The 53127-nt window shown below is 44.2% G+C and overlaps 1 protein-coding gene across 1 annotated transcript; it reads right to left on the minus strand.

Moving 5' to 3' along the window:
* Nucleotides 1-406: 406 nt before the first annotated feature.
* Nucleotides 407-34273, minus strand: rnf220b (ring finger protein 220b; the record flags this gene model as incomplete). The annotated part of the gene is made up of 15 exons (XM_084067169.1): nt 407-478; nt 626-700; nt 1908-2016; nt 2818-2908; nt 3528-3586; nt 3734-3793; nt 4372-4468; nt 5143-5230; nt 6388-6431; nt 10747-10839; nt 11576-11618; nt 12169-12261; nt 12880-12922; nt 13778-13904; nt 33682-34273. 15 exons carry the CDS (start codon nt 34271-34273, stop codon nt 407-409), a joined length of 1686 nt encoding a protein of 561 aa, XP_083923295.1.
* Nucleotides 34274-53127: the final 18854 nt, after the last annotated feature.

Raw genomic sequence — 53127 nt, forward strand, 5'->3', positions numbered from 1 at the left:
GTGTGCTCCAGCGCTCTCAGAGCGTATTTCCCAACACACCCAGTAGGTGTGTTGGGAAAGTAGTCTCTTAAGTAGTCTCTTAATTTAAACGGAGAAGTCGAGTGACCACGGCAACTTAGGAGACCATTTTGTGTACCATTCCGTACTATAGTGGCAAGGCGTGGGATGTCGTATGTTTGTATATTAAGGATGTTTGAACATTTTGGATGTCAATGTCAAAGGTTATGTGGAGAGATGACACCTGTTGTGAGTCCCTCCCATGGGGAGGGGGGCAGTTTATTGATCACACAGGGCTCAGGAAGGTGCAAGGAGACAGAGGGTGGGATTACATCTGACAGGCCAGCTGCCCTCAAGTCCTCCCCTGATAGGATAAAAAACCAGACCATTGACCATTCTGAGTGGTTTGTCACAGGTAGACCCGCCTCAGGTCTCCAGGTGAAGTGATGGTGTTGCACTGAGGGCACAACTTCTTTGCTCCCTGGAGGAAAAAAGGCAGGATAGAAAGAAACTTAGTCAGCCTGTACTGGTCTCAGTGACATTGTTTATTTTCTATGATATTTATTTTAAGATGGTGATGAATATTTTGAGTATATACGAGTATTTTACTCTATATGTAGAGTTTTACCAGTGTTCGTAGCCAACATTCCTCACAATGGACATGCCAGCACTGGATGGAGGTGAGAGGGGTTGTGTACGTATCCTACACAGAGAAAGAGAAAAGAGACAGTCAGTCATACACGGATAGAAAGACAGAGAGAAAGATTCTTTTTTTTCCGCTTTAAAAACCTTTATTTACACATATAGCTGAAAACAAAGATCTTTGTCATCATCACACTTTACTTCTTCTCACTCAACATTCAATGTGTGATTTATGTACCTTGTGAGCCTTATAACAAAGCTCTTGTGTTGAGACAGGGAGAGAGACATGGGTGAAGGAGCATTATGCAAATAGACCTCACACTCACACCTACCATTGCATGGAAGAAACGAGAACAGCCACTAGATGGCGACCTTTACTCATAACAAGCAGCATTACTCATAATAACAAGTGGTGACTCAACCTTCACAATAACTTGCAACACCAGGTACGTGTTCAGCATACATGTGCATTTAGTTATTCATTGTGATTGATGGGGGTTGGCTTGCTCTTTTATCTATTGAAAAATCGTATTTTCAACTGTCTTAGTTGTTCATTTGTTATTTTCATCACTGTCATACGATGAAGTATAAATTAGGGTAAATCCAGGCCTTTAACAGGAAACCAGGTTGCAGACAAACAGGGAACAATAGAAAGTATCACAGATGAGACTATAACACACAGTCCCTGGCCTGGAATAACACATACAGAATCTTATCACCTAATCTAAACAGTTAGAAGGCACTTAACTCCTGTGTGGTGGTAGATACGATGTTATATTATCCTTAAACATGATGACAAGATTAGAAATCAAGAGACAGTTTAACAATCGTTCCCATTGTTGTCACTTTTCCTACATGGTGTGATGTCCATTGTAACCAGTGGTAACCACTCAACATGCAAATGCTCAGAAAAACAGCCTCCATTATCTCTGATGCTGTCTTCAGTTCAACCTCCGTGCTGAGGCTCTATCGCAGTGGTTCCCAAACTCTCTCGTTCAAGACCCAAATTAGTTTGTTTAAAAAAAAATAATCACGACTTCTTTCATCTTTAATTTATGGAATTTCTGATTGTTAAAAAAAAAATGTACTAAACTCTCTTGAAAATGTTTTACATTTCTGTTTAAAAAAATCTTTTTAATTTATTTATTTATTTTTTAGTAAAGAAAAGAAAATGTTTTTACTCCGCAACCCGATAATGGGTCCCGGCCCATTGCTTGGGAAACACTGCTCTATCAATAGTTCTAGATCTGTGTCTACCATGATCTTACCATGCAGATCAGGCATTTAAATCTGTCTCCTTTAGACAGCTGTTTCTCCAGATCCCGTATCCGAGCTTTAAGTGCATCCAGAGTTGTCAGCGCAGAATCCTCTGAGACCCTACACACACATGCATACACAGACACAGTTGCACACGGACATGGACACACACACACACACACACACACACACACACACACACACACACACACACACACACACACACACACACACACACACACACACACACACACACACACACACACACACACACACACACACACAGACAGAAACATGAGGGGAGATGGGGGGGAGCGCATGAGTTAGGCAGACACTGGAGAGTCATTTATAAATCGAAGACAGATTAAATTATTCGCCGGCCAACATGGATACTGAGCGTGAAATTTAGCAGCAATCACATTGCCGGCATTCGCTGTCTCATTTATCATAGCCAGAGGAGGGAGGGAGGGCAGAGAGAGGGGTGGGGGGTGGGCAGGTGTCACGGTCCTCCCAGATATAGGCGCACATGCAGACACTTAGTATATATACGCTATGCACCAACACATACAGTACAGTAAATGCACACGGCAAGGCAGACAGGGATACAATGCATTAACTGTGATGAAATGTGTGTACAGTCCATGCGTCGGCCTCTATCACCTTGATTGATGATATCATCACATTGATATAGTATTGTATTCTGCTCTGGGAGTATTGTATTCTGTGCTAGCAGGAGGAGGTTGATAACTTTACACATAGAAAGTGTGACGTCCATTGTGGTAAGCCAAAGCACAATTCAAAAGTATAGCGAGGGTTGGCAATATTTTCTCCAAAAATTATGATAACAAAGTTGCTACATCTTAACTTGTCTATTTTCGTACTATTGTCTTATGGGTTTTTAAAGTGACACATTTAACTTACGGGGCGATGTCAGTGTTTTTACAGGTGATGGGTAAACCACTGGTGCTACCGTCTACTTTAGTACTCTCTCCAGTGCTGGTAGATGGACTTCCTGTAGAAAAATAAAATAGTTATGTGAAAACAATTCAAATAATTTGGTCTAGTAGCCATCATCACACTTACTATAGAGCACCGAAGTCTGTCGTAATTTATGCATCCTACCTGGGTCGCGGTTTTCCACCCCCATTCTGAATTCCCATAAACATCCTTAATATCGCGTCAAATTAGAACTGTGCTCCAAAAATAAACAAAAGATCCCGGCGGCATGACTCATATGGATATGAAGCATCAACTGACGGTGAGAAAACGCTAATGTTACTTCCGCCGAATTAGTTACATTTTCGTCAGAAACAGACTGTATCAAATATGAGTGACTGACTATCATAAACGATACAGAGCCACCTCCCTGCAATATCACCAAGACAGTTTGTTTATTTTTGGACCACAATTCTTATATGAGACGATTCTAAGATGACCAAATGTCATTCTCCATAGCAAAATTACTTTACGACCCAGGGGATGAACGAGTGACGCCAGGACTTCTGTACTCTATTAGACATAAATAATTCCTAGAAGCCACTGCTTTTATTTTTGATTGATTAATAATTAGTTCAGTATTCAGTTTATACTGTAGAAGTACATTTCATTGGGTACAGTATGTGCGAACTCACCATCATTTGTCCATTTGGGATATTCTATGCTCACTCTGGAATCAGGCAAACTACTGCCGCTGCAAATCATAATAAAACACACATTTAAAAACTAAACAAGAAAGGCAAAACAATAGCATAATAACAACATATATACTACAAGGTTGTAACTGCATTAACCTGTATGAAAATATATGAGCAACCATGTCACAAAGAGTGAAACCTACTTCACTGCTGTGTCCTTGGAGCCTTCTCCTGAACAGGGGATGACATCTGTCTCTGTGTATCTGAACATCACGCTAAGGAAGCAGAACATTGTGGAGCAGAAATACAGAAATACACATAGTGTATATCATTCTACCAGTGCTGTAGGTGTAAGATTGAAGGGGTTTATTGCGCTTATTCTCAATCCACAACACATTAAATCTCACTGGTTTAAAAGGTTAATGTTGGGCATCATTGACGGACACAAACCGAAGTGGGCAATATTGTTTTCAACGCAGATAAGGACCTCAATAGTTTACAATTTTTCATATGATAAACAGTGATTTTATTTCTTTTTTTAAGGGAGATCTTCATATACAGTAAGTTCACTTGTGTTTCTTACCTCTCCTTCACATTTGTAATACTCTTAACTGTAGCCTATACCTGTATATCATTATGGGTAAATCATAAACTAAACTAAGAAATAGGGGTAGAATCCATTGCTCAAACCAAGTGGTATATAAGGAATGAAAAATATTACTCTTATTCCTTACTGATGGCAAAATTGCATTACCTACAAGGCATAGCTTGTCTTTAATAGCAATACATGTTCAGAATGTGTGTACAATAAACCTCATACAATGGTGTGTTCAAAGGATACTGTGCTTTGCCGTACTCCAGAGTGTCATCTCCATCCACGTCCAGGTCCACGTCACTGTCCCGACACTCCTTAGATGTACTGCTCACCAACACCGCACCTGATGACACCGTTTCAACACAACGTCAAAACACTGTGACCTCGTGTGACATCATGTGTGACCGCGTGACCCATTTTAGATTCAACCACCCTCCCCCCTTCTCTGGCTCTGCTTCCAAGTGTCTCTTTCTTGCTCACACGTTTACGTTCTTTCTTCCGTGGATAAAGGAGACCGTTTCATCAAAACCAAACCTTCAAGGCGTCCTGCCAGGGTTGTAATCGGGGCTGAAAAGTTCAGTGGTTTTTCAAGTGCCACTCAGTCACATTATGCACCCCCCAGTGAACAAGATCATACACACGGGTACCTCTATGTCTAACTCTTACTCACACACTGCTATGTTTCGGTGCGTGACACCGGTGTGCAACCAAGTATCAGTCAAGTCTAAACCTAAACAAAACCTGAATCTTTTCCTAATTGTAAGCCCATATACAGGTGTGTGGGTGTATCTCTCTCTCTCAAATTATACCATAAATATACCATTTCAAATTCTACCATGCTTGCGGGGATATTTGGCCCTCACAAGTATAGTAATACAAGTAAGCATGCACGCACACACGCACCGTGACGCACGCACGTACGTACACACACACACACACACACACACACACACACACACACACACACACACACACACACACACACACACACACACACACACACACGTTTGTTCTTACCTTTGAATCCCCCCAATATAGAGGCCATCTGTATCCTTCTCCTTTCGTTCCACTCATCCTCCAATGGTACCAATTCTGCTGATCCCTCCTACCACACACACACACACACACACACACACACACACACACACACACACACACACACACACACACACACACACACACACACACACACACACACACACACACACACACACACACACACACACACACACACACACAAAGACACACAAGTTTACAATCTCAGTGGATATGTCCACATGTCTCCCTTAGCCTTTGGCCAGATGTCTGCAGTGTTTTCATAGCTGTAAACCAGTGACAGAGAACAGAAGCCATTTCACATGGATACACACATGTGACAGTGATCTTGATGTGAAACGAACAACAGCAGCAGACGATGACAGGAATTCGAAACAGATGAAGGCCTATCGGCCCTCCTAACCACAAATCTCCAGGCGGAAATCCACCTGCTCTATCTCACATGTCGTCGCCTTCAGGCAGAAACCTTACATCTCCATATTTCAACGTTTTATGTTTTGTAAGTAAATGAATACTCTACTTTGTCGAGTAGAGTAGAAAAAATTGCAGATCTACAAGCACGCATCATGTGTGCTGCGTCGCGTTGAGAGCTTGTAGATCAGCTATTTTCACTATTTTTGAAACATTTTGAAAGTGAAAGTGGTTAAGTCCGATCCGACTGATATGCCCATACATGGAGATCCCTGATGTCATCAGTATATACCCATATATGGGCATGCCCCCTTTTATGCCCATATATGGAGCTGATACTATGTTTGCGCCTGATGCCATGACGACACATTGAGGTTAGTCAACACACTCCATATTTGGGCGTAGCTGTATTGGGAACTCCTTATATGGTTATGGCTGAGTCATGGTGACATGAGCGTGACGACGTGGTCCGGCCGCCCACCCGTTGGCCGGCCGGTCCTCCCTTTTTTTTGAAGGGAGACAATTTTGATATAGGATTTAACCAATGAAAAATATTAACAAGAGCTTATGACTAAATAATAACTACATTGGATCCATTGGAATACAGGTTCTTGTTTTTCCCATTTCCTGAAAAATGATAGTTTTGGACATACATGGTTTCTGGCCAACAGCAACAATGTGTCAATCTGGGAGTGTAAGGAAAAACGTCATGTGCTCAAAAAATATCCAGCTGTCAGCCTCCTGCTGTAAAGCTGGTTAAATATTGAAGATAAGCGGGTTGTGTTCTGTACCAACCTGGGCTTCCTCTGGTTTTCTTCTCTTCAGCTTCCCGATCCTGACTGTGGAGCAGACAGAACATCACATCGTCAGGAGAAATGTGGAATGTGAAAAATGGGTTGACAATGGATATGCAGTTATTTTTGTGTCAGAGAGCGGTGCATTTGGGTCAACAACTGCAGTGCGACATAAAGTATAACATACTTTTTTATTATTATATTTATTTATAATTACAAAGTATACTAAACGTGGCAATGCATATTATGCATTACTACGTTTAGTATTCTTTGTAATATACAGAATAAAGATTGCATGTCGCACTGCAGCGTTAATTCACTTTTTATAATTTTGACACAAAAACATGTAGACAACAATAATGCAATTGATTTTTGTGTCAAATGATCCTAAACAATTTAAAAAACAAACAAACAATATTAAAGGAGTAGTTCCCCCCCAAAAAAAATCATATTTTCTATCAATTACACACCCCATGAAGCCTTGAATTCATGGAGATTTTCTTGTTGTTGTCGGATTCCTAAGACAATAATTTGATGACCGGGTCATCGGTCAATAGGAGACTCAGTAGGAGACTCAATTGAGTCTCCGTCATCAAATTATTGGCTTGCAACAAAAACTAAAAAATCTCCATGAATTCAAGGCTCCATGGGGTGTGTAATTGATAGAAATTAAGTATTTTTTGGGGTGAAATACTCCTTTAAACATAAACAATAATATATACAGTGCACAGCAATGCAGCTGTACACACACACTTTAAACACTTTCAACCTGACATTCCTATTTTGGGTATGTACAAATTGTCAAAAATGTTGTAAATAAAAATAGGGGGGGGGGGGGGGGGGAGAAGAAGCAAAAATAGCAGATTTACAAACTCACAACGTGTCACGATTCAATGCATTGGGAGCTTATAGATCCCCATTTTTTCTATTTTCGATCCCATCCTCAAGACAGCCTCTCCTTACCAACTAGTCATTTTGTCAGACAACGCCCCCAACCCATCTCCTCTCAAAGACGCGCACACACACACACACACACACACACACACACACACACACACACACACACACACACACACACACACACACACACACACACACACACACACACACACACACACACACACTGTATTCCTTCACTTCACACCCCCACATGTCCTCCTCCACATAGTGAGTGCTCATTTAACCCTTAGAGTGTGTTTTACACTCTCAGACTCTCGACTTCATTTGTTTTCTGAGACTTCTACTTTCCTGATATCCACGTCGCTGCCACCCCCCACCCCCCCACCCCCACCCCCACCCCCCATCAGCACAAACACACACTGACATGTGTCCTCCCCACCCATCACAACTCTACCTCCATCCTTCACATCCAATCCACAGACACGCACTGCAGTATTATCAAGTATATATACAGTATATACACATCGTGTATATACCAAAACTGTTTTTTTTTTCTTCAGAAAATGGAAAAAATAACCTGTGTTCCAATGGATCCAATGTAGTTATTATTTAGCTACAAGCTCTTGTTAATACTTTTCCATTGGTTAAATATTTTAAAACCCACAGACACACTTCACCACTTTCAAAATAATATGTAATAGTATATAGGGCATTAAAGCAGCACTTTTTTTACGAATAAAATGTAATTTTGTCCAATCTGTATGATAGAGTATGTTTATACAATATAACTTATACAATTGGGGTGGTTGTAATTTGTTTCCCTGCTCTTCTATCGCGACATGACCTTTGACACGATCTACATTTTAGATTGTGTCAAAGGTCCTGTCTCACTTAGACACAGGATCTGACACAAGTTTTGGTCAAGATGAAATTAATCCCCTGAGCAAGCAGGCCGGCTTTATTAGCTCAATGGTAAAAATGTCAGCACTTGCACAGGAAACCAGGTTCAAATCCGGGGTAGAAGAGGAAAGTTACATAGTGCTGCTTTAATAAAAAACATAAAAAGTTGAAATATGGAGATACAAGGTTTATGCCTGTATATGTATATATACCATATGTTCACTGCCATTTTCTACCAATATATGTACACACACACGCACGCACGCACGCACGCACGCACGCACGCACGCACGCACGCACGCACGCACGCACGCACGCACGCACGCACGCACGCACGCACGCACGCACGCACGCACGCACGCACGCACGCACGCACGCACGCACGCACGCACGCACGCACACACACACACACACACACACACACACACACACACACACACACACACACACAGATTATCTCACCCTCACCCTCCTCCACCTGCACATTTTGTCCCCATAGAGACATTGATATAAAAGTTAACACAGCAGAACACCAACTTCACCTCCTCTGCCCGCCGTGTCTCCCACTGACTGAAATGCACATTGCATAAGGGGACATTAAGTTTTAGGGCCCTCTAATTTCCCTGACAGTGGGAACCCCCCCCCCCCCCCCCCGTGTGTGTGTGTGTGTGTGTGTGTGTGTGTGTGTGTGTGTGTGTGTGTGTGTGTGTGTGTGTGTGTGTGTGTGTGTGTGTGTGTGTGTGTGTGTGTGTGTGTGTGTGTGTGTGTGTGTGTGTGTGTGTGTGAGAGATGGAGGGAGTGGAGGGAGGGGGACGTGACCCCACCCTCGGCCGGGTGGATGTAATGAGGGTTTAAGAGAGGAATGGAAGAGGGGGACAGAGGGGAAGAGGAAGAGGGGGATAGAGACAGAACGATAAGAGAGGACAGGGGGAGAGAAGGAGAGAGAGATGGCTAGAGAAGGAGAGAGACAGAGAGAGCGATAAAAGAGGACAGTGAGAGAGAGAGACAGCGAGAGAGAACAATGAGAGGACAGGAGGAGAGAGGGAGAGAGTGAGAACAAGGTTGATTGACCAAGAGGAGAATACCCATCTCCTTATCCTCCCCCTGTTCTCCTCTCCTTTCCTCCTCCTTGATGTGTATTTAGAAACTCATTATGTTATAATAAAGGCTAACAGACCTCAACAGGGGTGGCAGCAGGAGTCAAATAAGACCTCTTGAATTTACATGGCATTAAGTAGATCCTACACTGTAAAATCCTGAGTGTTCATTTAACTCTGACAGTGTACAAATTACAGGTACATTTGGTTACATTTATACACTCTCAGAGTTAAGTGGATAAATGAACACTATTCATTTTACTGTGTATAGATATCTTACAGTACTGAGGCGTATACAGGGTCAGTCCTTCTGTGCACCTATAGTGTTGTTGACTTATATGTCATCATGATTTGAGTGCGTGGGGATCTCATTTTAAATAAGCCATTGTGCTTTTATGAGCGATCCAGTTTAGAGGACCTATGATTGTGAATTGTACTTCCCTGTACTGTTTCCATGTCTTTCTAAATAAAGTGCTTCAATCAATCAATCAATAGGAGCTTTACGCATACAGTTTAGCATGCTATCATTAAAATATATGCTCAAATGATCCTTTGTTTGCAGTGTGTAGGCTAATAACTTTGATAAATGTCCAGTATTTCACCTGAGTATAATCTGTGAGCTGATAAAACTGTATGTATTATAAGCCTATATATCAGAGAACATGACATGCAAGATGGTAGTGCTGCAAGATGGTGAACGCAGTGAGATTATCAGATTAACAAACATTTGATTAAGTTGTAGGCTACTTGAATATGTAACATACAGTACAATTCTCAGGGTTCAATTAAATGAGGGTTTTACTGTGTAACCACGTTCGCTGCACAAATATGTATTTTATTTATTTATGAATTCTCTGAACTATAAATGGATAATTCAGTGACATCCTATTTGAACCCTCTCTCTGGCCCGCATCAAGCTTGCTGTATCATCGGCGTTCAATGGTTGATGAAATACTCTGATTCGTTTACCCAAGTATAAGTAGCAATACAACAATGTAGAAATACAAGAAAAAGTCCTGCATTCAAATTGTTACTTGAGTAAAAGTACAACAAAAAATCTATTGCATATTATCAATGCGTTCATCACTTAAATGTTGCAGATGGTAACGGTGGGTCTGATTTTAATGAATTTATGTGATGCTGGGTTGCTTAACAATTAATAATATATCACAATTGATCAATTAATGATAATATTAGGTATTAGTAATCTAAATCTGTGAAGTAACTAGTAAACTAATTTAGTAACTAAAGCGGTCAAAGAATTGTAGTGGAGTACAAGTTGCTTCTTGAGACGTAGTGGAGTAGAAGTATTAAAAAATGCTCAAGTAAAGTAAAAAGTACAGTACTTGAGCACTTACACACACAGTAAATGTACTTAGTTACTTTCCACCACTGTCGGTGTCAGCCAGGTGATGTCATGGGAAGGGCGGGGATGAAAGGTGCTACATAATTCTGTGTCTTACCAGCTTGTGTGCAGAAGTCTAGGTGGGCTCCTGCGTTGTGGGGGTGTAATGGGGCGGATTTGACGTAGCACCTGCACCAGCAGAGGTCGTCCACTGTTAACATATCAAGAGGTCAAAGTGGAAAGGTTAATAGCTCCTCTGCTCGTGTGGGCGCTAGGTCATCACGGGGGGGGGGGGCAGGGTGGGGGGGGGGGGGGGGTGACATTCTCTACGACTGACAGGGAGATTTGGACAAACACGGTACTGCGGGCAGCGATGTGAGGATTGGAGTTCAGGCAGTTTTAAATCCTTCTTGTCACCTTTTTTGAAAGATGCAAGTTACACTATGCAGATATGTTACTAACTCGTTCACATGCGTTTTATTATTTAGATTTGTTTATGCTTGACCACAAATTCTAAGAATGTTATTTAGATAGCGTGTTGTTTAGACAGATGCTACATTTGATGTTTACCTGGTATCCTAGTTACTTTGAAGCACTACATTGTTCTCTCAGTTTGCACCCTACTTAAGTAACCATTTACCCTGTGGTTTGTTGACTAGGGTTCATGTCATTTACTCTGATCATACACTTTTTAAGTCATTTTGGAAAAGAGCGTCTGCTAAATGCCTAAATTGGAATTGTCAAAACCTTCCCTTTATGAATGTGTAGAATGAATAGAATGTGTCTCATTTGTATGTCACAGATTAAAAACAACAAAATTGAACACTGACAAATCTGAATGCTTACTGTGTAAGCCAGGCACTGTACACCCTTTCCACACAAATGGAGACAACAGCAATAAAATTCAGCCAGACAACATTTACAACATTCTCAGCATGTCGACGTACCATTCAGTCTTGTGTGTCTGTTGGCCCTCACACGGAGAAATGTCTATGGAATATAAGACAGGAGCAGGATACACAAATTAGAATTATTTGCTGAACGAAAAAAAAAAACATTTTATTTTGACACCTTGCACACGTCTATTGAAATTAATTAAGCTTCATTTACATTTCCTCTTTGTACTATGTTATAAAATAACCGTTTTTTGAGCAAAAAACACAACACGTCTTACAACGAAGTATAAATAAGGCTTTAGTCCCAACAGGATAAATAGACAGCTTCCCAGTAAGTGTCTAAGTCAGCCAACTGTAAAGAACTTTGTAAAGTTTATTATCATTTGTTTATTTAAAAAAAAATTAAGCCTTCATGGTGAATTGTATAATCCACCTATATGTAGGTACACAGTAAAATCATCAGAGTTAATTTATCCATTTGTAACTCAGAGACAAATATAACCAAATGGACCATTACAGGTCTATTTGGTTACATTTACAGACTCTCAGAGTCAAGTTAATATTCAGGATTCTACAGTGTATAGTGATGTTTTCTGCAGTGAACACTGTGATGCTGAGAGCTTGTGTGGTTTGTGTCATCATACCTGATATCTGTCAGAGTGTACATCCTCAGCACCGCGGGGGGGAGAGGTGGGCGAGCCCCCCTCGCGCTTTATGTGCAGAGACAGAGCCAGCGACTATGGAGAAACAAGGAGAGGCGAGACAACATTATAAAATAGAATATATACCGTAAAATCCTGTGTGTTGAAGCTGCAATTCTCAAGTTCCAGCGAAATTGCAGCCACTCTGCTGAGATGGAATCCCCACTTGACTTTACCAGGGGAGATATTGTGAATGTGCTAATGAGCTTCAGGCAGTACTACTTGTCAAGCAGTAGGTGTCCTACATTACACCAGGGTCTATATTTCTCAGTGTAAGTGTAGGGAGACCACCGCCAACCACTGCAGATGTGCTAGTCATCAATGTATTAACATACACTATTATACAGATTGGTTAAAATAATGTTTTTTGAATCTAAATTATTTCCAATTTGCAGGTTTTATTCAATCCATTTGGTTACATTTGTACACTCTCTGACTTGCAAATGGATAAATGTGTCATTATTTGATCATTTCTTTACTGCATAGTACAGAGAAAGTGTTATTGTATCTGTATATTTCAGTTCATATTTACAAAAAAACGCACAAAAAGTGTAATGTTCACTATTGACATTAGGTTCAGAATTCAGGGTAATAAAAGAGATATTGAGTGACAGAGGCTCAGATAAAAAATATTCCATTCCATGTCCCATTTACCTTGTGTGTCCCTATGAGATGGTCTCTCTGCACTGGAGTGGCACTGTGGAGAACAAGGGGAACAATGCATTTACACAAAACATCTAGCAGTTCCTAGACACGCTTTTCTTCCTGAGATCCACAGAAAGACACACAGATATACACACATATCTGTAAAAGACACACACGCATGCAATTATGCGCTCTCACACGGGCGCACACACACACACACACACACACACACACACACACACACACACACACACACACACACACACACACACACACACACACACACACACACACACACACTTTTATCCCCAGGGGCCAAGTTCAATTTGAAACCATTACTGTCCACGGCGCGGTCGTTAAGCAGATTTGGAGTGTAATGTCTTTATTGGTGGAATCATTCTTCTGGTCTAAGCAGCAGGTAATGTGTGTGTGTGTGTGTGTGTGTGTGTGTGTGTGTGTGCGCGTACTGTAGATGCATTCACATCTGTCTGCCTGTGTGTATACATACGCCGATGCATGCATGTGTGTGCGTGTGTGTGCGTGTGTGTGTGTGTGTGTGTGTGTGCGTGTGTGTGCGCGTGTAAGGCTCAAAGCGACCATTAGAGCAGCATTATTCGTTGCCGACGTGATTTGTCGCCCCAGGGCCAGAGGCTCCCATATGAAATATGTAGGGAACAATGAGACAGCTTGTAAACATCACTCAGGTGACAGAGAAGATGGAAGAGAAGAGAAGAGAAGAGAAGAGAAGAGAAGAGAAGAGAAGAGAAGAGAAGAGAAGAGAAGAGAAGAGAAGAGAAGAGAAGAGAAGAGAAGAGAAGAGAAGAGAAGAGAAGAGAGACAGTGAAAGCTGACAGACGAGACGTTGGGTACACTTTGAAACAGGGAGGCATGTGATGACATTAATAACCTGATCTGTAGCTGTGCCAGTTTGTTTAACTCCTGATCCATGTGGTCCCGGAGCTCGCCTGGTCGCAGCACAGCCTGGCACACTGGACACATTGGAGCCTGAGAGTCATACAGACCCTTTACCTTACCTGAACAGAGATAAAGAAAGAAAGAAAGAAAGAAAGAACAGAAGGAAGAGTTAGAGCAAAATATTTTATTTAAAGTGTTTTTATCAACATCGACATAAAGAGTTATAGCTTCAGATTTAAACATGTGTTGGTCCTCTTTAATAAACATAAGATCAAAAGGTCAATTTGAACACCTGGCATGTATTAGGAGATGGGGAAAAGCAATTTTGCAGATTCATCCACTGTGGACAAGAGACTATTTGATCGCTTGATAAAACCCTATGACTACGTATTTGTCAGCCTAGAATTTATCACAGTCTCACTTTTAGGTAGGTGCGCAATATGTCTATCTGATGGGCAGAAAGTGAGAGTGTAAGATAAGGTTACACACACACACACACACACACACACACACACACACACACACACACACACACACACACACACACACACACACACACACACACACACACACACACACACACACACACACACACACACACACACACTTATATGGCCTCCTGCTGTCAACGTGTTGACATCATAGCCTGTCAATAGGAACATTACCCAGGGGCCCACTCGGCCCATTGGGCCCCACTGATGGATTACTGCCATAAGCAGCCAGCTGGGAGCCAGACGAGCTCCACTATATCAAGATTTTACCTAGTAGATGAGGTGATTTACTCCTGAAAGCCATCAATCACGTGCAGAGAGCTAGTAGGCAAGATGCACCTAATTTCCCCCCGTCTCTGCACAGTCAAGGTGTAAACAAACGACTGGAGGCTTGCTATCACAATTTGACTTTTAAAAAGATGTTACTCATCACAGACAGGTGGATGTTGAAAAGTCATGCTTGCAGGGTGCCATGGTCGCAGCCGAAACAGCTGGTGTGCTGACGATGCGGTTGTGGCATTGTGGGTTCGAATTCAGTTTAGGACATATTGTCGTACCACATTGCTTAATACGAAAATAGTCAAAAATAGCCGATCTACAAGCTCACGACAGGTTGTGATGCGCTGTGAGCTTATAGATCGGCTATTTTTGATGCGCGATACCATCGTACGACCGAGTAAAAATCTGGATTATGTCACCCCTCACCCTCTGTCTTTCCTGTGCTTATCTGCCACACTAATATAGATTACAATTCTAATAAAATGCCTCAAAAGTAATATTTAAGGAGAATGTCACATTTGAGGCACATTCTGCCACCCACACACCAGTCTGTGGAGCATAGTGTAGTCCCTTGAGGACCGTGCTATCAGAGTGCTAGGTGAACACCTCAACCAGGCTTCACTCCAAATGACCAGCGACATGACAAGCTCCGTGATGGCGGTAAGTGCCCTCTCCTGACATCACTTGAGCTATGAGCTCTCATAATGAGGAACCAAATAGGACAAAATGGCCCCTAAATAAAACATGGGGTGTAAAATAGAAAGCAGAGCTGGATGTCCTTGGGAGAGTGACAGCTTGCCTCTTTTTTTTTCCTACCCACCCCCCCTCCTCCTCCTCTTGCCTTTTTTGCATCCCCTTGCGGAAGGCTAAATGAGTTTTCCCGACACGCATCGAGCGTTCCCGGGCTTTCTGCGCGCCACAGCCCGGAACACACAGGCGTCAGTAAACAATGAAATCTCCCGGCCCGAAATTGAATTTATAACCGCATTACCTGCACAGATAACGTCTCCGAGTGGCGCCGCGATAAGAGCAATGGGATTTGATTTTCAGGTGTTTTATTGTTTCACTTTTTGGATAAGACCCTTCCCACCACCCCCCGCAGCCACCACCCAATAGCCTGACCCCCCTTCCGCCCGCCGCTCCCTCTCAACCCCTGCTCTGCACAAACAGTGTTTGCATGCATGTTTGCGTGCTTCCGTTTTGGTCTGACTCATCATGTTCCAACGGTACACTCGTTTAAAATGACCACCACTTACTTCTTTACACATTCCTATCTTCTTTCTGTCTCCCTCCTGCTCTTCACCCTCATCCCATCCCAGCCCTCCAACTACATCCCTCCATCCCTCTTCCCCCCCCCCCCCCCCCCCCCCTCCCTGCCATCACACATAAACCCTGTCAGTATCGGTCAGCCTCAAGACCCTCCCACCCCCATCCTCTCTCTCCCTCCAAGCCTGGGGGGTCTCAGAAAAACAACCGGCGTTGTAAAACCCTGCCCGTGGGGCTTGTTAACCATCCCTTCACCACAGCAACTGGCTGGGCTCTCTCTCTGGCAGGGATGAGGGTTGGTGCGTTTGGCTGGCCCTTCTGCTGATGAATTCACACGGTCACTCTCTCCTCCCTGTGTAGTCGCTGGTTGCCCCCCCCCCCCTTTCCATCTTTTGCGTCTGGACAGTTCAACACCTCCTTTTCTCTTTCTGTCCAGCCTTTATTCAGCTGTCGCTCTGCTCCCATGCGGATTCCCCTCTTAGGGGGAGACTTGCGTTCTTGAATTGTAGTTTAACTTTCCTGTATTTTAATGATTATATATTTTGATTTGACTAGCGAAAGGGGATTTTGTGTATGATTTTTACTGCTTTAAATCTGGTGTCCCTTTTTGGGCATGTCAGTGTCATAGGTGACATTTTCCAAAAGTTTCCAGGAGAATACTATGTGTATTTGTCTATATTTTGTCTATTTTGTAATGAAAATTTCAGCTTTTCTGTTTCAGGAAAGAAAATTAAAAGACAGCACGGAGACATGCCAGAACACAATCTCTATCTTATCTCCCAGTTGCTTTTATCAGGATGCACCATTGGACCAAATACTCCATCAAAATACTTCAACAGTCCTCTGCCCTCTTCCCTTCATCAAGAGCATCATCATGAGTTAGTAAAGGAAAGTTCACGATTTGTAACAAAACAAGATATCTCAGAGAACGTTTGTTTCCCTTCATACGGTTGACAGACAGTCAAAGGTGGTTTCTGTCACCGTGCATTAAGACCACCGGTGACTGACGACTCTCCGGTTGGGGATTTCGATCCTAGAAACCAAAACAGAGAGATCAGAAATCTCTTCCGCAAATCTGACAAAATTCTCAAAGAGTTGTCTCACCCCTCCCACCCCATCCCCACACGGCTCCCCCATGGGGGCCTGGGTAATGGCCGATGCCAGCGCCCATATGACGGCTGCCAGTTCTGCTGATGCAGGCAGGACTGAGATGCCAAACGTGACCTTTAGTGAATGCCACATCACATCAGGCCGGGATTGTCACCCGCTGACATTATGCTGGGGCATGAAAAGCCTGTTCTGTGGGGGGGGGGGGGGGGGGGGGGGGAGACACATGGTGACGAATGTCCCCCTGGCGACAAAAACCTGGGGACGTGGTATAATCCTGATTGACATAGTGGGAGTTGGGTTGAATGGCAGGGGCCTGCTATAACAGGGAGTCACACAGGTTAACTTCATGAACCCAAGCATCCATATTCTGGGGCAAACATTAGGGGCAAACATTTGCAAGCTCACAAAATGCTGTGTTATGGCCCGTTGTGAGCTTGAGATCGACTATTGTTGGCTAAGAGATTTTGAGGGGGAAAAGAAGCGTACCTAGTATAGAGCTCTGGGAGGGGGGGGGGGGGGGTGGCGGGCTACGGTCAACAAAGTGTTTAAGTGGTTAAGGAGGGAGACGCAGCAGCAACTAGATTGTGTTGCTTTCTGACCTGATAAAGTGCTGAGACGACGCGCAACCCACGACTGCCATCATTAGCCCGATCATCAAACAATTCCCTAAGCACATCGGAAAACCCTCTATAAAGTCCTAACAAGCATAGACTCTATATAAACTAGTGGGCATGTAGAGATTGGCGGCACACGGGGGAGAGGAGAGTTAACGCTTGGTGACTGGGGGCTGTGAGCGGTGCGTTGCGTGGGCAGGTCCTTGGCACACTTTCAGAGGAGACGCAGGGCAATAAAAAGCCATTGGCTCCTGCCACACCTGTGCTCCACCCCGTCCCGCGGCCTGCTTCCCATTTAAAAGCATCACATGCAGGATATTAGTCAGGGCTTTTCGCCGTCTGTGAGGTAGAGCGAGCCTCTGAAGCGCAGGGGGGGAGAGGGGAAAGTATGCGGGCCGCCGTTTGTTTTTTATTGGGGAAATAATGGCCTATTGAGAGGTTGGGTATTTAATGAGCAACATAATAGGCCCTGTAGTAGTAACACATCTGCTATGAGCAGAGTCATTTCCTCGGCTTTCAAAGGCTGCAGGTCGGGCGGAATCTTTTTTTCTTTCTCCGCTGCTTTATTCGTTGCAGAATTGCTACACCGGTAATGCATAAAAGACAAATGTGGCGGTGGGTTTTCTTTGCTCGATCCTAACCGCATTCTCTGATAGAACGAGACGCACCTCTTCCTATCCCGGCTTGACCTCAAATTTCTTGTTGTCCAATCGTATTTTGGCATCCTGCATACATCCCTCCCACTCGGCAATCAATTGTGTTTAATGTATTAAAGACACTCGCCACAACCACTGCAACCTTTGTCCCTTGCACAAATCAATGTCTCGTTAGGCTACTAATGATCATTCATTGACTAATAAGATCTGTATCAGATCCCCTTGTAGAACATTGATTGGCCTTTGGCCCCTCCAGTGCACTGTGCATTACACGACCACGCCACATGCTGTGGTTAGACAACAGCCGTAAGTCCCGGGGAATCAGATGATGAAAAAGCTCGTGGTGGGAATGGACAGGAACCCCGGCCTCAAATTGACTCATTGTGAAGCACCTCAGGCCAAAGCTCTTTTCTTCTGCCCACATAGATCAATGGACGTAACCCTTCTGACCACAGGTCAATCAGTGTGCAGACCCCCACCAACTTCGCCAACATCTCTATCTCTCTCTCTTTCCCTCTCCCTCTCTCTGTCATCTCCTCCGTTACGTGATGCTATTGTTCTATCAGGTGTGGGACACGACCCTGCATGCCTCTGCCCAATCATCTCATTGATAGGAGAGTGGACTGCACGGCCGTGCGACTGTGTCTCTCTAAACCATGTTCGCCCCTCTCAGGACCTGAGACCCGAGGGCTCGGATCGAACCCTGCCTCGGCTCCGCAATGGCCAATCAATCTGTCCCCTCATTGAGATGCATGGCTCAATGATATTTGATACTAGCTTACAGACCCGAACAACGAGCAAAAGCGAGAGGGAGTCAGAGGGAAAGTTAGGACTGTCCTTGGGTTGTTTGCATTGATAGCAGGTTACTTGTAAGCTGCTTAATTGGGAAAATAGATCCCTTTGAAGAACTTCCAAAGTGAGATAACTCCCTTTTGAAAAACAGGGAACTTGCTTTGATGTAATGATTGCTAACATGACACTTCAGTAAATTATGGAAGGCTACTTAACCTATTAGTTACCTTAAGAAGCACTTGAGCTTGCAAATCGGACGTTTTTAGCGATGGTATTTAGTGTAGAGAGAAAACGGGAGGGGGCCTAGTGTAGATTCCTGGAGGACTCCGGTAAGCTAAATAGGGTTTAAGTGGTTAGTAATATCTAAAAAGAAATACTGACTTTACACCACAGAATACCTGAAATTCAGGTAAGGGTTTTAAATAGAGACAAAAAAAAACTAAAAAACTAAAATAGAGATTTTGACATTTAACTGCTGACTGCTGTCAGTTACAGTTACATTGGATCAAGAATCCAATCACAGGGAACTGGAATACAGCTGCTCACCAGGGCTCTGTCGCTCATTCCCATCTTGTCAACCTGCACCCATCTGACAGACAGAAATACAGAGAAGATCCAACCCTGTCACAGTGCAGCTCTGTTACGATTTGTTCCTGCTCTCGTCACCCGTTGCAACGCATGCAGCAACATTTCGGATTTCAGTTTAACTTTGGTAAAGTCTCACCAGCCAGAAGTGGAACACATTGTGGCAGAAAGTTTCAAAGTCTCTGCTTGTTTCCCTGAAATGACTTTTTGTTATGGTTTTGTTGGTAGATGTCTGCATTGGACACAACAAGCAGCATCTTTAGAGCTAGGTGTGCTCAGGGGAGATGAAGGGAATTGTGAGCCTTTTGGCAACAGCAGAATTTCCCCATGGAGATCAATACAGTTCTGTTTGTTTGTCTGTCTGTCTGTCTGTCAGTCATGTCTGTCTGTCTATCTGTTTGTTTGTTTGTTTGTCTATCTATCATCTCACACTGGAGCCTGAGCATTTTGATAAAATAAACTATCATGCTTTGAGGGTCCCTGTCAAGTCAGGGCCAGCTAAAGGGTGGAAAAAGTGTGCCAAAAAAAGTATGAATCCATTTCAGTGGTATATTATTAACCATGCTGGTCTGGTTTCATTGTCCTGAGTGAACTATGAATGGCCATGCCTCTATCCCTGGATGGGCATAATGCTCTGCACTATAAAGTACTGGGTTGTTAATTCAAATCTATAGTTCCTGTGTAATTGTCCCAACCACTCTCCATCCCCTCCCTCCCTCCCTCCCGTGTGTGTGTGTGTGTGTGTGTGTGTGTGTGTGTGTGTGTGTGTGTGTGTGTGTGTGTGTGTGTGTGTGTGTGTGTGTGTGTGTGTGTGTGTGTGTGTGTGTGTGTGTGTGTGTGTGTGTGTGTGTGTGTGTGTGTGTGTATGTAATAAGGTGATGTGAAGAGGCTAATAGACAAATCAAAGCTCCTCGTTAGACAGTAATTAGATTGCCTCTTAAAATACAGATCACTATTACCCGGCCCACTGATTATCGCATTATCTCTTCCTTTCATTCTTTCTTTGTTTCTTTCTTTTTCTGTTTCTTTCTTTCTGTTTGTCTCTGTCTCTCTCCTTCTCCCTCACAGACTATGTTCTATGTTCTCATCACCTTTCTTTCTCCCTCTCTTTGTATTTCTCTCTCGTTCTTTCTCTCAATTAGTGGTTAATTAGGAGAAAATGAGAGGCTCATTTTGTCGCTTGCATCGTGTACTTGGCTTTCTAAACAATCCAGGACAAACAGTGTGTCTATTAGATCTGGCTCAAACAGCCTTCCTTATGTTTGTTTTAATTTCCTCCGAGTACCAGATGGACAGAGTTAACTGCATTAGGACAATTTAGAGAGTTAAGTAAGCTGTCAATCTCTCGCAATTTTTCTACATTGTAATACAAATACCTTCCGTTGTTTGTTCAGGGATTTCTCGGACCATTTCGGTCAACATGGTTAAAATGTATTCACTAAAACTATACGGTGGGTCGGATGCTTAGTTGGACAGAGATTTCCTGAATATACTGTATTTCAGAAATCACTAATAAAAGAACTCACCCATATTATTGGACGCACCAACCAAGCTCACCAAGTCTGCAATAGCAACTCCAGCTTTCAATGTCTGGTATCACTTAGTTACATATTTCATTCACTGGCATCATTTTTTGGGCATAGGGACTCATAAGACCTATTTTAGGCACTTTGCTTCATTTCAGACAGGAGAGTGTAGAGACGGGAAGTCAAGGGCGGAGAGAAGAGAGAAATGCGAGACAAGAGGGGGGTCAGATTCAAACCAGAGTCCACTCCTCACGCTCACATAATGGTATGTTCATAGCTGAGCCACCAGGAACTCTGGCATATAGGGACCCTTATGTTAAGCAGGCATTTGAGGGTAGCTGTTCAAGCAACCTATGTGCACAAAGGCATGCGCGTGCACGCACACGCACGCACACGCACGCACACGCATGCACACGCGCACACACACACACACACACACACACACACACACACACACACACACACACACACACACACACACACACACACACACACACACACACACACACACACACACACACACACACAAACTACGCTCTCTGTTTGCCAGAAAATACATCAACTTGACTTCCTCTCTCACACCTGTCCCACATACACCTGCACAGGTGGGAAACGGAAGTCCCTGCTAATAGGAACCTGCACACCACGCAACCCACAGTCCACACACTGAGACCCTGCCTTCTGCCTCATCACTGGAGATATTTTCTGATAAGCCATCTACAGTCCTCCCTCACAAGGCTCTGTCAGATAGCATCTGATACTGTCAGAAAGACTCTGCCCACCACTGCTGGTATAAAAGGGCCCCCACTAACACCTGGTCGTCTGTGAGATACTTGTGTTTGGGTTAGTCACACATCCTCTGAGATGTTATTGTGTCTGACTGGATGACAAAAACAATGACTGAAAATGATGATGGTCTTATCTTCAAACAGTTAGATGGGAAGATACTGATCATCACCAGCAGCCAACACACTGACACAACTCAGCTAAGGAAGGGAAATCGGGGCCTTTGCAAATCAAGTATCAGATGGCATTCATCACTGTTTTTGAATACGTAGAAGGTTGAAAGATGAAGAAGAAGATGAAGGTGAAATGTGGATGAAAGCAATTTGAATGGAAGAGCAATGGTCTAAAAAGCAGGCCTGCATCAAATTGTAAACAGAATTAGTGGTTTGTTTTAACATATATGGCATTCTAGATACTGTCAGATTGATTAGGTCTATAGTTGAACTGAACTGGGACACGGACAGTTTAAAAGTGGTCCATAACAGGTCAATTCGAAATTGGCTTTCACATGCTATTCTTTCACTGACTAAATTTTTTGGGTCATGGTATTTTGCAAACTCAGATCTCAGCAGTTCCGAGCAAAGACAAAGATTTATTTGAGAATTAGATTTCCCCCAGCTGATGAACGGACAGTGAACATCATCAGAGAACACTGAAATTCAGCATTCCTAAAGACGATCTGTATATTTGAAATAAAAAGAAGTGGGTAGATATATACAAATGCTTTAAAACAACTTAATTCCAATTCTTGACAAATGGAGCAAATTCATTAATTAATTAGGACATAAAGTAAGGTCAGTGCTGAATAATCTGTTAGTGTTAAGTGGAGTATCCCAGCACCAGGCTGGCTTCAGTCCAACACCCCTGAGCCCTTGTTAAGAAAGTGAGACACTTGGCTTAAATGTAACTCAATCCACCAGTAACATTGGAGTGGCTGCAGCCTTTACACCACACTGGACAGTAACTGAGGCTAATGGTTCTATTGTTTGAAAGATATGTGCGTGCAAGCGTGAGTGTGCGCGTTTGTATGTATGTGCAAGCTGAAGCCACTATGTGAGTTTCTAAAAAGAGTGTCGATACCAGATACGCACACCCTCAAATAGCTGTTGACAATACACAAGTATAGGCGTGTGTGTGTGTGCGAGTGCATGTAGCCCTGGTGAGTGCAGCGCACCGAGCATGAGCCCTCTCGTCGATACGCCCCTCCGATCCTCCCCGTCAGCGAACACAGGAGAACAAAGAGGGCCGTGGCAGCACCAGCGGGTATAGATCTTCTCTGCTCTGTTCTGCCTCAATAGGGTCACACAGGCGCTGCACGGACCTGCCGAGAGTTCAATCCCCTCTACTTGACTGATCAGGGAGCTTTGAGCTGGAGCTAATGAGACTGGATCCTCTCCAGTGATGATTCTGTTGGACCTTGTTACAGCCCACCCCAGAGTGAATGTTACGCTGGGTCTCAGGAGCCCACCCAGACTCTAAGGGGAAATTCAGACCGCTATGATTTTTCGACATGTTGTGAGCTTGTACAGTAGATTGGCCATTTTTGGCACGCAACACAGTTCATTATATGCAACAAAGAGCGGTTATCCTCTGTTAAATGCATATAAGATTAGAGTTAGCGTACATTTTTTGGTTAAAACAAAAAGATTTAGTTAAAATGTAATGCTGGCCCGGACCGCTGGCAACAGCGCGTTGCAGGTTCGCATCCCGATCCTGATGGCCTTTGCTGCGTGTCACTCCCCATTTCTCTCTCTCTCTCTCCCCATTTCCTGTCAGCCTACTGTCCTATCAATAATAAAGGCATGAAAAAAGCCCTAAAATATTTCTTTAAAAAGTTAATGCTCTATATTCTGGTAGTAATCATTGCTATAGTGTTTGTTCAGACCTAAAAATGCATTTTTCTGTTTACTAAAGAGCTGGGAAACAGGGAACAAACACTGTGATGACTACTGTCAGAATACAGGGCTATTTAACACTTCTTTTTTTTTACACACAAAAGTGTGTGTGTACGGGGGGAGATAAAGTAAGCTGTTATGTATCTGTCGTTATCTTGAGCATAGTGGGCTCAAATTGCCAGTGAGTGACCAGTGTAAGTATGGAGACAAAGTGACAAAGATTTTGTTGTTTTGTTGCTATTGATAATCCTAATGTTTCACACCAACAAATTACTTCAATTCCTTCAACTTCAACTTTAGCATACGGTACTGAAACAGGTGTTGATTAAATTCAAACTGTTGTTTCATGCCAGGGTGTGCTGAAAGCTGTAAACTGATTGTATTTGTTGTATTGAACTGAGAAACAAGGGGCTTCAATTAGGCCAAGTTCAGTTTCTAAACTAAACTAAAAAACTCAAACAATCAGCTTTATCTCAATGTGGCCCAACGCTACATTTTAACCCCAGCTCCTGCTCAACATAACGCTGATGCTCATGCTTTTAGTATTATTAGGTTAAAATGTTCAATTATTATTGACTATAAATGTTTAGTACATAGACTGGGCATTGTTAAATTCCCTTGCAACTACAATGACAAAGGAATTTAAATGGATTAATTAGACAACATTTCCTATTATCCAATCCATTATGTCTTTTCAGTTTCTGCAAAAGATAATACACATTACTACATTATGTCCTCTTGACCTTAACAGGGCAGAATCACTTCATGTCTTTGTCTGCGAGGTGAACTGCAGTTACAGTGGAAAGCCCATTCTGATGTGTGATAAAGGCATAATTTGCATCAGGACAATCCATGGTATGTATCCCATAATCATTCACTGATTGATTTGTAATTGAACTAATGGGGTCGTGACCGTCACATTAGAATGTGTAAAGCACTGTCTCTGTTCCCACTCAGACTCATAGACTCACAGCAGGCCTGCAGAGCGCTGCATGTGTGGTCTGTGGGGACAATTAGCACAATCTCCATACTAATGGCTGCCTGTAATGGAGACTGCTGGATCTGCCAACCAGTGTGTGAATGTGTGTGAGAGAGTGAGTGTGTGTGTGTGTGTGTGTGTGTGTGTGTGTGTGTGTGTGTGTGTGTGTGTGTGTGTGTGTGTGTGTGTGTGTGTGTGTGTGTGTGTGTGTGTGTGTTTGTGCGCATGCATATGCATATGCATGTATGTATGCAAGGGGCTGTGTTTGCATATGCGCATATCCATGTGGTTATATCCTGTGTATGCGTGGGGGTTTCAGTACATCCTCTATGTGTATGTGTGTGCTCGTCGACCCGCTCTGCATCACATTGTGATGTGTGTAGCAGTGTAAATGCTGAGTAACCAGGGGAAGGCATTAGAGAGGTAAACTCCGCCCACCCGGCTCCTCTCTCCGAACCCTAATCCATGGCCGCTCATTAGCACCATAATAAAGAGCTGAGACTACACGTAAAAGGTTATATACTCCTGCACTGCTGTTTTCCTACCAATTATCAGGCTTGTGATTTATGGCCCCGGCCTATTGGTATTCTCTGTGGAGAATGGGTTGGGGGGTGTTTATACCCTGACACAGCGGGGGCGAGGGGTCAATCCCCATGAACTTTGACCTTCAAGGCAGGGGTAAACAGACCGATGTGGATGGGTTTGGGGGGCGAACGGCTAAGCAGCCATGGAAGTGACTCATCGTAATGTCTCTAGAACGCCTTCCTTTCTTTTTCTGTCAGCTTAGTGAACGCTGGATGGATGCACTGCAACGCATTTGTCAGAAGGATGTTTTAGCAGATGTTAATCGTTTAAATCCAAGTGGCAAACAATTTCTCTGAATTACATAAATACAATTTGTTGAGAGTGTTCCGGTTCTTGTATTTCTGCACAATAACACAGTAAAAAATGTTTTAATGTGCTAATTTGTACAAATGGCACCATTTGGTGCCATTTGTGCACTCTCAGAGTTACGTTTGGAATTCAAAACTTTATCCGTGTAGCACATTTCATACACACAAAAGTCATTGTGCGTTACAAATACCTATGAAATGGAACATCTGTTAACATCGATACCACTAACTAGAACTCCCTATCCTATCCTAACCCTAAAGTCATGCCCTATTGACTGTAGTTGAGAGCAGCAATAAAACAAACTTGTACACGTACATTTTGGATATTGCATATATATTGCACATACGTACTGTCTATCTATAGATATAGATATAGATAGCGATGGAAGAATGTCAGGTTGTCGTGTCTTTTGGATACAAGTACACCTATAAATGTGCGTCCTGTTCTGGGGTACGCCTGGCATTCCTTCTACCAACTTGGCTTTTGTCAAGCGCTTCTACAGCTGCAACGAGTACAAATGACATGCTGTAATGAGGTCTGTCTACGGCACTGTGCGCACACACACACACACAGTCACACAGTCACACACACACACACACACACACACAGGTTCCTGGTGTATAGCGTTAGTGTGGTCTTGTTGTGCGTGCAGCCCCTCAGCAGCATGTGTTTAACCCCACCGTTTGGCCTTCCTGCCCTTTCTATCTGCCTGACTGATTTGTTAGGCTCAAGGGATAGGGTAGAGGATGTGTGTGTGTGTGTGTGTGTGTGTGTGTGTGTGTGTGTGTGTGTGTGTGTGTGTGTGTGTGTGTGTGTGTGTGTGTGTGTGTGTGTGTGTGTGTGTGTGTGTGTGTGTGTGTGTGTGTGTGTGCAATATGTACAACGTGTGCGTTTGTGTGTCTGCATGTGCACTGTGTATGTGCATGTGCTTATGTTATGTCTTACAACACTGGCGATTCAATCCACTGCAATCCACCCGCGACTCCCTGCACCCCCTGCCTTTCTTAAACGGACACACAAACGTGCACGCGTAACGTGTGCACGCACGCGCGCACACACACACACACACACACACACACACACACACACACACACACACACGCACATACACACACACACACGCATCTTCTGGGTCTTTGATGTAAGATCAGAGGGAGCTGAGATGCAGGCCGATCAGGTGCAGGGAGAGAAGGAGAGAGGGAAGAGAGAGAGAGAGAGAGAGAGAGAGAGAGAGAGAGAGAGAGAGAGAGAGAGGTAGTGGAGGGGCTCTGTTAAAACAGACCTGTTTTTTTAACAACCCCTGGGCCCTGCACTCATTATGACTCTCTCCCCCCCCACCACCACCTCTCCATCCACTCCAGCCTCTGTCGACACAGAGAGATGTGGGCTTGTGGGCTCATCACACACTACAACATTCTGACTGTCAAGTTCAAATGGACCTTTACGGGTCCATTCTTACCCTCTCCCAGTTAAAGTGACACTCAGGACTTTTGCAGTGCAGCAGTGGATGGAGGGCCAGATGCGGTAGCTCTAAAAGACACGGCCGCACTGCTCATGTTTCCGTTGCATGTTCTGTTAACTGGCCAACAGGTGCTGCCGGCCACTGCCAAACCACACACACACACACACACACACACACACACACACACACACACACACACACACACACACACACAGTTCCCGCTGCTACTGTAAAAGCCAAGTGCCAGACTTGTAAGCTCTCGTCTGTCTCCATCGAGCCGTGTGGTCTCACAGACTGACACACTGTTACCACGCTCATTTTAGCTCATAGAGAGAAAAGATGTACGGAATCCATGTCTATAGACATAACACACACGCACGCGCGCACGCACGCACGCACACACACACATACACACACACACACACACACACACACACACACACCTGAGTATTTTACACACATATAATATGTATATTACTTTCACAGATACCACATACACAGTAAATACCTCAGTGTTAATTTAACTCTGATAAAAAATAATAGTCCATTTGTACACACGCACTCAGTGTTACATTTTGCGTGTGTATATACTGTACATTGAATGCACGTAAATGAACTTACTATCAGTCACATAGAGAAAATTATAAGAAATAAATCTAATCACATGCTAAACAAGCTAAGCAAGGAAGCAACTCCTAACGTCAGCTCCTCTTGAGGAGCTCCTGACAAGATGGCGGTGAGGAGGAAACACTGAGGAGGACATGAGAGGAGGAAAGAGTTTCCCCTCCTGCCAGGATGAAAGCCCCTGTTCACTTAGAAGAACATTAAGAGAACAAACTAGCTTCACAACAGGAGGGGAAACAGTCAGCCATGGCTTACTCTCACATCAAACGCATTATAATGCTGCTCCCCTCCAGTGTCTGGATCATACAGGACTGAGAGAGACTCCACACATGGTCTGATATAGGACCTGCATGGTCTAATACAGCAGAGGTTCTCAAAGTGGGGTCCGGGGAACCCTCAGGGGTCCTTGAGGGGGTTCCAGGGGGTCCCCAGCAAAATTAGGTAATATACAGTATCATCAAAATTGCAACGCTTTTAGATCTTTTAGATTTCATCTTGAAAAAATGTTTGAACAATTTGGCATGTTTTGGAAACATTCAATGAGGGTCGCTGGCACAAAATATTTTCATATGGGGGTCCACGGCCAAATACATATTAATTTGACATGAAAACGTTGAGAACTAATGTCATACAGAACTACCCACGGTAGTCTCATACGGGACACACATGCTCAGGGACAGACAGTCATTGTCTGTTATCTGTGATTGGGTTGGGTGTAAAATAGCAAACAGTTCTTCTGACTGTACATGTTATATTGTGACTGCATTGTTGCTGTTTCTTACACTGAATACTAATATAATGTTGTGTCAATTAAAAGGATGCTGTTGGGAAGAAATTGAACTTGCAAAAAATAAGTCCAAAATATGCAATAGCGAATGTTTAATCGCTTTGTTTAGTTGTCTATTATACACATTTTGATGTAACGTCACATAAACAGGAAAAGACAGCAAAAGACTCCAAACGAATGTTGCTTGTGTGAAAGTGTACCAACACTTGTGTGTCCCTCCCTGTGTGTCTGCGAGTGCATGTGTGCATGCATGCGTGTGTGTGTGTGTGTGTGTGTGTGTGTGTGTGTGTGTGTGTGTGTGTGTGTGTGTGTGAGTGTGAGTGTGTGCGTGTGCGTGTGCGTGTGCGTGCGTGTGCGCGTGCGTGCGTGCGTGCGTGCGTGCGTGTGCGTGCGTGTGTGTGAGTCGAAGTATCTGCCTTGGGAATAGTGGTGGGCAGCAGATACTATGTGTATGCATGAGCATTGAGTGGTTGCTATTGATCCCCCGTGGGTCTGCCAATGGGATGTAAACAGCGCGTCTTTCAACAGGAAGCTCCACTCGATACCAGACGGCATCCACGACAGCTTCACACCAAACACAGTGCTCACACGGCCCTCTCTGTTAGCCAATCAGAAGGAGAGGCTGGGGTGAGCAACCGGGTCTGGGTCTGTGTGTGTGTGTGTGTGTGTGTGTGTGTGTGTGTGTGTGTGTGTGTGTGAGAGAGAGAGAGAGACTAGAGTATTATCCCAATGAACTACACACAGACACCCACATCCACACACACACGCGTCTGTCAAACACACACATACAACAAACACGTGTAAGCCGTGTCTGGAACATTGTAAGCCCATCAAACGGCACACAGCAGGTAATCCATGTGCCAGGTCTAAGATGAATCTATGTCATATTGATTCTGTCCGGCCGCCGCGCTACTCCGCTAACAACCCATGAATAACGGACCGTGGAGGACACTTAAACACTGAGCACATCTGGCGTAGCAACCTCGTGTGTGCTACGCTTAAATGTTCCCCCTCTCCCGGCTTACATTAACTTCCTCTGACGTTTCTTTTCACCTGGCAGCCGGTTTAGCCAGTCCGCTTTCAGGGATCCCTCAGATTTCTCTCAACAGCGGCTCAACAGCCGCTCAGCCCGCTAAGAGGGGCTTCCCGTACATCCGTGTCTGATTCAAGTGGGCGACGGCGCCTGATTCGAGAGTCCCAGACTGATTCTGCGATGTTTGCTGGTGAGATGTTTGCCGGTGAATTTGTTTATTGAAAAGAATAATGAGGATATTATACTTGCTAAATAGATATCTTCTTTAACTGTGTCACTCATCGTTCTTGTTAATGAAACACACATGCACGCACGCATGCACGCACGTCTGACGCACACACACACACACACACACACACACACACACACACACACACACACACACACACCAAGGGCATTTCAATCTTCAAGAATACTGCAAGATTTCAATGTGACTCTATGGGTGGAGCACAGATCTAACAGAGTTGAACGGCAAGTGCGCAAATCCGCCTTCGGATAAAAGAGTTCACCGAACAGAAGTATAACAAGAACATCCATTTTAAATGTGCTCTTATAGCAATTAATTCAGTATTGTCTTTTGGTGAACATGCGTTGACACCATGGTAAATGTCAGCCAAACCAAGAGTTAGATGGTCAGACCCGTATCACACCACAGTCAGACCAGTATCACAACACAGAGGCAAACTCACATCTGGCTCCAGTTATCACAACTCTCACTCAACCCCGGCTCACACTGAGATACAGACGCTGGCAGGGCATGGCGGAACAACACACACACACACACACACACACATGCGTTTACGTCTGGCTGTGTGTGTTTTGTACCCTCCATTCCTCCTGCCTCCCAACTTTCTGGCGTTTGTGCTAAAGAGCGCCTTTTGGAGTTCCAGCGCGGCGCTCCTGCGGTAGAAAGCATCTCCCTGAGGAAAATAAGCACGAGTCGCTCCAGTGAAGACATCTGCCCTTTGAAAGCGAGCGCGGCTGTTTGAACAGCTGTCAGAGCACACCGTGCGTCCCGGGCCTTCCCTGATAAAACAGACGCAGTCTGGGGGGAAAAAGGGACGGAGGACAGATACTAAACGGGAGACAGGAGGGAGGCGTCTGCCACCGGCGGCTGATACACAAGGCAGATGGAAACAGGCCTCATACCACACACACACACACAGTCAAATCCTGAGTGCTCATTGTAACTCTGAGAGTGTGCAAATGTAACCAAATGGTAAGGGTCCAGTTGGTTACATTTGTACACTCTCAGAGTTACAAATGGATAGATGATTTTACTGTGAACCTTAGTACCTACAAGTCTATCTCCCTCCCTACATGGCAAAATTCTGTTAATTTACCTCTGGGAGTGTGAAAAAATTACCTGTAAGTAAGGGTCCATTTGGACCACACCGAGGATTTTACTGTGCACCACTGTGTGGAGGCAAATGTGAGACTACCAGGAGAGTCCCGGAAACACTGTCTGTGGTCTAAAGTTAACAAAGTCACTTGTGGTCAGGAGTCAGGACTGGTTCATATACAGTTAGACTAAAATAAAAATTCCCAATCCCATTCTAGGCATTCAGCCGATACTCTTATGGTGTGTGTAAAAAGTCTGAATCCCTTTAAAAGAGAACGCGAGGGTCATGTTGTACTGGAAACATATTGTAAACTGAGGAATATTGATAGTGTGATAATATAAATATTATTTTCTTTTTGGAAGGATTTGTTACTTTGTTTTTTATTACTCTGATTGTGCCAATGACACAACTTTAGTTGCATTGGCCATTCTTTGACTTATTGCACACATGGCAATGAAAGGCCTATACACACACGACAAAGCAATCATTGGTTTTTTAAAAGGATACAAGTGTACTGATTGGCTATAACAGTGTCAAGGATATTGTTCTTTGGCCATTGGTAAAGATGTTCAAGTGTTGTGAGAGGTATGACATTCACTAGAGAATAAATGTTTTTTGTTTTAAAAAAAGAAGCAATTTTTCCCACTTTGTACTTGAATGTGACTTTGTACGGGCATCGTTCCTGTTGAATGCATCCCCAGTGCCCACACAGTAAAATCCTTAGTGTTAATTCAGCTCTGAAGAGAGTACAAATGCACACTCTTAGGATTTTACTGTGCAGAAGACTTGAAGCTTAACACTTAAGACTTTTGGTTCCTGAAGTGACTGTATGTGTTAACCAGTCAAGAGGAACCAGCGCATGTCAGACTTAGAAAAGTGCTGGGCGCTCAATTGCATTAAAGCTCTTAGTTTGCCTGAGCTCCAATCTAATTGGATAAAGAGGCAGGAAAAGAGGCTCCCAATGCAACAAAAAATATCTCTTTTTTTCCCTTTCCCTCCCAAACTCACTTTTCGAACGAGAGACCTCCTGTTCCACAATATCTTTTGTCCTTGTCAACATTCCCCCCAAATGAGATTCCCCAAAAAATCAGGTGGCGAGGTGTAAAACGCACGCACGAGTGCACAGGCAAACATTGTCAGACAGACACACCTCTCACACCAACGCTCCGGCTTGGCATCTTTCCTTTTCTGTCCTTATTAAAATTCCATATTGAGATTCCTTCCTGCCACTCCACCTCCCTGGCCCTGTCAGTCACGCAGCGCCGCACGTACACACACACACACACACACAATCAGGAAGTTTCAACAAAGACACACACACACACACACACACACACACACACACACACACACACACACACACACACACACACACATGCACAATCCAAACTTTTCTCAGAACAACTCATCTTTGCTCCCTCCCGTCTTGTGTGGGATGAAAGTTTCTTTTAGGTGATACGTACAAATAAGGATATACCCCCCCCAACTGGCTCCCCCCCCCATCTCATTGTCATTAGTTTCAATGGTGTCCCCCTCTGATCTACGTATCCCCCCCCCCCCTCCTCTCTCTCTCTCTGTCTGTCTCTCTCTCTCTCTCTCCTCTCTATCTCTCAGGTTCCTTTCATCTGTCAGGCGCTCTCCTCGGCGGCGGTCGCCGTGGCAAGTTTGATTTCCCGTCGTGCCGAGCGTGTCTTACCTCCCCTTGCACTCGCTTGCCTCTGTCTCTCTCTCTCTCTTCTTCTTCTCTCTCTCTCTCTTTCTCTCGGGTGGAGGCGAGCTGAACATTGTGCCCCCGCGCCGTCGGGCAATTATCCCCAGGAGTAATGAGGAGCGTCTCTCTCTCCGTAGCGGCAGTATAGCGCTGACTGACACCTCTCCCACTCATTTGTCAACAAATCAGACGGCCGGCGTGGGCGGCCATATTGAGCTGAGGGTGCCGGGGCGTGTAGGGGGGGTCTGAGCTGTGGCTGGGGCGCGTGACTCTTGTCTCCCGTCTATCTCTCTCTCACGCTCTCTCTCATTCCTTCTCTCTCTCTCTCTCTCTCACACACACTCTTTCTTTCTATATCCTCCTCCATCCCTCCCTCCCTTTCTCTCTCTCTCTCTCCCTCTCTCTGCACCACCTCATTATCTCTGACAGGATGTCGTCGGCTCACACTCTCACTCGTCCTCTCTGTCATCTCTCCATATGCGCCCATGTATTTGTGTTCCCCCCCGCTCTGAGGAAAAAGTCTGACTTCCAACAGGCCTAATGGTCATATATGGCTAATGATCACTAACCCCCTCACATAAGTGACACTATTCAATTTACTCGTGTCAAAGTCAACCGAGGCGCGGCCGCTGTAAACACTCGGCCCAGCTAGGCAATAATGACTGGAGTGCAGGCGGAAAAGGCTGTGTCCTCACAGTCAAAGGTTCCTTTCAATTTGTCACCTTTTTGTCAATGCGGCTGTAGAGTATTATGTAAATATCATCCGCCATGACACATCTGACTCTGTCAGGCCTTTGATGACACAGTTATGCTGTTTTTATATATCTATTTATTATTTGTACCACCGCGACCATGTGTGGTTCTAATGTGTTCATTTGTGACGGTGGACTTGTGTGCACGAATATATGTGTGTGTGTGTGTGTGTGTGTGTGTGTGTGTGTGTGTGTGTGTGTGTGTGTGTGTGTGTGTGTGTGTGTGTGTGTGTGTGTGTGTGTGTGTGTGCGCGCACTGGCAGTGTGCTCTGCATGTGTTTGTGTGGGTGTTGAGTGTGCGGTGCACTCACAGCGCTCCTTGCGTTCCTCTGGGCTGGATGAGGCCTCGCTGTCAGACAGCAGTCCAGACATTGCAAACAGCTTCCTGGCCGACTCCTCCGCGGCCTTGAGGGCGCCTCCTGGGGAGCCGAAGTCAAAGTCCTTCCCCTCCACCTCCGAGAAGCAGCCTTTCAGCCTCTTGGCAGGGGTGAAGGCCGAATGGTAGCACCCCGAATCCCTCTCCTCGTGCGGGGAGGAGAACGGTCGGAAGGCCCCCACGCCGCTGTGGTTGAGCATGCCCAGCGGGGAGCAGTCCAGGTTGGGTGGGTTGAACTGGGGATGCAGATGGAGCAAGGAGGTGGGGAAGTCCCTGGAGGTGAAGGTCCCCGACACGGGGCCCTGGCGATGGTACATAGAGGTGAAGGTGTAGGAGGCGGAGGGAAAGGGGAGATGGAGGTCTTTCTCCATGGAGACAGGGACCCCGAAAGGCCTGGGCGCCTGGCAGGGGACCGAGGCGTCTCTGCCGGCCTCAGCTGTGGATGCAAGAACCATCAGGGCAGGGGACGCCAGTGGGGCTGGCAGGTAGGAGGGGCTGTCCATCTTGAAGGGTCGGTGGAGGTCCATTCACGCAACCCTTTTTGTAGTCCTCTATGTGTGTGTGTGTGTGTGTGTGTGTGACGGAGGAGAGGGAGGGAACAAACGAGGGAGAGAGAGATATATTCTGGTTGATAAGCCTCACAGCGAGTCCATCCTTAAAGACAGTCCTGCTGGGAAATGAGGAGAAAAGACATTGTGCTGTTAAATGACAATTTGGGGATTTAACATTTTCCCCCACCTCTTCATCACCTAAATGCTATATATAAAAATCTGGTCCAGTTTGACTTTTGTAAATCATTATTTTGTAACAACTTGGGCGATGCTGTCAAGAAGTAATTATGGGTGGTTGCAAAAAAAAGGTTGTCAAAATGATTTTGGCAAAACAGAAAGAACATTTGTTTTTATTCTCTGTTTTGTGTGTTGTTTTTACAATCTCCTGTTAAATCTATGTGCACACTTTTTAAAAGAACTTTCAAGGTACTTTATGGATTTGGACTGATTTCAGGGGATAGAAAATAACAGGGCCTACTGTGCCTGTAAATAATTACGAAGGAATAAATAGCCAATAAAACACACAAGTAGCATGGAACTCGTCAAAACTTAATTCTATAGTTCATTGTACAGTTTTCGTCGATAAACCCGTTCATTAAAATTGGAAATTATTGTGCTTCTCGTCTGTTTTTTCCCTTAAATAAGTATGCCTATCTAATTAGATACAAATATGATCACACATTTTTATAAATAAGCTAATAGGCTAAATGAGAAAATGACTGAACAATTCGCAATATTAAGCTGCGGAATTAATATAGGCTCTTATGCATGAAGTTGCGATCAGGTCCTCCTAATCATAAAAATAATGTAATAAAATTACCTATTACACATAGCTTATACAGTTAAATGTTATACTTAACTAAATTTGACGGACAGACAAGTTAAAGCTTGACAATTGGCTATATATTGTTATTTGCCTTTTGGTGATTTAGATTTTGTTTTTGCTTTTTCGACCAAACTAAAATGTAATGCATTTTATAATAAGACTGGCATAGATCAGCTCATCATGGGAATACGAGTAGCCTAATTAAGAATTGAAGAGTAGCCTATAGGTTTGGCCGTTTGGGCCTATTGATTTTGGGCAGTCCAATTTATTGAACTATAGCCTACATCAATTCTTTCCCATGCATGCGATGAAAAAACATAAACATCTGTTGAAGTGACTGTATTTATCACTTCAATAGACTGGCTCCGATGTTTCTTTTAAGTTATTCAATTTAACGCATTTTATTCGAGAATATTATGAAAAGTTGGCCTAGTTATTTTGCATTTGAAAGACATGAAACCTATGACTTTACACAAGTCGAATCTCGTCTCCAAAAATGCGCGTTGATCGAGTTGTTTTAAGTGCGCACGTGATGGAAAGTGGTTTAAATAGATTGTTGACCGGCTAAAACACTCCGATTAAAACGGTCTCAAGGTGACAACTCTAAAACCTAACCTATCTAACCTTCACAGTGATCGGAACAAAAGTTCCCACAAACAGCGACACAAAACTTCACCCTAAACAGCCTTCAAGAACACATGCATCATGCATAACCCCAAATGAAGTTGACACGGGCAAAAGTAAAGAATTAAAGTTACAGCCCAATTAATAGGGTGATCGTCCCGAACCAACAGTTAAAAACAACTTACCGAAATGAAGCGCTCAATGGGATGTTTATCCTGCCTCCAGAGAAAGTGTCAACTTAACGCTCAAAGGACGCGGGATGCACTTTCCCTGGTCTAGGGTAAAGGCGCAGCTTAACGCGGCTCTAAAAGTGTGCCGTAGATATTCTCAGTCTCCAGCTGTTGAAGACGTGACGATGATGATGATAAATACTGAAGTTCGCCGAATGTTTAAAGGCAGCCGACTTGATGTTGATGTTTTTGCGAAGAGTTGAGCTGTGCTGCGGACTGTCTGTGAGGGTCTGTGTGTGGGTGGGTGTGTGTGTGTTAAAAGTGTGTGTGTGCTGTGTGCGCTCCCAGTGACAATCATCCTGATCCCCCTCTCACTTTCCCTGCCCTCTTTCCCTCTGCTCTCCCCCCGAGACCCTCTGCTATGGACACATTCCATGTGTTGCCCCACGGAACTCATTTACACATCCAAATCCCGAATGCGAATGTGTTGAACTCTGACAGTTTGCAAAATTACATTTGTACCCCCCCGTCCTAAAAATGGACAAATGAGCACTTTATTGGCTATTGAGGGTCCACTTTAAATGTATTAATCATCGCCAAAAGCGGGCGGACTAAAAACAAAAACGTGTAAAAATAATAACAGATCACAAGCTTAGGATTTAGCCTATTGAGGGAGGTTACAAATTAAATGTAAAAAATAATAATTAAAAAAACTGTAAACTGAAACTTTTGCTGTTTTAAATGACACGTTCATCCATGTCTGTGCGTTATGCTATCCGCATGTTTCAGATAAGAATGTTCTTTTTTTCCCCTTTTAGCTAAATACCCATATTATGTTGATATTTCGAGCTTCTCAGTAGCCCACAAAGAAAGCCCCCCGTTTACAACTTAACCCACCACCTCCCCGGGTCTCTGTGTGAGAGAGATTGGATTGTCGATGAAAGAAAGGACTGCCAATGCTTTGTTACTGTGAATGGCAGTGATTGAGTTATCTTCTCCTCCCATTTGGCTCACTAAAAGGGCTGTACAGTTTCACGCGGACCGATCGGCCGCACGGCAAAAACGTGATTGACACTTGGGGACATTCCCTTTTGATGAGACACGATACAAATGAATGGTGTTATTTGTCACAGATAATCTGCTTCAGTGCGAAAACATTAGGCTCGCCCGCGCGTAATATCCAGATTTTTCATATCTGATTTCAAGCATATTGTCACAGAAAAGCCCAGCTCAGCGGGCCACAAATCAGCCCAAATCACTCTTAATTTGTTTTTATCGGTATTGGTATTGCTTAAAGACTTTTTTTGAAATAATGTAATTGAAATAATTCCTTATTCCCCGGAGCCAATCCAGAGGCTCTACACCGCTAATCTAATGTGACACGCAATTTCCGTCTCTCAGACGATTGCTTCCCCTCAGGTCCCTGTCTTTAATGAACAGCCATTTGACCGTGCACGAGCCAGTGTGCCTGGTGCTTATGCCTGTGCTGTGCGTGGGTGGGTGCGCGCGTGTGTGTGTGTGTGTGTGTGTGTGTGTGTGTGTGTGTGTGTGTGTGTGTGTGTGTGTGTGTGTGTGTGTGTGTGTGTGTGTGTGTGTGTAAGAGAGAGAGAGAGAGAGAGAGAGAGAGAGAGAGAGAGAGAGAGCAGAGAGAGAGAGAGAGCGAGAGAGAGAGGAATCACAGCATCAGAGTGAGAGTCTGAGAGAGATCAGATTCAGGAATTTCAGAGTCCAGGAGAGAACAGGAGAGGAGTCCGGCCCAGGTGACAGAAACAGTTAGAATTCAGTACATGTACAATGATCACTGATCAGTATAGTCTACAATCAGTACAATAAGTAATCAATTAGCCTACAACACTGTCACTGACAAATAATTGGTGCTTAAAGTACATGCAAATATGTGTAATGTTGTCTGGAAACAGTATAGCTACAGATGAATACAGAGAATTACAGATACAGTATCTATCCTTTCATGATCTTTCCTACAGTTAGTTTGCAATTGAGGCAGTCAAGTGTTGCTCTTCTGCAGAACAACATACAGCGTATGCAACCATAGCATAACATTCACTTGAATCACTTCCTATAAATCACTAACATACAAGCAAGCACTACTACTGTAAACAGTGACTGGGTTACAAATGTGTGCGAGCCACAGTGCTCAAAGTTCCTGTGATGCTATACTGCATGCTATGAGGCTTTAGAATGGGGTATACTTGTAAAACACACATGAAATGCCTACTTGACTATACGCCACCTTTTTCTAGGTGGAAGGTCCTCTCTAACAATAAACAGGTTCTTTTAACCAATGATGAGGCATGGAAATAAACTTAGGTTTGTCTTGAATTAAAAACAATTCACCCCCCCCCCAGACTTAATATATAAGCTTTAAAAACACAGTGCCAGAAGAAGAAGCACACCAGTAAAATAAGGGAATACTTTACCATACTTTTTACCAGGCAGGCTCATGCAGATACATTTAAAAAAAAGCCATGCCTTTGAGATCTTGCCCTCCTAAGATATGTCAACCTTACAGCGAGGGGATCCCCTGAATGAAGGCTGCTCAGCCCTTTTATACCCTGTAACCCCTCCCTTAATTAGAAAAAAGGAGCACCTGGCTGATACTGCCCTAGTAGTCTGGGATCAATACCATTTTCGGGTTTCTAATCCGGTCGGAGCGGAAATAACGATACGTCTTCCGGTGGCCGGAACCAACGACCCGAACCTCCGGCGCCGTGCACCTCCAAAATGATTCCCCTAGTTTAAAACGTATTTAGTTTGCTATAATCGTTTCATTTCTTTTGGTATATTAATGGTTTGGTATGTCCATCTTTTATTCTAACTCGTAGTGTGACTAGCGAGACTAAACGAAATGATTCACATTATGTGGGGACTGGGGAACAAAAACAATAATGTGACGCCAACCGGAACCAACCACCGGAACCACAGTTTGTTTTTGCTAAACCGGATCACACGGCTAGTTTTAGAACGAATACCAGGCTTTCCTCCGAGGTGGAAAGCCTGGTGACGCAAGGTTACTGCCCTAGTAATAGGTCCACCTGGTTACACTAAAACATAAGGGGCAGTCTGACTGAGCCAGTATGACAATAATGGATAAGTGAAGAGAGGCACATCACAGTACTGAAGCCTGATGAATCCGTTCACCCCTCCTCTTTACACCTAAAGACATCCAGTTGCTTAGTGTCTGTCTGTCTGTCTGTCTGTCTGTCTGTCTGTCTGTCTGTCTCTGTGTGTGTGTGTGTGTGTGTGTGTGTGTGTGTGTGTGTGTGTGTGTGTGTGTGTGTGTGTGTGTGTGTGTGTGTGCGCGCGCACGCGCGCGCGTGCGTGCGTGTGTGTGTGTGTGCGCATGCATGTTTGTGTGAGGAGTTGCACACAGCAGATGCAAACCTTTAAAAGGACACATAAACGAGAGGGCCAAGACTTGACTCTCTGACAGTCTCGCCCCCAGACCGCTGTGTGTGTGTGTGTGTGTGTGTGTGTGTGTGTGTGTGTGTGGCACACATGTCGGCTGTGTGACACAGGAAGGTCATTATTTCACTAAATGAGCTCCCTCTCACTTGCACAGTGTTTCTGGGTTAGACAACCACATGCTCCCAACACATACATTGCTGCTATAGATATACTGTACTGTATCCCACCCATACTGCCAGCAGCCACACATGCTATCTTGAGAGATGTCTGTTCTACACAGTACACATCCAGAGTGGACCCTTGCAGGTTCATTTTTACACTTTCAGAGTTCAGGATTTGAGTGTAGGCTTGAGTCAAATGAACATGTTAATTAACTCTGCACTATGGTACCTTTGTTCTGTTATGGTCCAATGAACAAAGTTGATATTTATTGGACTCCAGACCATTTCGTTCACCAGTGAGACATTTAGGAAATCCTAAATCCTAGGTATCAGTCCTCTCGGATGGTGGATACCTTGATTATCTAACTATATAAATGGCGAGCAACTTCCGCACCCTCGGTGGCGACACCCCACAGCTCTGTTATCGAATAAACAACGCACCGCCAGACCACATGTCGGCAACTGATCGCCACGGCGGCCGCGCTGAATTTACGCCTCGCGTAGGGGACATCTCACTGCTCACTACAGCTTTTCCACCGCGCAACATAATTAATTCTACTCACCAAATGTCGGACAAAACGGAAGGGGAGGCAGCTTCGTACCGTTTACCGTGCGCACGACCTCATCACCACAACAGCTGCCAGCCGCTGCGGGGGTTTTTTCCTTTTTTTCAAAACTTTTTTTTTGGTCACCATTTTCTCCAGGCACCATTTCTGGTGTAACGTGCGGCAGCATGCGCTGGCTTGCGCCGCCATTGCACTCTGCCCATCTCCTCCACACCAACACACACGCAGCTCCTTTGCTTCAACCCCCCCCCCCCCTTCTTACGTACCTCCTTTGTTCCACCCAGGCCGTTACTTTCACTTCACTCATGTCTCGATCACACTATGTCCGTCCTTCACGTGCCATGTTCATCCCAAACACAAAAACAAACAAGTCGGGTTGCCAAGTCGTTGGCATGCCAGGTTCTCTAAAAACAAGCGCCAGAAACAAGCAACCACCTTCATGAAAAAAAAAAAAACACCGAAGGGGTCCGCCATGTTCCAGGGGGGTCCCCGCGCGGCCCAACACTCCACAGGGGGGCCGTCGACCAGCAGGGGGTCCGCGGGGGTCCCCCTCAAACATCAAAAATATTTTTTTTTCACATTTTTTTTTTTTTTTTTTTTAACTTTTCCACAGTTTTACTCCAGCAATTTGAGTACCCCAATATACACGCGGCCACGCTGGGCCCCGTGCGCGGCTGGGGTTGAGGGGGGCGTAGCCCCCCGAAACTCTAGTAGACTATAACTGGCTCAATTATCATTTCATGTTAACAATAATGATAATAATCTCCACAGTATACACAAGATAATAGTTACTGTTTCTTTAACAGGCTATATGGTTCCATGAAGAACAATCACCTACTAAAGAACAACTTTATTTAGTGAATGGTTCTTCATGTTCCTCATGAGGTTCTAGAGAACCTTTTCTTTTCGTCAAAGAGCCTTTTTTTGTGACCAAAGAACACTTTCTTGTCAATGGCTTGTCAATGGTTCCTTGACGCACCTTTAACCACTTAAACTCTAACATCCCAATTTTGGGCATGTCTCTCAATAGGTGAACAATCACAGAAAATAGCAGATCTACAAGCTCACAACCCGTGGCAAGCTTATAGATCAGCTATTTACGACGAAGAGATTTGGTGAAGAGGTAAAAAGGGGCGGACCAATTGCATAGACCCCTGCAGGACACTGGTCAATGAAGTAGCACTTAAGTGGTTAAGGGTTCTCCATAGAACCATTAAAGCAAACAGTTATTTAAAGAACCTGAAACCTGAAAGGTAAAATGGTTCTTCTACTATGGCATCACTCTGAAGAACCAGTTTTGGTTCCAGTTGTCACCTTTTATTTTTCTGTGCGTATGTCCAATTTTGTCCCATGTGCTGGTGGCTTGTGGGTGGGGTACAGGCGATGGGGAGCGCGTGTCCTGCAGGCCCAGTGAAGTGTTAATGATGTCCCCGCTGTCTGAGCCAGGTTATGGCACAGGGACCGTTAGCCGCCCAGGGTAAACTGCACAGCTCCCAGAATAAATTGCCACCCGGAGCCACGCAGAACTGGTCAGCCGGCCAATTACAGGCATGCCCGCTCAGCTGAGGATGATGGGATGCGATGTTAATTGTATGTCTTCATTTTCTGGCAGGAGGTGAGTCATTTGGATGTCTTTTTTGACTACCACACACACACACACACACACACACACACACACACACACACACACACACACACACACACACACACACACACACACACACACACACACACACACACACACACACACACACACACACACACACACACACACACACACACACACACACACACACACGCAGTCACTGTGTTACAGTAGGCTATGTCGTTTTCATGGCATTTATGTTTTTTGCTTATTAGTTTGTGTCTTTGCCAGACCCAAGCGAGTACATTATCAATATGGTAGACACCTTAACTTATGAAAGATTCTAAATACATTCCAATGAGTGTAACAATTAAGTTTGTTCTCTATCAACTTTTATACAATCCTTAATTATTTTATTTTTTTGGTAGAGACGAACTGTGGCATATTCATGCTTTCTTCCCCTTTTCTTGTCTATCCTGCATTTGTGCCACTGTGAATTGTTTTTGGCAGCTATGCAGACCGATGTAGACTGTCCGACTGACCGACAGACAGACAGACAGACAGACAGACAGAGCTTTATTGATCCCAAGGGAAATTGAGGTGGCATCACCGCAGTAGGCATGAAACACAGATATAAGTAGTAACAATAATTAAAACTAAACAAATAATATATGCATTATAAAATAGAAGTCTGGCATAGCTATCTGCACTTGTACTGACCAGATCAGCATAAGGTATGAACCATCAATACAGGCATACATACCATGAACAATCTAGCACCAGTAAAATAGTGGGCACATAGTGGACACAGACTATCAAAATATGTACAATGTCAGCCAGCTACACACTGAATGATTGATCTAGTTCAATTCATTCCTCTTAGTGGAGGAAGCCAAAGTGCAGTAGTAGTTCTGTAAGCTGCTGCAAAGGGTTAAATGAAGAAATTAAATCAGTGCGGCTTGATGAGACTTCACCACTTCTTTTATTAGGATGCCAGGGGTCATCAGCAGTCTTTTAACTTTCTCACTGGCTAATTGGAGGGGTGGAAAGTGAGTGGTAAATAGTCAAGTGATTCTGTCTTTTCTCCTCCCCTCCCCGCATCCTCAGCTCTCATCTTCGGGAGCCTGCAGTAAACCTCATTTCTGCTATAATTGTTTGTACAGAGACTCATTAGTGATGATTGCCGTTCGCGAGGAGACTCACAATTCCTTGTTGAACAGCCTTGAGTTTCTTACCTGTGTCGTACGAGATCAGCGAAGAATTTATTAAACATTTAGAAACCGTTACATGGTAAAGATCCTCCCTGATAAGTAGCAAAACTGGCAAAAACAGATATGTCATATACATAGAAAATATCAGCTTTCCCTGTTTGACATATATATAACACATATATCTTTCTTTGAAATGATGTCTCCTAACTTTAACAACAAACCCATAATGTGCTATACTTTCATGTCAATAATCACATTACTGTAATAGGATGTAAACAGTCAAATGTGTTTAAAAAAGTGTTAATCCTCATTTATCCATTTTGTAACCAAATGGACAATTACGGGTCCATTTGGTTACATTCGTACACTCTCTGTGTGAGATTAACACGGAGGATTTGACTGCGTAGACAGTGTCAGAGATGGAGAGTTCTCAGTGTGCTGGAAGTGGAGTGGTGCTCCCCTCTCCCCCAGTATATCAACATAGAGACAGTGTGCTAGTAGCACTGCCATGGAGAGAGAGAGGTTAGCTAACTATATTAACATAAGGAGAGACAGCGCCAGAGCAGTCTGCCACAGACTGAGCAGTGGAAGTGTGTGTGTGTGTGTGTGTGTGAGAGAGAGAGAGAGACAAGAGAGAGCGAGAGAGGCCATCGACCAGACAGTTACAAGATGGAGTGGAAGGGAGCGTGTGAGAGATGAGCTGTCGAACACACAGGGTGTGTGTGTGTGTGTGTGTGTGTGTGTGTGTGTGTGTGTGTGTGTGTGTGTGTGTGTGTGTGTGTGTGTGTGTGTGTGTGTGTGTGCGTGTGTGTGTGCGTGCGTGTGTGTGACAGCTCCCCAAAGCAGCCAGTGAGCGTGAATGTGACGAGGAATACAGAGAGGTGCATTATGGTCTCAATCATTGATCGCTTCCTCCCATGGGAGCTGGTGACTGCCCACGTGCGTGTGTGTGCACGCACGCACGCACGCACACACACACACACACACACACACACACACACACACACACACACACACACACACACACACACACACACACACACACACACACACACACAGACAGTGTCTGTTTTCACATCCTGTGTCATTTGGCCAATACTGTTTGCATATTGGACCCCTCAACTTTAGGAGTCGTCACCGCTCAAGTAGAATTCACCTGACCTGGGATGTCTACTTCGATGTCGGGATTCAAACTGTTCTACAATAACAGGAACGGTCAACAGCGGCTGCCCGGCTTCAGGGAATCCACTGTCTGATACTGTTATACTGTTTAAGACAAACGCTTATTTAAGATCTATGCACATTAGCAGGACAGATTCACCCGGAGCTAAAAGCAATAGCAATATTATGAAAGGATTCCCTTTGCCTTCACTCATTCCTGTCCTTGTGCTTTAGTGCTCTGCAGCCCAACGCTGAACAGTGAGAAGCAGTGACAGCAGTGGTTGTCCTCAGCACACAACCCCTGCCCGCCTCATACAAACATACACGCACGCACGCACACACACACACACACACACACACACACACACACACACACACACACACACACACACACACACACACACACACACACACACACACACACACACACACACACACACACACACACACACACACACACACACACACACACACACACACACACACTCACGTTCGTATTACTGTACTTGTGAGGACATCGACATTGTAGTACAGTCATTTTATAAATGCCATTTTTACCACTTTGTGCAATTTTTAACCTAACTTTCAAATCTGAGTCTAATTGCGTGCTGGTGTCATGTACCCACAAAAGCTGATCTACAAGCTCACAAATTGTGAGATAGTGACAGCATCGCACAACTAGGAATAAATCAAGCCCAAACCTAACATCTATATATCCATAAAAGAACCATTTTTCTTCCGAAGACAACATTTTATTTGTAGGGACATTTGGCCCTCACAAGTATAGCAACACACGCACGCACGCGCACACACACACACACACACACACACACACACACACACACACACACACACACACACACACACACACACACACACACACACACACACACACACACACACACACACACACACACGCCTACAGTACATGGTACATGCCAACACAAAAATACACGAACACACAACTTCCCCCCTACTCAACATTTCTGCATTGCAACCCTCTGCTCTCACCCCCCCGGCCCCCCAGACCCCCCTCTCTGCCGCTCCCACTCGCACAGCCATGAGGGTGACACTAATGTGACACTCTGGAAAATAATTACCAACAAACGCACTGCTGACTGCAAACAGCTCGCTCCCCTCAGTGGACTGTCACTAGTCATTAGCTTGAACCCTCCGAGAGGACAAGACCACCGAGAGGTGTGGGGTGGGGTGGGGGGGTGGGGGGCACAGAAAGGGATGTGTGGTACAGGGAGCAAGAGAGGGTGGTAGAGAGAAAGAAAGACCTGCGAGGGGGTGAGATGAAAATAATTTGTTTGCTTAAAATATGCAAAATAGCGTTTTATACTTAGATAATTGAGATAATTGTCAGTCTGAGTGTTAGAAAGAGCCATTCAACCTGGCCTCAGAGCTGAGTATTTATCACTGGCCCCCCCTGCTGGTTAAACATTATATAAGCTATACGACACCACAGGCACACCTGACCCACTATGTCCAGCACTGAAAGCTAACAAGGAAAATAGTCCAGTTGCAGTAGCTTAGTTTAAGAGTTTGGGCAGGGACTAGGATTGATTTGAGCCAAAAGAGGATGTGAAAATCCATCACTTGGTTTAGTGTAGGAGAACCAAACCAAACCTGTGAACAATGCAACCAAGGGCAGAAAAAAAAGACCACAAAGTGTTGAGCATGAAAACTATTCAAGGAGCCGACACAATTATACAAACGCCACAGGCTACATCAATTCCTCGCACACCGGCCCCCCTTCTGGAGACTGCTATCAAAAGTTGCCTCGAGGGCAGCTATGCTAGTGAGAGAGATTACAATTCTCCAGGCCTCTCACAATGGCCAATATTAAAATGTCTTAATACATCTGCTTGGTTATTTTGATTGGTATCTTAACCCCTGACTCCGGAGCAAAAAAAGGCACATTCTCTGTGCTATTGTCACAGGGTAGGAGTCTAATTCCTCTATGATTCTGGGTAATGAGCCTGTAATAGGTCCTGTATGTATGCATGAGGGGATATTACAGTGGAGTGGAGCGGGAGGGAGAGAGGGAGTCATTGTCTAATAATCACAGGGTACAGGGTTTAATCTGCAAGGGAGAAACAGGATTCGCTCTCATTGAGGGCACCAAACGTAACTCCTTAATCATGCAGGCTGTCCTTTTTCCTTATTATTTTTAAAGTCACCATAGCAGAGAAATACATAAAGAGAAACAGATCAAGGATATGACATTTGACATACAGCAGGTCATGAGTTAGATTAAATAAATTGCATCAAGTTTAAAGGACCATACTGGTGTTCTGGCAGTGAAGTGACAATGTAAGGACTTTTAATACTTTTTTAATACCTAAAAAAAGAAAGATACTACAAAAACTGGTCAAACATTGGCCAAATTGTCAAATAATATAAGAAATAGGCAAACATTGTGTAAATAGCTATTTTTCAGGCCTACTGCCTAAAAGTGTAATTTCTTTTTGGTTTAGTTACATTTTGAGGAAGCCATTGGATTAAACTCATTCCAGTATGTATGTTTGAAAAATCTACTCAGTCAAACTAAAGTCAAACAAAAATGTCACTGAGCCATTATACTTGATCAAAGCTCCATCATCGTTGCATAATACATTTTAATACACTGTGGATTGTTTAAAAGGTCTAGCACAAAATTGTCTCTAGAGAAATGTTTAATTCATAAACGTAATTCAAATGCCCATAACTTCTTAACCTTGCAGTGAGGTCTAGCCAACTTTGACTCAATTCTTCAGGTAAGTGTGGTTATTATTGGCATTGACAATAATTGGAAGAATTGTCCACTGTATGTTTATGAAGGAATTATGACCGAAGCTGTGAATAGACAATAACAGCTATTGATGCCCTAATATTGTAAGTTTCCATACATCCATGTGTTGGGGATGGACATGGACACACGCAAACACACACACACACACACACACACACGCGCGCACACACAGACGCGCGCACACGCACGCACGCACGCACGCACGCACGCACGAACACGCTCATGTCACTATGACTCAGAGTCAGCCATAACAATAAGTGGGTGCAGTATTATTAGATTTTAGTGCAGCTTTCAATGTCATAGATCATAATTTATTACTTAACAAATTGAAATGTTAAAATGTTACACATAATGCAAAAGAAGCTATTTGTCAAACACGAAACAGTATGTCTTTTTTATAATGGCAGTTTTTCACAAGTGGGACAGGTACATTATGGAGTACCAAAGGGCAGCTGCCTAGGTCCTGTTTTATTTTCCATCTTTACCAATGACTTACCATTAGTTTTAGATCAAACAACAGCAGTTGTATGTATGCTGATGATACAACCTTATACATGCCAGCAAAATCAATTGAATATTTAGAGACGGGGTGCCGTGATTTTCAGTGATTCCCCCCCCCAAAACATAATCATCAGGTATTTTTATGTGGACACGCCTCCAGTTCATTAAGTATACCTGGCTCTCACCTTAGCACCTCCTCCACCACCTTAGCACTACCCACCTGTCCTAGTCCCTCCTCCTCCTCATGCCCACACCTGTTGTGTTATGATAATGAGGGGGAGGGTATATTTTTACTATGTCACTGAAGGGCTGTTTTTCTATTGGCACGTTTGACAGTCAAGGTTTCAGCCTCCAGGTAGAAACTCAAAATAGTCAGAGCAGACATAAAACACCATAAAAACACCACCAGGGGGCTTAATGAAGTTCTATCAACCTCATAGACACATGAAAAACAGAAAAAGTGCAAAACCATGGCACCACCTCTTTAACAGTGACAATCTGTAACATGGGTTCAAAGGGATATTTCACTTTAAAAAAGAAATTGGGTCATTTTATAGTCTACACTCTACTCAGGCTTTTGTGAGCCCCGCAGACAGTTTTTAAGTTGCTTGATTCAGTATTTAGATATTTGATTTTATCAGACACGCCCCCTTCCTATACAAACCCATTATAACTTCAAAATCCATGTTTAACATCCCGTCTTTGGTTCTGGTGAGTCATCATGCCCTCCTATTACATGAGGGGGCCGTGTTTTTTCAATTACTTTTTTCATTTATTGTTTTTATTTTTTTTATTGTATATACGTTTTTTTTTTTTTTAACACGGTCTCCTCACATATCAGAACGACAATATCAGTCACCAGAACCAAGGACGAGATTCCGATGAATCTAACTTAACTTAAGTTTAACTTAAAATGGAGTTTGAAGTTACAATGGGTTTGTATAGGAAGGGGGCGTGCCTGATAAAATGAATATCAAATATCTAAATACTGAATAAAGCAACTTAAAAACTGTGCTCCTAAAAGCCTGCTTAGATGATAAAATGACCCATTTTTTTTAGAGTGAAATATCCCTTTAATGTATGAAAAACAAAAAATAATGTATTTGGATCAAAGTTTTCGGTGACATACAAACCTCAATTAAATATTAATTAAAGGAATGCCAATCCAACAGGTAGAGGAGACAAAATTGCTAGGCATCATTTTGGATAGTAAATTACCATGGTCAAAGCAGGTTGATAAGACTGTTGCAGAAGTGCGAAGAAGTCTGTCCGTTGTGAGATGTACCAAATATATACCACAACAATGCATTCCCCAAATTAGCCCTCACTCATTTGGATTATTGTCCAATGGTTTGGTCTAGTGCTGCCAAAAATGATATAGTAAAATTACAATTGGTCCAAAATAGAGCTGCACGTATTGCTCTGTGCTGTACAAAAAGAACAAACACCAATAGAATGCATGGCACTTTGGGATGGCTTTTGGTGGAGGACAGACTTCATATCTCCCTGCTGTCTTTTGTCAGAGGCGTTATTTCATCTAGGGTCCCGGCTGTCCTGTATGGCTGGCTGAAGTTTAGCTCTGATGAACGCACCTACAACAGACATTCATCACAAGGTCTTTTTACGCTTCCCATCTCAAAAACTAATTCAATGCAACGCGCAGTAATATATAGAGCAATGAAAGAGCTGCATGGTCTTCCATTACAACTCTTACAGGCTACAAGTAAATCTGACATTAAAAAGAAATTAAAGAAATATGTCATGGAATCGGCTACACATACTGCATACTGTTTAATGTTTCTATAGTATATCTGAAATTGTAACTATGGTTGTTGAGGTATCATTAAGATGTTATATTTATGCAATGCACCATATAATCAAGATTGATAATTTCTTTAACATTTGGTTGTATTTTAAGTTTTGAACAGTTTTCTTATACTGCATGCAAAATGTTTTCATGTTATGTAATGTAATGTATTTATGTGTGGACCCCAGGAAGAGTATAGCTGCTGCTAAGGTAGTAGCTAATGGGGATCCAAATAAACAACAAACAATAACCATACAAGGAGTGCAATGCAGTCCCAATGCAGCTACGCCCACAACCGACATCAAAATATTAAACATTTCAGAATCGGGCTTTTATTAAAGTTATTAAAAACAGGGAAAAGACAACACCTCTGCTATATCATATTTTGATATCCAAAATCCAAGAGGAATATCAAGTCTCAAATCATGATATCGATAAAATATTGATATATTACCCAGCTCTAAGATACATACGCATAATCAAAAAGGCCTGCACTTTCAACTGTTTTAATAGGTCCTCCAGTGCCCTGCTATTTTCAGTCACAAGACAGTTAGAGTGCGAGACAGGGAGAAAAAAATGAGAGAGAGAGAGAGGGAGAGGGAGAGGGGCTGTCGGTGTGTCATTCAGCCAATGGCTTTATCCAGCCTTATCCTGAACCATGAAACCATAGTGCATGACACCCCTCTGTGCTCAGAACAGATATGGCTATTCACTGTTAGCACAGAGATTTGACAAGCCAGACTGCACCCACTCAACAGCCCGGGTCAAATGGATGGCTGTCACCATATTTCTCTCTCTCTCTCTCTCTCTCTCTCTCTCTCTCTCTCTCTCTCTCTCTCTCTCTCTCTCTCTCTCTCTCTCTCTCTCTCTCTCTCTCTCTCTCTCTCTCTCTCTCTCTCTCTCTCTCTCTCTCTCTCACACACGCGCACAGCCTACACAAACACGCATGCATGCACACCAGTATCCCCCCAACTCTCTCTCTCTCTCTCTCTCTCTCTCTCTCTTTCTCTCTCTCTCTCTCTCTCTCTCTCTCTCCTTCTGTCTTTGCTCCCCTTTTTTTCTGTGTACCCTCCCTTTTACATCCTCTCTCTCTCCAATCTCTCAACTTTGTCTGTTCAAATTGACAAATTCAGCCAGCGACAAAAGACAAAATGAAAGAGCACAAAGAGCCCTCTGAAGGGTGTAATGACTGCATGGAGAGATCTGCTCCACTGGGGGTCAGGCAGGTTAATATTTCTTCACTGGCGTTTATTTCTCTCCCATTTTCAACCTAAATATAAATGTTTATAAATAAATGTGTACAAATGTGAAACTCAGGCACTGGCGGTAAGACACTTGGTTGTCAACCCACATGTGCCCCAGTGTTAAGTATAATTTAATCCAATCTAACCAAAGACAATTTCAAGGAAACTTTTCAGGTCATACTTTGGTCCTCCACCTAACAAAGCAAGTGTGTTTCCCTTCTCTTTACCACTGTGCTCTGGTGGAGTGTGTTGCCTTGTGTGTATTTGTCCACCTCTGTTATAAGGGACACTAAGCCCCACAAGGCCATTTCATGCAGCTAGCGGTTTTGTGTGTGTCAAAATCCTAATCACCACACAGTCCCAACCCCCTTCAGCCCGTTGCAAGACACACTCTCTCTCTCTCACACACACACACACACACACACACACACACACAGACCGTCGATCGGCACGCAGTCAGGTAAAGGTCTCCTAGTCGTGCTCTGTGAGTGGCCTCTGCTCAAACAGATCAATAGCCGCTGGCACGTCCCTCCACCAACCAGGAGAAAACAATTAAAAGCCATCGATCCTGTGCCAGCGCCCTACATGAATATGCATGTGTCCTTGACCTTCCCGTGGAGAGGAGAGAGACGGATAGACTGACAGACAGGTGTGGTGAGTTCTGCCTCTCACTTTCGCTCCGTCTTTCTCTCCAATCTCCATCATCACAATTGGTTTCTATTGGTCACCGTGTTTCCTCTTGTTCCCAATATTCAATTGGACTTTGTGATAAATGATATGAGTTACTCTAGCAAGGCCCAAGTTCAAGAGAGGCTGTGCACATTCTCATTAGCAGCATAAAAAAGTCAACAAGAGAAGTCAAGAGTGATCTGCACACGTTTTGTCTGATGAACACTCAGGTGCAGCTAAACATTTTTGTTGTTGCTGTTTCTGCACATTAAGTGTTGCAGATATAAAAAGTGTACTCTGAAGAATAGGTCACTCCCACTAACACAGGAACATGCCTTAGATCCTCATACGAGGCAAATCAACACGTTAGAGACTGTGAAACCAGTTGCTCTTTTGCAAGTCCGTTTGAGGCGCAGATTGCTCTTTTCAAAGCCCGAGTTGAGAGCGGAGATCCTGAAGTGGCCCCATAAAAACTGTCCCCTCTGGCTCTCCTCCTCCTCGTCTCTTTTCTAATTACAGATGTGTGACACAGACTGGGGACGTCTCCATGTTAGCACATCACTTCCCCTTGCTTGTCCTGACACATCCTCTGGTCACAACGGCGGAGGCTGCAGGGGACAGCCCTGCCCTGTACCCCGTCACTGGGGATTAGCATTAGCATGCTAACAGACCCCCCCACCCCCCAGGGGAGCACCGTGATAAGGGTCACACTGACAACTGTCAGCAGCCTGCTTTAATTAGCTGAGCCTGGTCGTCACGGCATCACGCTAAGACTCATGTTACTTTCAAGGTGCTGTTTACAGAGAGCGCGTCCCCATGTGTAGGTTGTTTGAGATGGACCGCTTTTATTTTTACTGGTGGCAAACCAGTGGCAAACACAGAGGGATGCTGAAGTCACAGGCATTGCAGGTGCATTATAAAATGAGTGTTACCTCTGTGTTACCTCTGCTATCTTCCACAATCCATCACCACAGGCCTCTGACTCACACTACCACCCACCCACCAAACTGCCTCCTTGGTGTGTTTCTTTGCTGTTCCACATCTCGAGTCCACTATATGTGCGTGGTGACATTTGACGTCGGGACGCTTCTATCCTGACAGTGTCAAGATGGCGTTGTCGAAGGCTTGAAGACGAGATGAGAGTGTGTGTGTGTGTGTGTGTGTGTTTGTGTTTGTGTGTGAGAGAGAGTGAGAGAGCATGTGTGAGTGAGACTGTTGGCTCGAGGGGTGAGTGTGTGTGTGTGTGTGTGTGTGTGTGTGTGTGTGTGTGTGTGTGTGTGTGTGTGTGTGTGTGTGTGTGTGTGTGTGTGTGTGTGTGTGTGTGTGTCTGTGTGTCTGTGTGTGTGTGTGTGTGTGTGTGTGTGTGTGTGGGGTGGGGGGGGGTGTAGTCAGTCAGAGACAGGCAGTGCATTATCGAGCTGTGCAGCGGCTGTCTACCTTTCTGTCTGTGAGTGTGTGTGTGTGTGTGTGTGTGTGTGTGTGTGTGTGTGTGTGTGTGTGTGTGTGTGTGTGTGTGTGTGTGTGTGTGTGTGTGTGTGTGTGTGTGTGTGTGTGTGCGCGTGTGTGTGTGGGGAGGGTTAATGGGAGTGTCACACACCGCTAGCAGACAGCTTGCGAGTCTCACTATACAAGTGAGGGGCCACATCCATACACTGTCTGCTAACTGACTGCCAGCACCACCGACGCTGTCCTGTCTGCCCCACAATGGCTGTCAGTGTCACAGCCGGGGGCTGGCTGGCCACACTGTCACCCACTGGTCACAAAGCATTTACCTGCTGACAGAATTCCAATTAGTCCAGGGAATGTTGTTACTGGGAGAGAGGGGAGAGATCCAGCGAGGGAGCGGGGAGCTGGTGAAGGGGGACAGGTGGAAAGAAAGAGAAGTGGGAAGAGATGGAGAGTGAGAGGTGGGTATAAAGAGGAGAAAGGGTGTGTTGGGGGGGTTGGTGTCAGGTGAGAGGAGATGTGAAGACAGGTGCAATGGAGAGTGAGGGGTGAGTAGATAGAGGTGGTGGTGGTGGTGATGGGGGGGGGGGGGGGTGAGAGGTCCCTTCCCCCACTAAAAAGAAACCCCACACTCTC

The sequence above is a fragment of the Gymnoscopelus microlampas genome (assembly GCF_963454915.1).
Source record: "Gymnoscopelus microlampas genome assembly, chromosome: 9".
Taxonomy (NCBI): domain Eukaryota; kingdom Metazoa; phylum Chordata; class Actinopteri; order Myctophiformes; family Myctophidae; genus Gymnoscopelus; species Gymnoscopelus microlampas.